We start from the raw sequence: 72,089 nt of genomic DNA, 5'->3' as shown, positions 1-72,089 counted from the left end.
ACACATCCGTCAGAAAACTGAGGGAAAAATTTGACCTTAATTTTATGGATGATCTTAATTTTATGATCATTTATAGAGATTACTGTCATGAGCTTTATTAAGTATTACCTTCACTTTAGGTTTGTTTTGTTTTGTTTTGTTGTTTTGTTTTTTGGAGGGACTACCTTCACTTTGTTTATCGCAGCTCCATAGATACACCTATAAATTATATGTTTTCTCCTTGTCTATTGAGAGGCGCAGGACTTCATAAAAATTTGTGTAAAGTCTGAATCTGGTGTAGACTGCTTTTCATAGTCCTATAAAGAAAGTAACTATACACAAAAAAAAGACTGGGAGAAGAATTGTGATAAAGTTATAGGCAGGATTGTAATGAGGAGGCACATTATTGTATTATATATTCTCCTTCCTCATTTCGGACCCTGGACATGCTCCTGTTGCTCACTGGCCCAAGGAATTTTATTCTTCACTGAAAAAATGTGCTCTGATGAAAAGATGGGCAACATAATTCATCCTGATAAACACAACAGAAATGAGATGTGACACTATTATCTGTCCTTGTATGGGCAGTCAGTAAAATTCTATGGGGGGAAATATTGAATAAAATAAATAATCACCAGATTGTAATGGAATAACTTTTATCCTGGGCAACTGTAAGGACATAGGAATCCACCAATTCTGTATTACTGAGCCAACAAGTAAATACTAGGGGGCAATTAAATCAGTCATTCAGTATAAATACAAATGTTACTAAGCCATTGATTATGACTGTTTTTCATTTCTTACATCAGAACCTAGAAGCAATGTTTTGGTCAAAGTTATATGAATCCTCTCAGCATAAGAGTCAAAATCCTAATAAATATATTTTTCTTCAGTTTTTTCAGAGTTGCCAAAATTCATTCATGTTGATCAGGAGTGCTTGTTTTCTTATGCATGGTTAATAGAGTGACCAGTAAGATATGATATGAAATAAAAATATTTACTGCCTTCATTTTCAAAACAAAAATGCATACAAACTGTGCAGTACTCAGTATCTGTATGAAATTATATATATATACATATATGTATATAAACACGTGTGTGTGTGTATAAAACTTCAGGAATTTTGGATGAATCCCTGACACTGACATGACCTATTGTGATTACACTTACATCATAAGTACAAAATTCTAAACTTAAGAGTGAGAGAGAAAGAATAAATGACAGAACCTGTGATGGTTAATTTTATGTGCCAACTTGGCTTGGCCACAGTACTCAGATATTTGGTCAAATATAATTTTAGATGTTAATGTGAAGGTATTTTTCGAATGAGATTAATGTTCAAATTGGTGGGCTTTGAGTAAAGCAGACTACCCTTGGTAATGTGGGTGAGATGCATCCAATGAGCTGAAGGCCTTCAGAAAAAGACTGATTTCTCCAAAGAGAGAATTCTGCTAGCAGTTGGCCTTAGGACTTGAACTACAGTGTAGACTCTTTCCCAAGTCTCTAGCCTGATGGCTTACCCTGCTGAGTTTGTACTCACCAGCCTCTGCAATTACATGAGTCAACTCCTTCAAATAAATCGCACACACACACACACCACACACCACACACACACACACACACACACACACACCCTATCAGTTCTGTTTCTCTGGAGAACCCTGACCAACACAGAGGCCAAGTGTTTTCAGAATGGATTCAGATTTTATCAGAGAACATTATTAACCAAAAAGGTAGGTAGGTAGCTCTTTTTAAGTTTCAGTAGAAATTGTGTCTTACAAGAACTACATAACCTATCAATAGGGGCATAAAGAGATACTTCCCACAGTAGTCACTACTTCTTTAGTTTTTGAGGTACAGTGTAGACAGATACCAATGGTTTGATTGCTGACCTGAGAAAATTCATTATTAAAATCCATTATACTATGTACAGATAGATGCTTTGTCTAGATTCCTCAATGAAAAATGCCTTGATCTTTCTTCAAATTAAACATAACCTGTGGTTGGGTTAAATAAGAAGGAATGGTATGATGAGAGAAGCAGCAAGAAGCAATTGAATACAAATATAAGATTTTGTGTAGTGGGCTTGGATTATCCACACTAGCAATTCTCGAATTCAATCACCTTTAAAAATCAATGGAAAGGAAAAGGAACAACTTTCTTTAAGTTTGCAATTTGGCAATGATGAAATAGTTCCAAGATTTAGATGAAAGGTTGATGATAGCTTACAATTTTTATCTTTTGTTGTTATTGAGAATAGAAAGGAAAATAATTTATGGTACTCTAAGTAAAAAAAAAAAATAAAAAGAATCAGGAGAGATTTCCTTTCTGTTGAAGAGGTAGAAGTATGGATAAGCAGAAACTTTTTCCACAAATAACTGCAAAAAGTAGTAAGTGCATCTTACTTTCAAATCAAAAGATTGTTAATGTTCAAAGAATGGGTAGTAAGTAAATTGCTAACATTTTAATTTTGATAAAATTATAAGTTAAGAATATGTAAACTTAAAAAATATATTATGAGGGACAATTAAGTTTACATAATACCCTTTCTTGAAAAGTGCATTTAATGTTTAACAAACATCAGTTATGCCTTTAGTTGCATCAGTTTTGCAACTAGAAAAAACTATAACTATATTCCTTCTCTGAAATTTTATACTTATCTAAATGCATATCTGACATATGCTAAATTTAATTTATATTTAAAATTTAGAAATGAGGTATTAATTATGCTTTAAATTCCTTTTGTTATAGGGAGTAGTAGTGACTTTATCAGTTTTAAAACAGCAAGTACAGCTCCATCACCACAAGTGCTTAAATGCTTGTAAATTAATGCAAACTTTCTTTGGTTTAAGCATGAGTTTTTTCTTTAATGTGGAAAATGTAGACAAAATGGTTTTCATATATCTTACCATCAAAGGTCAGAATGTTTCCTATTTCTAATAATACCACCTATCAATAGTCTTCAGACAGAAACTTTGTAATACTGGAGATATACGCAATGAGTTTTAAAGGTTACATGAACATATATTATCTATAGGGCATTACTTTCCAGACTTCCACTTCTATATATGCTTTTCTAAAAGTGGTCTGGGAACACAACTGGAATGGAAATAACACACTGTTTTGTTTTGTTGTTGTTTTTTTCTTTCTCAGACTTGTCCTTTCTCTCTTTTCCCATTTGACAAAATAAAAGTATATATTTCACCTTGGCCAACTGCCTATTAGGGTGCCAAACAAAGTGATAATATTGGTGTCTGGGTAGATCCTTAATCAAGGTATGAAATTAAGGGACAGATTGGGATTTCAAAATGTAGAACAGATAAACAAAATTATACTGTATAGCACAGGGAAATATATACAAGATCTTGTGGTAACTCACAGAGAAAAAAATGTGACAATGAATATATATATGTTCATGTATAACTGAAAAATTTTGCTGTACACTGGAATTCGACACAACATTGTAAAATGACTATAACTCCATTTTAAAAAGTTAAAAAAAAACTTAAAAAAAAAAGTATGAAATTACCCACTGTAAGAATTTTTGCCTTCCCCTATCTTGTGTGAATTTTGGATTAGGAAGTAGTTTAGCAGAAAAAACACAGTCGTTTGACTCATGCTGTGATACTCAGAATTCATGTATCTTGTAGGAAGGGGAAGGAATTATGCAGCTTCTCTTTAATGGCCTTACTATATTTATCTCTACTGTTGCCAAAAAATGCATTTTTCTGAGAGTGATCTTATAGGAGTCAAAAACAAAAGATCTCTATAAAATCATGAAGAGAGTGGTATCTTGTGTTGTTCCATGTGACAATCACAGCACGGATCTTGCCTTATCTACCTGTATCACAAATCAGAATTAAGAAGAGAAATGCTTAATCTGAGAAATTGTCTTCATATCTTTATTTGAGTTAAAAAACAAAGTCAGACTGTTTTCTTACAGAAAGTTAATCTGATTTGACTGATGGAAGTGACAATTAGTTTGGCTTTCTCAATTTAATTGTGGGGGAAATTTCTAGAGACTGAATGAGAAAATATGTCTCCACAGTGTTCTGAATAAAACATGTTTATAACATGATAAGCCAAAGAATTTTATCAAAAATATTTCATTGAAAATGTATTTTGAAATTAACAATACTTAACTATTTGCTGGCCTTTAGAGTACAAGATGCCTCTATATAAGAGTAAAAGATATACTACAAGGTGACTGTATAAAAAGTGAAGTGCAAAGTTATAGGCCTCTAATAAGTCTCAGCCAATAATTTCTCTAGAAATCAATAATTTTTGCAGATCAAGTGATTTTCATCAATTTACATTCAAAGAGAAAAAAATTTTTGAGTTTTCCAGTGACAGATGATTTAGATACTATTTACTATGTCAATATCGACATGTAACCCACAGAGAAAATATCTGAATAATACGGCCATAGCAAAAGTTATGTATTATATACTGTTATATTTATAATAAGGTAGTTTCATATACTTATTTAGGTGAACAGCAAAATGAAAACATTATTGAATTGCTGTTGAACTCTTTGTAATAATAAATAAGAACACACTGTATGGTCACACCATTCAAGATGGCTGCTCTCTTGCTCTCTGTCCATCCTCTGCTGGACCAGTGCCTGCTTCCCCTGTACCTACTCACCTGACTGAACTTCCCTCTTAATCATAGAGCACAGTCAGTCACTGCCTACGTGCTTGCCCCCTGAACCCAGCTAGTGATTATTCTAATCCTTGGGCCAGAATGGCTCCAACCTGCTACTTTATCAAAGAGTAACATTTACCTTCCCTGACAATTATTAACCCGAGGGGTTGTAAGGGGTGTGCCTCTCTGCTGGTTTTTCTGGTAACAGATGAGGCAACCTGATGTTAATTCCCCCTATAATTGGTAACCTCTCTCTCCTCTCCACTATACACCCACTCCCTAGCAGAGACTGGTGCCTTCTGCCTCATAGGATGGGGTGTCATTCCAGGACCTTGCTTAGCATGTGTAAGATTCCCTATCCAATAAACCATTGATGTCTCTGTCACTGACTCAGGGCTCTTTCTTAGAACTAGAAGTTGAGCAGTTACAGGGCTTGAAGGCCTGTCGGGTGCAGCCCAACACATCCATTGAGTTTCATTATTAACAGAATTTACTTCATATATTTGATAACTATTAAAATGTGTCCTTTAATCAATTGTGCCCTACTAATAAATGCAAAGAATCAATAAAAGAAAAAACAAAGGTTCAGAGACAAAGTTTCAAGGACATAAGAAAATAAATATTTATAATTTATACATTAACAGTTAAGTATGTTTGAACATAATAGAAATGCTGAAGTAAAACTACGTAACTCATTAGTATTTAAAATTGTGTGTGTGTTCAGTAATGAAATATGAGTTCAAAGAAAAAAAAAACTTGTAAAATTTCTGATGATAGATTTTTCAGGTATTCTTTAAATGTATAATAGTGGATATCAAATCTCGATGTTTTACCCTGGGCACCTTCTAAAAAGTAGTTTAACTGTTTTTTTTTTAATTCCCAATGTTTACAATATACTGCATGTCACATAATTTCCATTATTTTAATGTATCCAAGGGGGGAAAAAAAAAACTATAGTCCATTGCCTTAGGCTTCTTGGTTCAATAGATTAGCCATTAGTTACATATGACCATTTAAATTAAAATCTAAGTTAAAGTAAATAAAAATTAAGACCCTCAAGTCACATCAGTAATTTCATACCAGTCATACCATGTAATTTCAAGCAATTACATGGTGCAGAAAACTGTTATCACCACACAAAGTTCCACTGAACATACCTGTTTTGGGAAATTGTATTTGTTTCAACATTAAAATCCTTTGAATTTATACAAGGCTAGATTTTCCACAGTTGTAGCATGTATGCTTTTTTTTCTTTCCTCTCACCCAAGAAGAGGCCAAAATATACATAGATTTGGGATTCAAAGATATGTTGGTAGATTTATAGAAAATTTCCCATTGGACCTTATAACTGAAATTTTATACAGCATTTTAATTTAAAAATTTGTAATCAGTTTCTGTGATTTTTTAAAATGTATTTATCAATGCTCAAATGTTGAGTAACTTGCAGCTTATTAGTTCTAAGAGGTGATTTTTATTATAGATATCCACAGTATGACTTGCCCAAGAGATCATCTCTAATATTTATAATTTCTATTAATTGATAGTGTTCAATAGACATATAACATTGAAAAATAGAAGCAGCATCTGTTTTTAAAGCATCTATTGTTAGTCAAATTTCTAACAAAGCAATTACAAGGACAGAAGAATATTTGTGATTTAGAACAAAAGTTAATCACTAGCAGTGGTTATAAAAAGATATTGCCCCCTAATATAGAATTATAAATTAGGATTATACAGAGTTGAGTGATGTATAGGTGACATTTGTTATATGAAGGGGAAATACGATTTTTTTCTTTAAAAATATCTGCTACTGTATTAGAACTGATATAAAATTGTCAGAGTATATTTACAGATAGCAGTATAAGTCACATAAAAATATAATCAAATTTTTACAGTATAGCTATAAAGGCATTGGCTTTGTGTGTTCTCTATTCCAGCCACCCTGAGTATAAATAAGTTTCTTAAAAGTATATGATGAAGCAATCTAAGTTAAATTTAATGAAATAAAACTATTTAAATAATTCTATATTTTATTTTCCCATGATGTTTTTGTCTTCTGTTTATGTCATTGTGATAACCAATAAATAAAATTAATCAGTCCTTGTTACTGACTTTTAAATAGATTTTTGTTTTAGGGGTTTTAGGTTAAAGAAATATTACAAAGACACTACAGACAGTTCCTATATACCCCAGACACCGTTACTCTTATTAACATCTTACATTAATATGGTACCTTTGTTATATTTAATGAACCAATATCAATACACTATTATTAACTAAAGTCAATAATTTATTCAGAATTTATTCAGAATTTCCTTAGTTTTTACCTAAAGTCCTTTTTCTATTCCAGCACATTCCATCCAGGTCACTAAGTTACATTTTACTATCATGTCTCCGTAGGATCTTCTCAACTGTGATCCTTTTTAAGGTTTGTCTTGTTTTTAATGGTCTTAATGGTTTTGAGAAGTATAGGTCAGACATTTTGTACAATACCTCAATACTGGTTTATGTCTAATGTCATTCTCATGACAAGACTGGGCTCTGTGTTTTAAGGAGGAAGACCACAGAGGTAAAACGCCATTTTCATCGTATCATTTCAAAGGTACATGCTATGAACCTGACTGACCCCCGCGGATGTTGACCTTGATCAGCTGGCTGAGGCAGCGCTGATCCCAGTTACATTTTCAAACATAAGAGAAAACAGCTGCAAACTACATAAATATGTCTTAAGTACTCACCAAATAAAAACTAAAGGTGAAGATAATGTGAAGGCACAGTGATGATTTAAATGATATGATATTCAAGATTAATTAATAAAATACAAATAATGAAATATTCAAGTAGTAACATATTAATATAAATGTTCTTAGAAATCTAGATTACAGGCAGAACTAATTTGATAATTTCCAAATAGGAAAAGGTAGATTATTTTTTATTCAAAATTACTTATATTATAAATAAACATATGTAATATACCTGAGAACATTATCATCATTTTCTAAGTCTCTTTTCATGAAAACGCTTTGTTGTACATATGCAAAGAAAATTTACTTCTAGTTTCAGATCTACCTGTGATTTAACTCAGATGCTGCATAAGAGGTAGGGTAAACACAAATTTCAATCAATGATAAAATATTAACTCATAAATATGCCTTACCAGTACTGATGATATTTTCATTCATACAATAACAATATATTTCTACTTATTCTATAATTTTCACTGATGCAACGCTATATATTTATATAATGCACTATACATACTACATGATATATATATATGTATATATAATTTTTATATATGATTTCAGCTCAACCTGGTGCTTAAATTTAGGCATGTGATCCTAGACAAATTAAATCTTTATAAAACTTTAAATGGGTACTTACCCTGTGGCAGATTACGCATACATTAAATAATTTTCATTAGAAAAAAAACTGCAAAATTGTCCCACTTAAATTTACTAGATCAACAATCATAGTCCTTTAGAGTTATAATGGAATGAAACCAACCACTGAGGCTGCTTCAGGCAATTGAGAACCTGTCATAAATCTGTTAGCAGGCAAACCTGGGGTGCCTCCCAGGTAACTAGGCCGAACATTTCCAAATAATACTGTACTGCTGATCTCATACTATTCTTTACCTCCATTTTGCTGTAATTAGAGCCAAAGTGAAATAGACTCTCCTGAGAATGTGGCTCTGGCAGTCATGGAGATTTGATTCAGAAATGTTGCTTGAACATAGGCAATGAAGAATTTGAAATTAATGCTCCAATTGTCATATATCCAAATAAATGAGTTAGTAGGTTAAAATTAAAAATGGCCAAATTTAAGTGTTCTGATTAATTTTTCTCATCTTTGAGGTATATTTCTTTTTATGTCACACAGCAAACTTTGAAATATCTTATATCTTGGAAAATAACTAATTCAGTTATCTTTCATTAGCCCTACTCAAAGAAGTCATAAATTTTGCAGTAACTCTTTTCACCAGGACAGAACATGACTTCTGGTGGTATCTGTGAGATTATACATAATGAATAAACATCTACTCAGTAAAACATAATGATGTACACAAAAAGTTATGCTATATTTTAAAAAGTTATTGCTATATAAATTGCAAATCTTCAGTTGGAAACTCATCAAATATTTAACACGTGGGCTTAAAAGAACAGGACATTTATTCAATTTATCTTTGAATCTCTGGAGATAATGGCATGATCAGATTTATAGCAGAAACGCAAAAAACAATTGCTAAATAATTGAATGACCTACATTATTTACTTTGCTTAATAAAAAGTTAAATGCAAGTAAGCTATATATATATATACATACATAAAATCAGCCTATCAGCAACAATTTCTATAATTACTATATATTAAACACTAATGGTAAAACACTTGTAATGTATAAGGCCAATGTTTCACATTTCAATTTCCTTATGTGAACAAACTAGGTATCAATTCTGAATAGGTACAAAGAATGGAATTACAGGACAGAACCAAGCCTAGGGAGAAAAACGTAATGTTCAAGTATTAGTAAGAGGATACACTGGGGCCATTTCTTGAAGTACCTAAAATGAAAAGATGTTGAGAGAAACAGCAGCAAGTCTATGCATTCTGGTTTCAGACCACATCATAAAATCACCAGTCAAGGCAAGGAGAAGAATTGCTGCAATGAATTGCTTCCTTAAGTAGAATGTGCAGCTTGCTTACTGATTTCAGTGAGTTCCTATTTTAAAATATTGTGGTAAAATGGAGACTTTTATGAACTTTTCTAGGATCCCATAATATACAAATTGAATCTGAAAATGACCTAGAAATATTTTTCAATGTTTATAGTTTTACTTTGCAAAAAAATCATAACATCCCATATATATATTTTTTTAATTTCCACAACTTTAAGGCATAACTGACATGTAATACAGAGCATGCTTAAAATTTATAATTTGATACACTTGAAATATGAATACATTCTTGAAACAATTTAAGAGAGTTGAATCTATGCTTTGCCTCCTGAAAAGTCCACATGGCTTTTTGAAATCTGCTTCCTCTTGAACCTCTCCTCATCCCGTTCCTCATGCAACCATGGACATGCTTCCTTCCATTATAGATTGATTTTTTTTTTCTGGAGTTTTGAGTAAATGAAATTATAGCATATGTACTTTTTGTCAGAATTTTTTCAATGCAGCATAATTATTTTATTTCATCCATGTTGTTATATGTACCTATAATTCACTCACTTTTTATTGCTGAGTCATAGTCTATTGTTTGGTTAAACCACAATTTGTTTATTCACCCCCCTATTGGTGGAAATCTGAGTAGTTTCCATCCGGAGTTATTACACATATAGCTACTATAAAGATTCACATCCAAGTCTTTGTATGAACATTTACTTTCTTTTATCCTGGGTAAATACCTAGGAATGAAATGACTGGAACATATGATAGATATGTGTTTGTTTACTATTTTAAGGAAATGTCAAAATGTTTTTCAAAGTGGTTGTACCATTTTATAGTCAAACCAGCAAGATACGAGACTGCCAGTTTTTCCACATGCTTGTCAGTGTTTGATATGATCAGCTGATTTATATTTTATTTTGTTTTTAATTTTAGTCAATTTAGTCATTTAGGTATGTAATGACATGTCATTTTAGGTTTAATTTACATTTTCCTAATGACTACTGATGTTCAACATCTTTTCAAATGTGTTTGTATTCATATATCTTCTTTGATAAAATTTCTGTTCAAATATTTTGTCTAATTTTTATTGGGCTGTTTTCATGTTACTGAGTTTTAAGAATCTTTATTTTTTTAATATAAGTACTTTATAAATACAAGTGATTTGCAAATATTTTCCCCCAATCTATGGAAAGCTTAATTTTCTTCATATTATTATTTGAAGAACTAAAATTTTAATTTGATAAAATCTACTTTATCAATTCATTATTTTATAGATTGAGTTGTTGCTGTTGCATGAAAGAATTATTTGCTAATTTAAGGTTATAAATAATATCTCCTGTTTTTTACTAGAAATTTATAGTTTTAGCTTTTACATTTAATTCTGTGATCCATTTTGAGTTCATTTTTGTATACACAGTTGACCCTTGAGCAACACTGGTTTGAAGTCAGCAGGTCCACTTATACAGGGATTTTTAAAAATAGATAGATACTACCCAGTACTATGTAATCGTGATTGGTTGAATGTAGCTATTTGGAATCACGGATACAGACGAACCTCTTAGGTCGAAGAACCTGGGATATGGAGAGCATACGTAAGTTTTGCTCCACTAACCCTCACTTTGTTCAAGGGTATGATCAGTGTGCAGTGGTCTTTGAAGTTCATCATTTTGCAATGGATATTCAAATGTTTTAGTCCTATTGATGAAAAGATATCCTTTCTCCACTGAATTGCATTTGCAACTTCATCAAAAATAAGATTTTATATATATATATATGTATGTGTGTGTATATATATATATGTATGTATATATATATGGATCAATTTTTGGACTCTATTTGTTTACATTAATCTATTTGTTTATCTTTATGCCCACACTGCAATGATTTGATTATAGAAGCTTTACTGTAAGTAAAGTCAAGTCAGTGAATCTTCAAACTTTGTTTTTCTTTTCAAATTGTGCTGACTATTCTACATCCTTTGAATTTTTGCATGAATTTTGGATTCATCGTGCAATGTGCAATTTTTACAAAAAAGCTTTCTGAGATTTTGATTGGAATGACATTGTACATTATAGATAAGTTTGCATATAGTTAGCATCTTAACAATATTGAGCCTTCTGACTCACCTATATCACTCCAATTACTTAGGTTTTCTTTAATTTCTCTCACCAGTGTTTTGTAATTTTTATTGTACGGGTCTTTTCCATCTTTTATCAGAATTATCCTTGAATAAATGGAATTTTGTAAAAAAATGTGTTCATTGATTGAATACAAAAATGTCATATACTTTTGCATATTGACCTCATGTTCTGCAAACTCACTAAATTCATTTATTAGTTCTAGTAGCTTATTTTTTAGATTGAATTGGATTTTATACGTGGACAGTGATGTTATCTATGAATAAAAAGAATTCCATTGCTTTCTTTCCAATCTGGATTTATTTCTCTTTCCTGATTTCCTGGTCAGAAATTTCAGGATGATGTTGAGTAGAAGTTGTGTGAACAGGTATCTTTGTTTTCCAGTCTTATAATGTAATTATTCATGGATTCTCTTTATCAGTTTGAGGGCATTCCCTTTTATTTTTATTTCCTAAAACTTTTCAACAGGAATTGATTGTGCATTTTTTCCAAATACTCTTTCTGAATCTATTGAGATCATCACTAAATGGGAACAAAACAAAGGCCAATCTACTATATTATAGTTTCTGTAGGAAAATAACCATGGACACCAGAAGAGATAGAAAAAAGGCATTAGAAGAAATATTGGCTGACAAGTTTCCAATTTTGATAAAATCTTTAAATGACAAATCCATAAGACTCAGCAAATTTCAAGCACAAGAAACATAAGGAAAAATATGCTAGCACATGATAATCAAATTTCTTAAAACCACTGATAAAAAGAAAATGTTAAAAACAGCCAGAGAAAAAGAACACATTATATAGAGAAAAAAAGATGTGAAAGAAAACAGATGTCTCATTAAAAACAATGCAAGCAAGATGACAATGATACATATTTAAAGCACTGAAGAGGGAAAAAATTGTCAAACTTGTATTCTATACCCAGTGACAATCTTTGAAAAAAGAAGGAGCAATAGAGACTCTCTATCATACAAAAACTAGAAAGTGTCATCCACAGCAGAACCACACTACAAGGAATATTAAAAGAAGTCTTTCAGGCAGAAGAAAATGATCCCAGATTAAAATCTAGAAGTATAAAAGGAGCAATGGAAATGGTAACTAAACGAGTAATTTTTTTTAATTTGTATATTTTAAAAAGAGAATAGCTAAACAAGTAATAACAATGAGTTGTGGGCTTTATATAAACATAATATATGACAATAATAGAATAAAGACTGGGAGAATAGACGGAAGCAGTCATCCCTCAGACCCCTGTAGATACCAAAATCTGTACATGCTCAAGTCCCTTATATAGAATGATGTAATATTTGTATATAACATATGCACATCTCCTGTATACTTTAAATCATCTCTGTATTACTTAGGATATCTAATACGAAGTAAATGCTGTGTAAATAGTTGCCAGTGTGGCAAACTCAAGTTTTGCTTTTTGAAACTTTCTGAATTTGTGCGTGTGTGTGGTTTTCAATCCACAGTTGATTGAATCCACAGGTGCAGAACCTGCGAATACAGAGGGCCAGCTGTACACTACTGAATGGTTTTATGTGAAGTGGTATTGTATCACTTGAAGATAGATTGTGATAAAAAAAAATACATTCAGGACTTCATGATCTGAAGGCTTACAGAATTGCTTTATCGTGATGAAACCCTGAGTATGTCACCTTAGAACAAGTGACCATTAAACACTTAGCTAAAGTGCCAGTTTGGAATGACACCCTAAGGAGATGGAGTGCTGTGCTCCAAGATACTTACTGTTTGTATATTAAGACATCGGATGATATATGGTGTTTTACAGCAGCTAGCAGGGAAAGACAAAATTTACATACCGGAGAGGATAATCTATCTTGATTATTATCATGCATCGCTAGTGGGCACATTGAGATTGTCTAGGACTTGAGGAGTTTACTGAGGTCCCTCCTGTTGCTTCCATGTCTGGTGAAAACATTGGGATGACAATTTTAGCAACCCCATTCTGATCTAGACATTAAAACTAAGGGCTCCATTCCCTCAGGAATTGAAACTGGATGACTTCACCACGTGTGCAAGCGACCTAGGGAAGCTGAAATTTGCTTGAGGCTGATGTAAGCAGAATATCAGTGGTAGAGAACGTTGATGAGACGATCAGTTACCATCTCAAGACAACTACAGGGTTTAGACAATATTTGTTCCACTAATCCTCTAGTCTTAAATCTTTTTAGAATGTAGTAAGACACCATGCTAAGCGCACCTAATGTGGACATGAGATAATTTGAGTGGAATAATTTCTGTGTCAGGTGTTTATACTGCCCTGGTCCACAAATTCTTAGTCCATTACTAATTCTAGCTGGACCTGTAGTGAACAGTACCTGCATAACTTAGCAGCATTTGATTTCAAGGCTCTGACACCACTTTTAAAATTTCTGCCTCTTTCTCCCCAACTTACAGGAACATGAGACAACCCAGAAGTGTGAGAGATTAAAATACTAAGCAAAATATTTATCTATTGGAGTTCAGAAACTAGTAGATAAATGTGCCATACCTCATTCTTTTGTAGGTACAGAAATGATGCAGATTTAGAATTATTTTTTGGAAGATCACAGTAAGATCTAAATCCAGTTTCTCAAAGCAGTCCAGATCAGCAGCTCATCCTTTATTGGTGTGCTTTTCTTTTTTTTTTTTTTTTCTTTGTCTCACTCTTCCAACTCCCTCTTTTCTTAGGATTACCTTTGGAATAAATCAGTTACATGCACTTATGCCCTGGTTTCATGGGAACCCAAACCAAGACCCCATGCCTCTGAGGTGCATCAAGTTTTTTTCTGTTTAATATTTTAGTTCATCTTTTCCTTCTCATTCTTACTCTGTAGTTTGTTACTTATTGAAAATATACATTAGAATCATGGGATCAGAATATAATTATTTTTAAGTTTCTTATCATGAACTTACACTCTGCTTTTCAAAACATGTACCAATTTACATAGCAACCAGCAATGTATGGAGTTACTTCTTCATAATTTTAAAAATTATTTATTTATTTATTTTTATTGAAGTACAGTCAGTTACAATGTGTCAATTTCTGGTGTACAGCACAATGTCTTCTTAACTGAAAAAATTTCGCATTCTGATGTTGATAGAGTTAGTATGATTTTGTTAGATTAAGAAAGGGTATATATGCTAAATGAAGTAGCATTTGTTCTGTTTGTATTTAGAACATATTACTTTTTTATTTCTAATACACTTAACAAATATAGTTTCTATTCTGATCTAATTATGCAGAAATCTAGAAAAATTTGAGTAATATATAGTTCTGTAATTCTGATTATCGTGTGCAGGCAATTCTACTGCTTTATTCTGGGGTTACATAATTTATTTCCTTACTTGTATTCTGCTAGATCACTAGTAAGATAAGGCTCTCCTTTCAACGAAATATTTTTGCTAGATCATTTCAAATATGTAATCTTAAAAAACTAGACACATAAGCTATTATTTAACAAAATTAAATATTATTACAATAACATTTTGTATGTCTCATGCAATGTTACACATGACTAATAAAGCAACCTCAGTAATCTGTTGAAATATTTTTTAGTTGATTGACAGAAATGTGAACTGTCAGATGCTTATTCTCATATACTAGTAATATACACACTGTCATCATAAAAGAAGATTAATGTTTGATCTGTACTTTGAGATCATCTTGTTATTTCTGGTGCAGTTACGCTTTTTAAAATAAATAAGTTCATGTTCACTTTGTGTCCTTATTGCATGTGTTTCTGGTTCTATTTCACCTTTATTTTAGATGTGTGTAGGTTTTCTTTTTTTAATACCATAAGTTATTTGAGGGAGTTATATATTGGGAACCTCCCAAACCAGTGTATAATGATATCAGTGTATTAAATTTAAAATAGCCATTTTGGTCAACTTTTCTTGATCAAAATAGTTTATTTTTTAAATGTTTTATCCACTCCAGTTCAAACAAGATCAAATGCTTTTGAAAGTAAGAAAAAGTTTTTATATTAAGATCCTCAGAAGTCAAAATTCTTTTTTTTAATTGAAGTATGGTTGACTTACAATATTAATTTCAGTAATTCAATATTCTTATAGACTGTAGTTCATACAAAGTTATTATAAAATATGGATTATATTCCATATGCTCTACGTTACATCCTTGTAACTTATTGCTTTATATTTAGTAGTCTGTACCTCTTAATCCCTTTCAACTGTTTTGCCATGCCCCCCCCTTTCTGGTAACCACTAGTTTATTCTCTGTATCTGTGAGTCTGTTTCTGTTTTGTTATATTGGTTCATTGGTTTTATTTTTCAGATTCCACATATAAATGAAAACATATACTATTTGTCCTTCTTTGTCTGACTTACGTCACTAAGTGTAATGCCCTGCAGGTTCATCCATGTGGTCACAAATGGCAAAATTTTATTCATTTTATGGCTAAGTAATATTCCTCTCTCTCTCTCTCTCTCTCTCTCTCTCTCTATATATATATATATATACACACACACACACACACACATATATATGTATGTATATAAAATCTTTATCCAGTCATCTGTTAATGGACACTTAGGTTGCAGGTTGCTTCCATACCTTGGTGAATATAAATGCTGCTATGAATATTGTGGTGCATATATGTTTTTGAATCAATGTTTTTATTTTCTTCAGATAAATACCCAGGAGAGGAATGTTTAGTAACTCTCTTTACTTTTTTGAGGAACCTCCATACTGTTTTCCACAGTGGCATTACCAATTTATATTCTTACCAACAGTGCTCAAACGTTTCCTTTTCTCCACATCCTCACCAACACTGTCAACAGTCATTACTTCTTGTCTTTTTGATGATAGCCATTCTAACTAGTGTGAGGTGACATCTCATTGTGGTTTTTGATTTGCATTTCCCTGATGATTAGTCATGCTGAGCATCTTTTCGTTTACCTGTTGGCGATTTGTATGTCTTCTTTGGAAAAATGCCTATTCAGGTCCTCAGCCTACTTTATAATTGGGTTCTTTTAATTTTTTTGATATTGGTTTGTATAAGTCATTTATGTATTTTAAAAGTCAAAATTCTTATTCAACATATTTTAAAAAGTAAGTAAATCTATTAAATATATTGATGATGCTAGTGTATATTATGGTAATATAACTTCTTTTAATTATTTTTCAAGAAGAGTCATTAAAACTTTAATTATTAAAATAATATATAGTACTAGTACACATCTGTGACAGAAGGAGCAGAAAACCATTGGCTCTTATCTTAATTCAATAAAATAATAATATTCTCTTTTGCTAGAAAAGAAAATTTGGCTTTGTTATCTGATTGAGTACATTGGTAACAAATTATTAATTATTCATAATGATCATTTGTTATTAGTGAAATGGATATATATTTAATACATTTTGTTAATAATTAATTATCATTTGGTATAATGAGGATTTAGATGAAGGTGTTAATTACTGTTCAAAACCAGTTCAGTATTTCTTTTCTTAAATTCATACCAATATGCCTATGAACACTTGGTTGGCTGCTTACTAGCATAATATCAGTATCATTATAATTTGCTACAAGTTGAGCCACTAACTTGAAATAAAATTAAATTAACTGAATATAAAATTTAAACTAGAACACACAGTATCTTTATATTTATATGTAAGTACATTTAAACATGAACTATTATATTTATTATGATTTTTATGTTACCTCCATGCTACAAATGAACACTTCAAGTATGATAATTTGGTGATATTTCTGTCTCTAATTTGAAGCAATATGACAATACATAGATACTGAAAAACAAAAAGAATCAGTTCGAAGCAACTTAAAAATTAATCTAACCTTTTTAAGAGTATTTTAACAGATCTTTTAACTAGAAACATCCTGAATAATTTCAGTGAACCAAACTGTCACAGACACTTGAGTAAATACAAATAGGAAACGCAAAATATCAGTGTAGCTGAGATATTTTCCTCTAAATCTTCAGTATTTTACTCAAATGACTGGAAGGGTATCTGAAAATTTGATGACAGGGATTTAATAAATAGTTTATCAATAATGTGCAGCAGAGATAACCACAGAAGCATCTGTTCAGGAAACAAATAACTGAATTGAACATGTGTCCTGGAAATGGTTGATTTGGTTTAAGCCTTAAAGCAAAGGAAGAAAATCAAAGCCATTTCTGCCACCAAATTACATTACCTGGTCTACAAATACTGAAATATCTTTTAATATTTTGAAATGAATATTTTGAAGAAAATGCAGCTATGCCATTTCCAGTCAGTATGCAATTGGATTGAAAATACTGTCTTCCCTCCAGGCAATGAGACTCTGTTTTTCCTCTGTTATATGCACACTAATTCCATTAAAAACAAGAATTACTAATTTATGAGTAGATTTCTGAAGCTTGAAATTATATCTAGTGACTTTGAAAGTTTAGAAAGTATCTTTACCAACCGTTGTTCTGTCTAAAAAATGAAATCTTAGAGTTACAATATAAGGAAAGCATATGAATACCTGGAAATGCATCCAGATTTGCTTTTCTGGTCAAGAAGCTGCATAGAAAATTGTGACTCACTAATTTCTACACTGGCAAGTGCTGCTATATTTAGTTTGGTGTTATTCCATCAATCCTGTTGAACATGAAGAAACTCTTTGTCATCATTAGAGCTACAGCTTTGGTTCATCCTCTTCTTAGAAGTATTTTAAATTAGTGTAATCAGAATAAAACATGAAGTTCTTCTTTACAACTCAGAGAATTTGCTGAATTTGCAGAGAATTAGTTGAAGCATTTGATAGAATTTTTTTATTGGTAAATGTCACTGTTTCCTCATACAAAATGAAATCCCCAAAGAACAACTTGACTGAAAGGAGTTCATCTATGGTTTTACTTCTTGGGGATATATTTGGGGCCACACAAATGAGGACACTTTTTATTTAAGGCTCTGTGATTGCAAACTCACATGCTGCTAAGCATATAATATTTCAACATGCCCATCTGGAAATGGTGATTGTAGGCAGAAAAAGGATGTGCTTCTGAGAATTTGTCAACTTTGCTGCAAGTGGAAATCAATGGACATCTAGAATCAATACATAGTTTTGATAGTAACTTTTGTTAATACCACTTAAAGAGGAATGTGGACTAACTGCAGCTCTGTTACTGAGGCAGAAGCACAAGCAGAACTTATCAAAGTCGACTTTCCTGATTTATGAAAAAAAGAAATTATAGAATATAATCTGAATAAAAAGATTTGAGAATAATTCTGTGCCTCTTGATTCAAGAGTTTCTCCTGTGGACAGACTCACTACCATAGGAAACAAACTTATGGTTAGGGCGGGGAGGGCTTGGGGAGGGGTAAATTGGGACTTTAGAATTTGCAGATACTAACTACTACATATAAAATAGATAAACAACAAGTTTCTTCTGTGTAGCACAGGGAACTATATTCAATACCTTGTAATAGCCTATAATGAAAAAGAATATGAAAGGGAATATATGTATGTATATGTATAATTGAATCACTGTGCTATACACCAGAAATTAATATGGCATTGTAAATCAACTACACTTCAATTTTTTTAAAAAAAGAATTTCTTCTGTGGCAGAGACAGCTAGCTTTCCACTGAATACCAATTCTCTTTTCTTAGTTTGCTTATAATATCAGAGGCAAAAATGTACACACTCATGCCAGCCAACAAAAAAACTTCTCTCCAGCCTCCGTCTCAGATAAGAGGTAGGTAACAAGATATGAACAGTTATTAAACTCTTACTTCTTCATTTTTCTTCCTGCTAGAAACCTGATGCCCAGTGCTCTTGTAGTCATATTATCATCATGAGTTTCATGTTAAGGATAGTGAAGATGGAAAGCAGGAGAAGCATATAATATTGATGATATAAATGAGAAAAAAACAAGCCTCTATTTTACTTAAAATTATGTTTGTTAAGTCTTTATAACTGGTGCTAAATAATAGGTTAGTATTTCTAGTCATGGGAACATTGATTCCATTTGATAAAACATACTTTGTGAATCAGTATTTTGACATAGTTGTGACCAAACTGAGCAGTAAAACTGAATAGATGTCAAAAAATTACAGAGGGAGGGTATATCTCAGTGGTAGAGTGTGTGCCTAGCATCCATGCAGTCCTGGGTTCAATCCCCAGTACCTCCATTAAAAATTAAATAAATACATATACCTAATTACCTTCCTCCCAAAAATTTTAATGTAAGCTTTTTCACAGCAAAGGAAATCATAAGCAAAACAAAACGACAACCTACAGAATGGGAGAAAGTATTCCCAAATGATATGACTCACAGATGTTTAATTTCCAGAATATATAAACAGCTCATACAACTTAATAACAGGCAAACAAAAATAACCCAACTCAAAAATGGGCAGAAGACCTAAAGAAGCAATTCTCCAATGAAGACACACAAATGGCCAATAGGCACATGAAAAAATGCTCTATATTGCTAATTATTAGAAAAATGCAAATCAAAACTACAATGAGGTATCACCTCACACCAGTCAGAATGGCCATCATTCAACCATGAATGATAAATGCTGGAGAGGCTGTGGAGAAAAGGGAACCCTCCTACACTGCGGGTGGGAAAGTAGTTTGGTGCAGCCATTATGGAAAACAGTATGGAGATTCCTCAGAAAACTAAAAATAGACCTACCATATGATTCAGCAACCCCACTCCTGGGCATATATCCTTAAGGAACCCTAACTCAAAAAGATACATGCACCCCAATGTTCATAGCAGCACTATATACAATAGCCAAGACATGGAAGCAACCTAAATGTCCATCAACAGATGACTGGATAAAGAAGCTGTGATCTATTCATACAATAGAAAACTACTCTACTCAGCCATAAGAAAGAATAAAATAATGCCATTTGCAGCAACATGGATGGACTTAGAGATCATAATTCTAAGTGAAGTAAGCCAGAAAGAGAAATAAAAATACCGTATGACATCACTTATATGTGGAATCTAAGAAAAGAAAAAAGAGGACAGTAATGAACTCATTTACAAAACAGAAACAGACTCGCAGACATAGTAAACAACCTTATGGTTACCAAGAAGGGATAAATTTGGCAGTTTGAGATCTGCAAATGTTAGCCACTATATATAAAAAGAGATAAAAAATAAATTTCTCCTGTATAGCACAGGGAACTATGTTCAATATTTTGTAATAACCTTTAAGAAAAAAGAATATGAAAATGAATATATGCATGTATATACATAACTGGGACATTGTGCTGTACACCAGAAACTGACACATTGTAACTGACTATGCTTCAATTAAAAAAAAAATAGAAAAGGAAAATAAATAAATGTATTTTTTAAATTATATAGCAGTTGCCATTATATATTATCCATACTGTCATCTTTCTAATTTAAATGCTACAAAAATAGTTTCATTATTGAAAAATCCCTTTGTATTAGAATTGAAGTGTATTTTGTAGGTTTTTCACACCCTTTTTTCATTTTTTACTCTGAAATTGATTCTTTATTTTTGTACTGAAACGTAAGATTGAGAGAGACATGTTTGTTTGTTGGCTCAGATCAGGTTCTCACGTTATTTTCACAATGAGGAGGTTGACTAGGCAGTAATCTTAGGATCACCTCCTGTGGAAGGAAAGGCACCAGACTGGTCAGAGGGAGAAGCGGAGCTATGATGCAGTCCTAATTTTAGCCTCAGGGGACCCCACTTGGAGCTCTGACTTGGAGATGGAAGTTCAGAGTGGTCTCTAGTTGAGGCCAGGGGGGCCAGGTCTCTATGACACTGGCATTGACAGGTCTTTGGAGGTGGCCACCCATGGAAGCTGATGTAGTTTGTGGGGGGTAGTTGTCAGCTGAGGAGGGTGTGGACAGTGGGAGGCAGTCTGCTGGCAGCACTCCATGCTGAGGTTGTAAGTCCTCTATTTCTGAATGGTCATCTGAGCAGCACATCACAGAATCACAGAAATAAAATGATTTTGTTAAAGAAATTAAATCCACACGTGACAAAAGTGCTATGCATGTGCATTGCTCTGAAGAGAAATAAATAAAACTAAGATCAGATTCTCAACTTTTTAAAACTTATGTCTTAGAAAAAATATTTTAAAAGTGCTTAAATTTAAAAAAAAAAAAAGAGACAAAAATGCCACTCAGTTGAAAGCATAGTGTGCAAAAATACATTTTAAATAGGATTGAATTTTGGGCAAAACTGTCTTAGATGAACTCATCTTTAGGTGAAATGACTTGAGGCTTGCTAGTAAGATGAAAGGGAGTATCTCTGCTGATTCCACATTTGCAGGTGGGTGCAACCAATCAGTATTTTTATCCCTAAAAAGGTGAGTACCTATTAAACAATTAATTATTGCTTTTGATGAATCTTTAAGAAATGTGCTATCCTAAATCAAAATAAACATAAAAATGACTGAAACATTATAAAGCCATGCTATACTGTGTCCTGGAGCAAGTCATTTGTATTTTTATTTCCTACATTTTTCACTTTGCAAACATTGTTTCTTTGTCAAAGTGAGTTAATTTTGTGAAAACACTTTAGAACCCAAAGATGAAGAAGACTGAACGAGTGCACAGTACCAGTGTTTTTCATCCTTGCTATTAGATGCCTGTTCTTCTCTATTATTTAATCTGAGAAGGAAAGGTAGCATTCCATATCCCTGCTACTATATTAGAAATAACTGTAATAACGCCTTTCAGTGGGAGTGCTAGATGGGCAACAACTTTATTTAATGACTAGTAATCCATAATGCATCTCCTTACAATTGCTAATGAAATTACTACAATTTGAGCCTTGAGAATGTACGGATTCAAAGTGGTGACTGTTTGCTTAAACATTCAGAAGTAGTGAAAGAGAAAAACAATTAAAAAGAAAAAAAATAGAAAAATATTTTCACCTTTTAGTTTAAAACTCCTATGACAGATGTCACCACGCCTTCTGATTTTAGAGGTGTTAAAAGGGCACATGTGATTGTCACAACCACCTACATATACTCACTAACCAGTCATGCTCTGCAATTTTTCTTTATTTAAAGTTCACTTCAATTGTTTGACAGCAAATTTCCGTGGCAAATTGAGAACTATTCATGTTCTCTACCCATTCCTTTCTAATTCTGATTCCCTTGGGGAAGTAGAAAACAAAAATCAAGACACTAATCACCAAAATGGGTGAAAAAAGACCTGAATTATTTTTCACTAGTCAATCATCTCAGCAAAACTTCCCTAGCAGTGCCTTACTACTTTTATATATGAAATAGTCTGCAAGTATATTTTAAATTTGGTGAACAGGAAAAAATTATTAAAGAGATCTATGTCCCAATTCTGACTTCATTGCTTAGAACTAAATGAACACCTATGATTTAGTTATCTCCTGTGAGCTTCATTTCACCCATTTTCAGATGAGGATGGCAGTATCTGCTGTAGAGAACTGTTAGGAAGAGCGGATGGAACAGAATACAGAGGACTCCTAGCTGTGTGGGTCAAATGCTAACCACTTGAAAGTGTTCCTACTTTCTCTCATTTTTTACCCCTATTCATTCCTGCTTTAGTTGTTTATCTTTTGTATTTATTATACTATTTTCATGTTTGGCCCCTTGTCTCTGTCTCTCTTAACCATCAGTGCTTTCTTATCTGGTCAGAGTTTCTATCTCTTGAATTTTACTATGAAATATTTTGTTACAACGTTTTACTTAGTGTTATACCTTCTTCTTTCCATATCAAAAGACTCACTGTGATTTTTTTTTTTGTCTGTTTATTGCTTCAGATTCCTTCACTAGGTATTCATGTATTCATCTAACCAGTTCATTCATATATTCAATAGATTAAATAAGTAAATAAGCATATAAACCCTATTGTGTTCACAGCACTCTGTTAGCCACAGGTTTTACAGTGGGGATTGGAACACTCAACAGTGGAAGAGACAAAAACAAGCTTAATTTATATAAATATTTATATACCTTTTGAGATTGAGCAGAGTCCCTTAACTGTGATTAAGACAGAGGTTTCCAGACATTCTTGGCTCATGGCACCACTACACAAAAAGAAACAACTAATAATTTTGTTCATTAATAGGTTAGCTCCAAAAAATTAACATGACTAGTCTGTTTGGTGTCTGGCAGATGTTGCTGTGGTCTAAACTAAGAAATTAAACTCCCCAGCGGTGACCCTGTGAGTTGGCTGTGGCACCACAGGGTACCCCAGGACACAGCAGTTTGAGAACCATGAGACTGAGCAGTAGGGAGGGATCTGCTTTGAGTGGAAGGTCACTCTGGGAATTTGATAGTGAAGACAAGATGTGAGCGGTAAGAAGAGCTCAACCTTACAATATTGCGAAAGTTGCTTTATCTACTCCCAATTGTATATGAATTTTATTCTCTTCAGCTAAATTGTACCTTTCATCATTTGCCAGTAACTCTCCAATTAAACACTGAAATAATATAGCAATTAAACTCCCTCCTCTGCAAAATGTTCTTCTATTAATTTACAGAGAGAAAAAATTTCTACTAATCCTACCTTGGCTAAGTGAGGCATTCAAGTTTCTGTTTTACATCCTAACTTACTAAATACCTCTGCAGGTGGTGTTTTTTACATTTTATAAGTAATTATTCTGTTCTTCACATCTGTACCTTATGGAAGTTTGGCACTTTAAACCTTTAATTGTCTCAAAGCACAGTGAGAAGAACATAGTTTAAAAATATTTTTATTATATAAAATTTCATTATGGAAAATTTCAAACATATACCAAAATTAAGAGAATAATATAATGAATTATTATGTACTTGCCACCCAGTTTTTAAATTATCATTTTAAGACATCTCTTGCTTTGAAGTAAATTGCAGACATCATCTGATGGCACCCACAGTACTGCTATTGTATCTTTAAATTTTAACAGTGGTATTTTAAGATCACCAAAAATCTAGCTAGTATCCCTATTTATAAACCCTTATTTTAAAAACACTACTTTTCTGTGTGTTTGTTTAGATCAAGATCTAAATAAGTTCTATATGTTGTGATTGGCTGTTATGTCTCTCAAGCCTCTTTTTAATCTATAGGTTCCTCTTTTTTTTTATTCTTTTTTTGTTGAAGTATAGTGTAGGTTCCTCTTAATCGTCCTTTCCGTCCTTGTAACTTTGTCACAGAAGAAGCAGCATCACATTTTTTTCCCTAGAGTTTTCCACAGTATAGATTTTGCTGGTTGTGTTCCAGATCCTTTATCTCTGACTTCTGATAAAAGGGTAGTTAGGTCTGGAAGCTTGAGCAGATTTAGTTTTGATCTTTTTATAAATTACTTCATTGGTGGGCTCTGCACCTCCATCAGGTGATATACAATGTCGTGTCTCTCTTTAGAGAGCAGTCATTTCCCTGTGATCACCACAAAGAATGCTGACCCGTTAGGGATGGGAAAGCCATGGCACTCCAGCTCTGTCATTGCCTCCCCATTTGTCAGCCAAAAACTTCCAAAAAGAGAAATTTCCCTTTATAAACTTCCCATTAGCTGAAGTAAGTAAACAAATTAGTTCAGAGGTTTAGTTAGATTTTTCATTTATTTTTCAATTTTAAAATAAAGATTTGGTTTGCTATTTCCTCCAAATGTGACCAATAAGAGTTTCTTTACTATGATATTATGGATTCATAGACTTAAACATACCTGTTATACTCCAATTTGAATTATGTTTATTGATGCTCAAATTCTATTTTTTACCAGTTATGGTCATTAGCTGTTGATATATTTTTTTCCTATATAACAAGATGTTCCAGGTTTTTAATTTTTTGTAGCAGATCCAGAATCTGCTGTTTCTTCTTATGGTGAGAAATTATATTTAGAGATAACAGATTAAGTATTAGGTTCTGTGCAACATTGTTATCAAAAACAAAAATAAAGACAAGAAAATATTTACCAACTGTTTGGTGAAGGAAAGCAGGGAAGGTAAACATTAATGGAGAATTATCTCAGGTGCTGAAATGAAGAGCCCTAACAATATGAAGTTTATTACACATGAAAGAAACCTCTGAACTCATGTCTGAGAAAACAGTCTCCACATGGAAAAGCTCTGGTATCAGTTAGCATGTAAAAGACTCAGCAGCTCTATTTGACTGTTAGCTCAAAGTCATCAGAGTGGTAAGGCTGCCAGCCAAGCCAATGGGATCACTGGCTGCAAAGTGAAATTACTGCCAAATTCAAATCATTGGAGATGATGGTTCAATTAATGTCTTTGCTGCATGTATTGCACCTAATGAATTTAACTGAGATTCAGCTCCTAGTTGAAATGTTGGTGACTGGAGAGGAGTAACCAGAATGGAGAAATCTTTTGAAAGTACATCTTGTAAAGAAAATGGGAGAAAATAGATCCATCAGCCAAGTAAAGACAGGATCCTAAGGAGAACCAGCAACACCGTAAGAATTTGGAAGTCTGGACTGTATAGGAGTGGATTTTATAGTTTGTGTAGATCTACAGGATAGAGGGAATATTCTAGAATGATTAAAGGCAGACAGTTTTGTTTTATAAGACTCACCTACACATTAGAGCTTATCAAACATGAATGAACTAACTTGGGACATAATGGGTTTCCTGTCACTAAAAAAATGAAATGTGTGAAAGTCTGAATGCTAGCGATTGGAGTTAATGTATAAGACATTCCAACAACTAACTGCAAGATTGTGTTTCTATAATTTGAAAAAAGAATTTTGGGACAAACTTGAAAAGTCCCTAAAGCATTTCTTTAAGTAACTCTTTTTAATTCTTCAGATAAAAGTTATATGTAACATATGCACAGAAAAGTGTGCAGATCATAAATGTATAGCTTGATGACTTTTTACAAAGTGAACATACGCACATTAACACCATGCAGAAAAGGAATAAAACAGTTCCAGCAACCCAGACACCTCACTTGGGATATTAATATATATTGCCTGTTAACATACTTCCAGAAGCTAGTCACTATTTTAATTTCTATCACCATAGGCTAGTTTTACAATTTTGGTACTTGATGTAAATGGTATTATATAGAAAGTATTTGGTGTGTCTGGCTTCTCTGGATCAGTATTACCTGGGGGATTCATTTATGTTACTGCATCTAGCAAAGATGGTTCCTTTTAATTGCTCAATTGTATTCCATTATTCCATTTTACATTCCATATATGCACATTCTGTTTGTTTCCAGTTTGGGGCAATTATGAACAAAGATATTATAATCAATCTTGTACATATCTTTTGTGCGTGAATATGCACATATCTGTTGGTACACCTCTAGGGGTGAAACTACTGACTCTGTAAGTTCCACATTATTAGGGATCGCTAAACAATTGTTCTCAGTGGGAATACTCATCTCTCTCAAACTGCTCAATCATACTTTTAGAAGTTGGCAGATATATATATATGAATAGAAAGGTTGTTCATTTATGCAATAACTGCCCTTAGATCTCAGCAATTGGAGCCCCTGCCTTAGGTTTCACCTTGACTGACCCAGTCACATTTCTATCCACAAGGGTAGAGAATTTGTCTACTAGGAAATGGAATCTTCCATCTTCCAGATGGAACCTGGGAACATGGACTTGTCTAAACTGCCTGAAACAACTTTCAGGCTTAAAACTCAATTTTAGGTCTTTGTCCCTTATCTTGATTCAATTAGTTTTTTGATACCAAGATTCAAAAAAGTCTACTGCTCAGCTCACTACATATCATTTTATTTTTTATTTCATTGCATTTCAATAGAACTTATTCTTAAAAGTTATAAATTCTAAAAAGGCACCCAATGCAACCAAGCCAAACCTTTTCATCAATTTTTATCTCATTTATCTTTTATATTATTAATATCTATATTCAAAATGACTACAAATAATATTCATTTGTCCTTTTCATGAATGATACAAACCCTAAGTTATATAGACAAATAAAAACTAACAGCAGGAAAAGGAGGAAAAGCCAAGTGCTACATTTGACTGCAGGTGGATGAGGTGACCACCAAAGCCCAGAATGGTCATTACAAAGCAACCTTCTAGACTATGGACTCTTCTTTTCCCCATGTTTTATAGTCTTTTGTCTTTTGCCTTATTTTGTGCTTGCTGTTTCAAAGGGTAATCTTGGACCTCTCTGCTCTCTGGCTGTAAGATAGTGAGAATCTGCTTCTTACACGCTGAATTATGTAGCTGACATGTACTGGAAGTTGGGGGGAATATAGTTTAGAAATTAAATGTGATAAGGGAGACATTTAAGAATGGAAAGTTTTCTGAATTTTTATTCATAATCATCAGATGGTTCACTCAATGATTATTATTTTTTGCCTTAAAGCAGTCTTACCTATATATATAACAAAGATATATACACATATCTTTCCCTCAAAAGAATATACTTTACATCATTTTAACAATGTTTTGAAAACAGAAGACCATCAAAACACTCATGTTTTTCAAGCTATGAATGTTAACATAGATATCATTAAATCGAAGGACTACTAAAAAGTTTAAAATTTGCTCTAACATTAACACTAATTTAAATGCTTTTTTGTTAACAGAGATATCTGAAAAATGAAACCAAGTCCACTAATTGACTTATAATTTTCATACATTGTGGGTAATATATAGACTTGCAAACTTTAGATAACTTTCTTTCTTTATACAGCTAATATTGAAAATGGATTCTCTTCAGTAAAGGAATAAACAATTAAGAAGTTATTGGCACCTGACTAATTTGAATAATCAAGAAACTTTTTTTAAAGGTTTATTGAGACATAACCATAAAGTGTAAACATCTTAAATGCACAAATTGATTAATTTTTAAATCTGCATATAACTGTATGTGAAGCAGAGTTATATTCCACTATGAGGAACAGTAATGGTCAGATTGTATTGATGGGTCCATAGCTGAATATTACATATTTATTTTTATATCTAGAAGTTGATAATTTTCCCTAGATGCTATCACCAATTGAGGTGAAGTTTTAAATTTCTATTATTGATTTATCTTCACTGGCTTTACTTTTAAGCTCCATATAATCAGTTTTGTCTATATAAGTTATTTTAAAGGACCAATTAAAATACAACTGAACTATAATGGCACCATAAAGTTTTTTTATTCTAATTAGTCTTAAGTGACTCCCTTTTTTAATATAAGCTGTTCAGATGAGTACTGATAGCCAAATTCAGAGTGAAGATTTAAAATGCACAAGCTGTACCCCCTCTAACACACACAAACACACACACACACGCACACACAGAAATTTCAAAATCATTTCCTGATGTCAAATCTTCGTCAAAGACACCATTCTTCACTCAGTTGCTCAAGCAAAACACCAAGGATTCAACCAAGATCGCTTTCTCTCAGCTCCATATAACAAACGCATCACTAGGTTCTATCCATCATAGCTCTTTCTCCTGAAACTATTTGTTTCTCTCTTTTCCTGTTTTTATTACACAGTCTCAGGAAATACTATCTTTCACTTAGGCTCCCAGAATAGTGAATTTCCTCTACCTGTTCACCTGGCTTTCCTTGAATTCTTCACACAACTTCTAGAGATTTTTTTTTTCAAATTTAAATCTGATCATGTCATACCAGGGCTTAAAATTCTTTAGCAGCTTCTCATGGCTAATGGAATTATGACCAAAATTAACATGACCTATAAGTTTTTATGATTTGATCTTTGCCTACCTCAACATCCTCATCAATCTTTGCTCCTTTTCTGTCTGCACACTGACCTTTTAGTCCCTCTTCCTTACCATGCACATTTTAATCTTTGTCCACATCTTTTCTCTGCCTGGGATGGACGTTTCTTCCAGACAACCAGTTAGACATCAGCCAAAACGTAATATTTTCAGGGAAATCTTCTTGGACCTCTGTACCTAAGTCTATCCCTGAGTTATTGACTCTTATATAACCAAGTATATACCATTTATTATAGTTACTTTTTTACATGTTTATGAATATTTAATCAATTTTCTCCATCATATTATAAGCACGGTGCAGATTGGTATGTTTATTTTTATTCACCAGTTTAACCTCACTTAAGCTAGCAATTAAAACATTGTCTGGCATGTGGTACAGACCTCAGTAAGTATTTGTTCACTAACAGAATAAGTGAATGGATTGTTGAATAAATCATCTAACAAATTATCTCAACAAACAAAAATAAAATGTAATGGTGAAAATCACAAAGCTCATGAGAGCAAATTTCTAGTAAATATCTATTAATTGCCTACCATGAAACAGACACTACAGTGGGATAGGTGCCATGACAGTGTATTCAGTGTTGAAAATGAATAGTTACTGTCTTTTTATATTTAACTTCTTTTTAGAAATAACAATTGGGCAATAACAAATGAATGCAAAACTGCCATGTTGCTTTTTTTATGTATTAATCTGTTGTGGTAAAGTGAAAACAGTCAATCTAATAACTCTTTATGTAGTTATTGAGAAATGATTTTCAGTGTCATTTCTGCTACTTACTTGCTCTCTGTCAATGTTAATTCAAACCAGTCAACTTACTTGCTTTACAGTTAAGTTTCCTATTTAAAATGTGTATGATGCACTATGTCACATTGGATTGCAGTGAGGATTAAATGAGATACAAACAAAAATGCATAGCATAGAAAAAAATTTAGCTTCATAAGTGTTAGTTTAATTAAATGAATACTTAAGTGTAATTTACCAGTGTAATACAACACAGAGTAACACATGCTGGAAACTCAAATCTACATACATAAATTAATATTTTCTAGTCTCATGATATTTTATACAAGCTACTATCATCAATTTGTGTATGGTTCACCCTAATCAAAGGGAAATAGGGATATTTTTATATGGTGGGTTGAACATACTCAACATATTTGTGTTCCAATCAATACCCTTATGTATACATCCTCTCTAGTTCCAAATAATGCTTTTACAGTAAATCTTATTAAAAAAAGAGACCTTATTTTTAATATGTCTCTGGACAGTAAAAATATGTTCTTTGGTTGACCTGTTAAAGCAAATAATAGATACGACCAAGCCAATGCTTTTGACAAGTTGGTTTTGCTAAACATTCCATTAATTTAAATAATTATATCATAAAGTGAATTACTCCTTTTAGCAACTAATGGAATTTAAATATCAAGATTTGTCCTGTAAATTTCAATGTGCAGCTGGCCTTCTTTATCTGCGGGTACTGCATCCACAGATTCAACCAATCTTGGATTAAAGATATTCTTTAAAAAAACAAAAAGCCAGAAAGTTCCAAAAAGCAAAATTTGAATTTGCAGGATGCTGGCAACTTTATACATAGCATTGACATTGTATTTACAAATATTTACATACATTTGCAGGGTATCAGGTATGATAAGTAATCTAGAGATAATTTAAAGTATACTGGAGGATGTGCATAGATCATATGCAAATACTACACCATTTTATATAAAGGACTTGAGCATTCTCACATTTTGTAATCCACAGAGGGTCCTGGAACCAACCCCAACTGATACTCAGGGAGAACTTAGTGTGGAAAGAAAATCAAACTAGCAACAAGAGACAGGCTTTTATTCATATGTGTGCTTAGTATATATGAATGTATATATATGTGTGAAGATCTATCTATTTTCCTAGCTATCTATCATCTATCTGGTTTATATTAAATATGTTATAACTCCTTATTATGGGTATATAAAAATGCAATTGAGTTTTTCATTGTAATCCTATATTGCTATATTCGCATATATATTCTTGTAATTTGTCAGGAAATTATCTTGGATTCCATAAGTAGGCACCATATCATCAGTGCCCAAGAATATATTTTTCTTTGAATATACTTATTTTTTAATTTCTTAAATCATGTTTTCTTCCCTGTATTTTCTAGGTCCTTTAGTAATTGCTGGAGAGAAGTAGTAAAAATAGACATCTCTATTATCCTCTTTCATAAATTGTTTTATGTATTTTTCTCTCTACGTTCTATTTTGGTTGAGTTTTTTTAGCAATACCACTCAGATGATGAATGACCCCACATTTATTTCATATAGTCATTGAATTTTTATTCCAATGATTATATTTTATATGTTTAAAATTCTACTTAATCCTTGTTCATAGGTTTCTAATCAATTTTGATAATCTCTTGTTCCTTATTCATGTCTATAATTCCCTCTATTTCTCTTTACATATTAGAAATATTATTTTGTATGCAGTATATTATAGATCCAATATCTTAAGCTCTTGTGGTTATAGTCTCATGGTGGTTTTCTAAATTGTTAATTTTGAAATTATGAATTGTCACTACATACCTATATCTAAATCTGTATGTATATATTCCTTTCTATGATTTTTTGTATTTTATAGAAATCTGCTTCCCTACTGATTTCAGCTAAATCCTATTTTATATTTCACATAAAAAAATGTGATTTTTTTAATAACTTATTTATGTTTGTTTATTCTAGGAACTTACTGTAGCATTAATATTCTAACCTGGTGAGGATTCAAGTAATGTCATCTAGCTTCCCTTACTTGAGATATGTCCTCTTTATGTGAACCTTGCTTTTCCAAAATCAAGGTATCCATGCATATGGAAATAGAAATAAATTGCTATTATAAGCAATTCTTTACAAAGCAAACAAAGATAAAGACTAACTGAGTTCTATTCTTTAGCTTCTTCGGTTTGACTGCCATTTAGAGTAGAACTACGAGCTTCAGAGTACTAAATGCGGTCAGCATCGGTAAAATTTAACTACCTGAAGAGAGTGCTTTGTACGAAATCAAGGGCAATGGATAAAAAGGGACCTTTAAATGTCCTGAAAATGTCTCTTTAAAAAGATTCTAAGATGATCAGCAACAACCAATGACAAGCAAAGAGGGGAAGGTAACATTTTGTTAAGCTTTATATGGAGATCTGAATTGAAATTCTAAAGATATTTTTTCTAGTGAAATCAATTTGGATTTGTCAAATTGCTTTACTATTTCTGCCTCTAACATTTTTGTGAAAGTGTTTATGAAAAATCTTATTGTATATACTCATATTTGTACTTTTCTCAATAAATTATAAGTAGATGTTTTTGAATGTGTATAAATGTGTATAATTCTGTGTATATACAGACATATATACATATGCATATACTTGTACATTATATATACATATATATTTATATATATCAATATATACATACATATTCTTTTTGAAGAATTGTAGTTGGTTCAGGTCAAACTAAGATTTGAACACAGGTTTGTGTATGTGTGTCTATGTGTGTTTGTGTGTGTGTGTGTGTATCTTGATTTCTGGCCCATACCAACTCTTCTACTATGGAAAAGTTGTTTTTCATTGTGAATCTCAGATTTTAGAATCTTAAAAATAATTATAAGAATATTTACTACACATGTTTGTTGGTAGACCAAAAGAACACAAAGGCATTAACATATGTACAAAGGCATGTGAACAATAATAAATTACCATAACACTATAAAAACATTACTTTTCAGCAGAGTGATGGACTGGAAGGCTATATGACAAGAATCTGACATGCTTTGCATTAAGGACTCTTCCATGGTCACAGAATGAAGTAATGGCAACATTGAGAAGCTTTGAATTTCCAGTCTCCTTTTGTATCACCAACTCAGAATAACATTACTCAGAACATGTTTCTTGATAATTGCCATTTAGAAAGATAAGCTGTGTTTATTGGATGAATTATTCCTCTTTGAAGCAGTAATGTGCACTTGAATGTGTGGTTAGTTAATATCAGTATGTGTTACAGCTCTAAGGTCTAGAAAAATACCCCACTGAAATCAAATAAAATCTACCTGATTTATGTGCCAGACAGTTAAATAAGACTCACAATGATTTTAGCAGCTTTACTGGTGCTCAGATTTACAGACAATCGAATTTCTACAGCAGAATCTTCCTGACAATAAAATTTAGTGATAAAGTAGGAAACGTGGTTAGCACTAAGAAGGATATTGTTAAGAAGAAGAGAAATTGAAATTTGTTACGGCAGCAACAGAAAGATTCAGTGTGAGTTAAGTTAGTCATCTAGGGAGACAGAAAAAGAGACCTAAGTAAATGTTTAGAATGATATTAATCTTGCAAAAACAGAGGGTAGGGTGTAACCTGGGGATATTATAGTAATTACTAGTCTGAAATTAAAAGTTCAGGGTCTGGCAGCTATAATGAAGGAAAGTAAAATCCCAGGATATATGTATTTTTTAAAAAGGTAATTAAAAATCAAGTAGATAATAGACCTTGTTCACATAGCATGGCAGCACTAATCACCGTTTCAATATTAAACTGATTTGAAGTATTGTTCTTTTTCCCCCCTCCTCACACAGATAAAACCTTAAAACATGGTGTTAAATAATCAGAAATGTATAGAATGAAAATGCAACAACATACTGACCAGGCGTCATTAAGAGCTATTTCTCAGACTACTCTGATAGCCCGAGCATGGGTTTGAGTCCAAGCTTTTTTCTGATGTGCGTGATAAAAGCCTCCAGTATATGTGTTATTATTCTAACAGTACAGCTACCATATTTCAAAATTCAGAAACATTCATTAGAATGTATTCTACTTGAATATCAAAGTTGGTTTTTCTTAGGTATTTATTCATGAAATTGCCTTAACTAAGGAGTAGTCTCTGGATTCTATGGACTTAACTGATACTTTTCTGAAAGTATAATTGTATTTTAAGTTAAATATAAATAATTTCAGAGATCCAAATTATAACCCCCTTAAAAGCATTACACACTTGTGACAGATATTTAATTTGGAGCTGAAACTGTTTCTCAAAAACACGTGTTCACTTCAACAAATATTTACTGAGTGTGTACTCTATCACAGACCTGAGTAGCTGTGACAGTGCATGGATGAAAGGTTGAAGGCCAAGCTCTCCAAAGGATTACTTTGCAGGAGAGACAAGCATTCATTGAGTGTTTTCTTTGAGAAGAGAACACTGATGGTAAAGCAAGGTGGGCACAGGCTTTGATGCTGGACCTAATTTTTGAATTCTGTCTGAGCCCTGTGTAGGTAGTGAGTTTGGTTGATTACATGGAAGCTCTGAGTTTCACTTTCCTCTTTTGTAAACTAGGGCTAATACTTGTGTTAGAATATTAATATCTGTAAAACTTGACATTACATAAAGACCCAATGAATGCTCTTTGCTGCTGTTTTTGTTGTTGTCTTTTTTTTTCTTTGATATGGCCAATATAATTTACATGACTTTTTTTTTTTTGGGGGGTTCATTATATGAATCTATTCTAAAATTAAAGCCACACCACTTATTCTCCATTTAGTCTTCCCATTTGTGGAGTGTGACATAATCTTCCAATCAGTTATATTATCCTGTATCAAAAAGTTGTTATTAAGTTAAAGGATATTAATTAAATATTTGTTCCCATCTCTCTCATCCACATAAGAAACACTTAGAGAAGAGTGTGTGATTGCACTGGAAATGGTTTCAACATATTTGTTAGGAAAAATAAATATGATAAAGAAAATAATAGGAAGAGATGACTGAAATCCATTTTAGAGCAAACACTTTATGAAGTAAACTTTGAACTGAACTTTGAATAGTGAAAGAGAAGTAGCTTCAGATGAAGCAGTACATATACACAGAGGAGTATGATCATAAATGTTTTCTGTGTTCACATTTGTAATTATAATATATTGATTGATTCTATGCCTTCTTTTTGTATGACTGCTTTGAGTACAAAATTTTATTTCTTGCCATGCTGTATTTGAATCTGTGTGTTTACTATCTAGTAATGGTATCTGGAGAGGAATGACATTAAATGCCACTGTGATTATGGGTTGTGAGAGGATTCAACAAGATAACAGAATTACAATCCAATTTGTCTGTTTGACCAGAATCTCTTTGGGCACAGTTCTCTGTTCATATTGAAATATATCAGTATGTTTTATTAAATGCTGTATAAAACATATGCACTTCATAACAAATTATTAATTTTTGTGTTCTATATCTTCTGACTTCAGTTATCTCAATAGTTAGTAAGTTGCCCTCTTTTTTTCTGTTCTTTTCTTCTCACCTTTAAAGTGATGTGATAAGGGAATGAGATTTTTCATAGAAATTGTGGTTACCCATAGTAACAAGTATTTGGAGCAATTGTGAACTGTTTTGAAAGCTGAAATTGGTTGTAATTCTCTACTAATTGAGATTTAATTGAAGCTAAGGATGCTAAAACAGCAAAATTTCCTTCTTTCAAAGAGTCAAGACTGTTTAAAGGCAATGACAAACACTGAAAACATAAGGGAAAATATAAACTTTCTAACCTCAGAAATAGTCATATAAATATTCCATTTTAAGAAAACAAAGCAATAGTTTAGAGTACAGGTACAGAAAACAAAATAAATGTTTCATTTGCTGAATTTAGTATTTTATTTTTATCTTTAAGGTTGATCTTACATACATTACTTTAAGGTGAGTAATATATGTGAAGTTGGATGTTTAAGTTGAGTAATATATGTAAAGTTAGTTGCATTATATTGTATTTGATTAGTCATTTACATTCAAATGAATGTTTTCCAAAGGAACTGCCAATAATTAACAAAATGAACTCAAATTTAGTTCTGAATAACATTACAAACTTTAGAATACAAACTTGAAAAACACTAGTGTTGTAAAGGAAGCACTTACTGATTTAGAAATTTTTTGTCCCTAATTGTGCAAATCAGTTTCATGTTAATTTATAAATAAAAGCAATAAATCTGTGTTTGCTTCACTCAACAAAGGGGGCTTAACGTTAAGGTATATTATTTGAATTCTTCATAATAAATGTTGGAGATAAGTAACTGGATTTGATCTTTCTGGACTTTAATTCTCTTACCAGTATTACATATTTGTATCATGGAATGGTGGAGCTAGATCCAAGTAAAGAAAAAATTTAATTTAATATAAAATTGCTCAACTTTCTTGCTGTATCTTTTCAAACCAGAAAAGTTCACATTTAAAAAATAATTATTCTGATATTTTAATTTTTCCAGCTGACCATCTTAGTCATAGAAATACCAACATTTTATGCAGCAAAATTATTGCTAAATTAAAATTCACCAAGGAGAAATCTGTCTAGTCATATTAAAGTAGCTGTGCACAGCTATTTGAAAAAAAAATTCTGTTGGGATGCAGATGATTAAACTGGCAAAAATAATATCTGCACTATTTCAAGAGTACATTTTTAAGCTTTAAAAAATATCAGTTAAAGGACAAGTATCCTTAGAACACGTAAATTAAAAGCAATCAATTGTTTTAAATACCACAGAAATATTAAAAATATCCCTGCTTTGTCTAAAAATAGAACTCAACATTTATTCAACCAATTTATTTGACAAGATTGATTAAACATAATCTGACACCATTTATGCACAAATATATAATGTATATTTCTAACTGTGTGTAAAGAGCTACAGTCAGAAATATAAATTGAGTGCATTTTAAAAGTCTATGTGTTTAACCATTTATGAAACAAAAATAGCTTTAAATATACCTTAATGATACTGGTTTTCACTGTAATGAAGTTGTAATAATAAACGGATGTACTATATTTTAGAAGGAAAGAACTGTAACCTCTTTCTCTTTCCTTTTTAGTTCTCCTCGTAAAGCTACTTTGAGGCCAGACAGGATCAGAATATTCTAAGATAACAATATAGCAACCGAGCATGAGATTTGCATCTCCACTTCAGATTTCTCATTCTTGAACCTCTTTTTGCCTTATCAGTACAGCTACCAAAGGGCTTAGCAAATGCAGCTGGAGTGGAATCTTTCACTGCATTTCAGACTGAAAATTTAATTGTTCATGTCCATTTCCAGCAGCAAGCCACGTCTGCAGACTTGTGATAAATCCAAGCAAAGAACAGGATCAACTTGAGGATGTATGCAAATAAAATATTAACCCACATCTGCAAGAGTTAATGTAGAAAATTCTATTATAGATATTATGTACATAACTTAATTTCATTTATGCTTTGCATTGAATAGCCTCATCAAACTGAAAAATATTGAACCTGCATTTCAAGTAATACAGGTCAGTTTAAAATGCCTAATATTGTCATGCCACTGGCAAATTTATTTCTTTCACTTAGATCAAAGGCATATATTTGCTACATTTCCAAGCCTGCTTTTCAGATAGACTGCTGTTCTTTCTTCCCTCCACAAATGTAAACTTAATGCCTGTAATCCTTCAGAATATAGAAAATAACAAAGCTAAATTGCATGAATGATCTTATTTCCCCCAATCTTTTTCTCTTTATGCAATTGCATTGTTATTTGTTTATCCATGCTGTGCTTTAACTTATTTTAATAATTTACTTTAATAAGAAAATAAGTTGTTATGCTTGGAATGAATGGATAACAATAACAGAAATGAAAGAAAAAAATTCAGACTTGCCAGATGAAAACATATCATTTTTTCTAATGTAATGAGAAAAATTTGATTTCTGAGTAAAAAAGGACTATAAACTATAATGAAAAGTCTGTTAGAATGAATATATGGAAAATATAAATTATATAAACTATGAATAAATGTAACATAAACTATAATAAAAACCTATTAGGATGAATATATGGAAAATAGATATATTATGACCAACTTCTGTGAATAATTCAATTATGAATGTATGCTAAATAAAAAAAACTTGATTCTGTTTGATTATAAAGTGAAGAAATAAATGAAAGAAAATAAAACGAGAAAGCAAGGGGAAAGCAACAAGGCAAATTGGATTCCTTTAGAAAGGCTGTAATCAGGACAAAATAAAATACCAAGTTCAATTTTAAATGTCTGAATAACTTCGAGCAATGTCTTTAAGCAAAAACATTTCTATAGCTCGTTTATATTATCAAATACTCAGGAAACACATAGGATATTTTTCCCTTTGGAAAGGTAGTGCTGCCTTTTTGATAATAGAAGGTAAATAAAATATTTTTCTTAATTTACTTCTTACAAAAGATTCGCAATTCATGTCATAGAAATAAAATATATCAGAACTAAGAGTACCATTGTTAGTTTGGTTATAACATTTGTTTGTTGACAGTTACTAAGACATTTTTTCTGAACATCATTTTCATCCAGATCAGTTGCAATTTTTCTTAGTTTACTGAGGTTTTTCTGTGACTCTATGTTCAATGATGCTGTTAGCACCCAGTATGTCCTATGTCGTGTGACAATTACTCTTTACAACTGTGAAGATCAGAAAGTGTATAGAAACATTTCCCTTTATTAATCCCTTATGGATATTATTTCTGAAGCTGTCTATTGATGTGGCTGTTTTATTAGTTAAAAAATTGTAAGGTTACATCCCTGTAAAGAGTAGCTCTTTGGAATCATTAACTAGAAATAAAGAAATCTCTCCCTAGCCACAATTTTATTTTTGATGAATAATATTGATGAGAAGAGTAATAAAACAAAGTTTTGTTGAAGATTCAGGGTTCTATCTTTTTTTTGAGACACAAATAAATTAGCTTGATTTAATAGTGTAACGTAATTACTGTTTGAGAAGAATCTAGACTGATCACAGACTAGATTGATCAGATGGTGGCAGATGGTACAATGGTTTGGAGTTCAAAGAATTGAGTTCACAAACTGTCTTCAAAACTTATTTTATGACATTGGGTACGTTAATCAGTTTCCATGAGTGTCAATTTCCTGAACTATAAGACTGAGGGAATAATTTGAAAGTTTTAATGAGCTTTGGAGTAATGTAGATGATACTCAATTACCATAACTAGCATTAAATTCATATATTAAACTAGATGGCTGGTATGGAACCTACATGACAACACAAAATTAATCAGATTTTTTTCTTCATTGAAATTCACCCATTCCTTTAAGTAGTTCTACTCTTTCATATTTCCTGAAGTTGAAATAAATACTTTCACTGTGGTAGATGATGGAAAACACTTGTAGATCATGATACTATGTCCAAAGTAGAGTTAGTAAGTTTAAAGATGATTAATAAAGATTCTTGATGTAATTCTCAGCAAGCATTTCTGTGTTGGAAACTTGGAATTGCCAAAAAGAAATATAAAAATTGATGTATAAAAATACATTTCTTAAGTTTTTCACAAATTTTTTGTATTACAGAATTTAAGACTAAAGCAGATGACAGGGGTACATAATCCACATTCTGGGAGTTATATAATTCAGCCCAGACATCCATCTCATTCATCGCATCTTGAAGATGAGAGCAAAAATATTCAGGTAAATATGAGGAGATGAGTAACACAGGCCGAGAGAAGAGCATCTTCAAAGGATTGGAAACTAGAGAGAACGGGGGTATACAACTCAGTATCTTTTGGATACAGAATGCTAGACATAGGACCAGTGGTAGGAGGGAGGATTACAGAAGTGAGAAGCTATCAGATAATTTGTATATCATTCATGTAAAAGAAGAGGCCTGTTAGATTTTTACTCCAGAAATATCACTCTGACCTGTAGTGTAGAAAATTTAATGAAATTGAAAGTGGGGAGACCATCACAGAGGCAGTCAGTAATCCACCTATGAGATGATGGAAAACCCAAAACATGAGACAACTGGGGTGAAACTGACTAGACTCAATCACACTGAGAAAAGAAGAGGCAAGCCCCTGGTCTCTGGACTATTGTCATCCACCAGTTACTACAGCCCAGGACTCAGAAGGGAAATACTAGATGAAATTATCAGTGGTTTTAATGTTCAAATACTAATTTAGTTTTGTTACCTTAATACAGTTTTTAAAAATTTTGTAATTTACAGAGAAAAGATTACTCTTTCAGTTGCAATAATTATTCAGTTTTGTTAAACAATTTTAAAATATTTTGAAATATCTAAATAAAAGTTACTCCCTTCTATAAACTTTATTTTTATATTGCCATTGTCTATTTATTTTAGCACTGAGTTAGCTTAGATTTCTTTAATCATATCTTTCCTACTATGGAATTTTTAAAGTTGGTATGTCCTCATGCAAAAGATAAGGTTTTCTAGGAACAGGATAATTATGGCTATTTTGACCACTGGAGTACATCAACTATTTGGATAACTATACATTTTATAAGGTAACTTTACAAGATTCTCCATTATATTTTTAGCCATGAAATTTCATTTGTGGCGTTTCAGATTAGAGGTAGATTCTGAGAGGTTATATATGTATGCTTATGTGTGTGTAGTGTTTTCTTAGCATTTGTTTATTTTAGTCTACAAATTAGAAAAACTTACTACTTGACCAAACTTTCAGAAAAGGTTTGCATTATTAATAACTCTGCTATGTCATTCTTATTTTTAAGCCACAGTTGGGAAACACCTGCTTTCAGAACTAGATTCCTGCAGCTCTGAATTCCATTAAAGAATGTGTTTAAAAGTTTCATAACTTTCTTTCCAGGGGATTATTAAATTATGTTTATTACCATTTCCATAATATTTATCAATTAAAAATCTATGCCTCTATAAAAAGCCATTTGAGAAATCACATAACTTTTTTATAGTATATAACAAAGAAAAGTATATTTTGTCATATTAAACTTTTGATATACAGATAAGAACTACAGACTAATTATAGAGGAACAATTTAAAACTGACCCATACAAGCAAATGTAAGACTATTAAACACTGTCCTTGAAAACAATACATGAGATCTTTTGCCTGTTTACTTATTTATTGTCTTTATTTTTCTCTTGTAAAAAAAAATAAAATTTCACTAATGCCTAAACTTACCAGATGTAGAACCTAGCTCTGTCATAATCTATATTTCTCACAATAAGGTAGGAAAATCCAATATTATTGGGTATAACTGGCCAAAATATTAAGTTTCCAAAGGGACCTCCTTCATTATCTAATTTTGCAGCTTTCTGGTTTTTTGCACTCAGCTCAGTCGTCTCTGATTCTTAGTGAGCACTACATCTGTGAACTTGATAAGTCTTCTTAACAATGCCAAATCTGTGGCAAATGACCCCCACATTTCAAATAATATTCACATAAGCCGAGAATAAAAGTAATTTATCCTTTTGTCTGGAACAGGTGCTTCTGGAATGACTTTCAGTAAGTCATGCTGCAGTTTGATTCCCACAGCTGTGAACGCGTATCCCTAGCAGGTGACAGATTGCTTATCCACCACATTAACATTTGTCACTTTAAATGATGCAAATATTTTTCCAGTACCTCCATATCATTACATTTGTGTCATTTTGAATGTTCATTTTACAAATATGTCATCCCAGCTTTACCTCTAAAACTACCTAAGCCACTGTTTCTAACACAGAAACTACCAGAGCAAACTAGAGAACATTTTGTGTAATTCTAAAAGTCGGTTTCCATTCCAGTAATGTAAAAATGGCAGATGAAATTTAAATATATATATATTTAAATTTAGTAGCTTTGTACATTCACAAGGTCATATGTATTTGAGCTTTGCTTTTTGTTAGGATCTAGAAACATCAGTGATGTTTCTCATTTCACTTTGAGCCTTACTTCTCTGATGTCCCTTGCTTTCCCTAGGAGAAAAAAAACAATGGTGGTCTTAATATTTAGTAGAAATGACACTTGAGGACAGATTTATTGTACATTTACAATGGATCAAGCATAAATAATTCACTATTTATACACCATACTAACTTAACTAACTTAGTCTTCCTATTTTTAACTCACCCTAAAAATCTGACCCTAACATTCTATCTTTATGCTCTGCAGGAGACCCAGTCAGTGATATTCTTGTATATACTCAGTCCTCCCTATATATGAAGAGGCTAGAAATTCTGGGGAATTAACCTCCCCAAATCACCTTCCCCGACTACAGTCCAGCTACAGCCGTCTCACCCCTCAGATGGATAACTCCCATATTTTCCCACAGTGGTCCACACATCCCTGATGAACCACTGCCCATTTGCCCACCGCAGGGAGCTGCTCACCAATACACTGAGATACTCTCTCCTCTTTCCTCCTGACATCTCCTCAACCAGGCAGGTCATTCTTGAAACAATTGACAAATAATAATTACCAGTCAAATTCTTATTTCAGGGTCAGCTTCTGGAAATAACCAAATTGAAACCTTGAAACTTGTTTGCAGTTGAAAGGGGTAGTTCATTTCATATGAAATACCCATTCTGTGAGCTCTTCTTCATTAATCATCAAACTGAATGAACAGAAAATTTTGCTGAGTACACACACACACACACACACACACAAATCTGTTTAGAATCTCAGATTTCCGGCAAAACAGCCTATCCATATGTAGCCAGGTTTTTCTAACCTAAAAATACATACATTTAGGGTCTCCCTCAACCTTATTCATTCTTTTATTTCACATTTTTTAACACATCTTTTTTTGTTGTTATTATCTGACTTCCAAGCCCACTACAAAGTAGAACCTTCAAACTAGAATTCAAGAGAGAGTCTATTAATGATGAAAAACAGAAAAATTCAAAAAAAAAAAAAAAGAAAACAAAGTTTCAGAAAGCAAATTATTTTACATTTCCAACATTGGGAGCAAACCTGGGTGTACTGAAGTCAGCCCATAATTATACGGATAAATATTCATATTGTAACTCTGTAAGATGAAGAAAATCTTTAGTGATGTTCAGAACTATTTTTGTAAGAAGTTAAAAATGTTTCATATATTTTTAAATGGTTAATAACAATGTGTTGCTCCAACAACCTATTCTGAAAAGTTAGGTATTATAACTCATTTTAAAAATTCAGAAAAGCTAATAGTTTATTCCAGAGAAGTATAATCTAAAATTTTGATAGTTTGTATCTTACAAAATGAATGTTTCCTTTAGTCATGCATAAAAATGATGAGTAAAGCAAGCCACTTAATAGAGTAGACATTTACACTCCTTCAGAAAATAGGCTGTTCCAAATTCTTAAAACACTGTAATGAGAAAACATATTTGTCCTAATTTATGTAAGACATTGCTATCTTCACTAAAAGCCCAAAAGCTTACAGTAAAATAAACAGGTCTTTTAAAACTCACTAAAAAAATGAATAAAATATACACATTAAAGTCAAAGTGTTTATCTATAAACAGATTTATACAGACCATAAAAACAGAGATAATTTCCATATGAAGCATATTTGTATTTTTTTTCTCTTTTGTTAATATATATACATGCAAGATCAATCTGGCAGTGGCATTCAAAATTAACTTATGGAAGAATGCTATTCATGTGAATATTACATACACTTAGATCCAGATCTACAACTGTGCCCAGGAGGTATTAAATTAGGTTAATGTAGAGAGTTGTCCTTTTATTCTGCTGAATATCAGCATCATCAACAATAAACATATATTATTTTTCTTATGTTTTATGTCTTTTAACATAACTTAGTGCCTAAATTTTTTTTGCAAATCCTGTAGGTTTTTACGGATACATCTGGGAAATCATTTACCATAGTTTCTGAATTCTTACAATGACTTTGGACCAATACTGTTTTAATTAGCCTTATAATTTTTTACTATTTTCCTAAAATAGAAAGACCATAAAAGGGGACAATCCCTTAGGTGTTGGTTAAAAACACATTTTTGTAACAAGAAAATACAGATTATGTGTTTACACAGACAGATGATGAAGTTTGCATATTTCAGCTTCAGTTGAAATTAGGTGCATACTTGAAACACTTTTAAGTGAGTCTATACTTTTTTTATATATAAACTTTTTTATTGAGTTTTTTTAACATTTTTTATTGATTTATAATCATTTTACAATGTTGTGTCAAATTCCAGTGTTCAGCACAATTTTTCAGTCATTCATGGACATATACACACTCATTGTCACATTTTTTTCTCTGTGAGTTATCATAACATTTTGTGTATATTTCCCTGTGCTATACAGTGTAATCTTGTTTATCTATTCTACAATTTTGAAATCCCAGTCTATCCCACCCACCCTCCACCCCCCTGGTAACCACAAGTCTGTATTCTCTGTCTGTGAGTCTATTTCTGTCCTGTATTTACACTTTGTTGTTGTTTGTTTCTTTTTTTTTGTTTTTGTTTTTTAGATTCCACATATGAGCGATCTCATATGGTATTTTTCTTTCTCTTTCTGGCTTACTTCACTTAGAATGACATTCTCCAGGAGCATCTATGTTGCTGCAAATGGCATTATGTTGTCGGTTTTTATGGCTGAGTAGTATTCCATTGTATAAATATACCACCTCTTCTTTATCCAGTCACCTGTTGATGGACATTTAGGCTGTTTCCATGTTTTGGCTATTGTAAATAGTGCTGCTATGAACATTGGGGTGCAGGTGTCATCCTGAAGTAGATTTCCTTCTGGATACAAGCCCAGGAGTGGGATTCCTGGGTCATGTGGGAAGTCTATTCCTAGTCTTTTGAGGAATCTCCACACTGTTTTCCATAGTGGCTGCACCAAACTGCATTCCCACCAGCAGTGTAGGAGGGTTCCCCTTTCTCCACAGCCTCTCCAGCATTTGTCATTTGTGGATTTTTGAATGACGGCCATTCTGACTGGTGTGAGGTGATACCTCATTGTAGTTTGGATTTGCATTTCTCTGATAATTAGTGATATTGAGCATTTTTTCATGTGCTTTTTGATCATTTGTATGTCTTCCTTGGAGAATTGCTTGTTTAGGTCTTCTGCCCATTTTTGGATTGGGTTGTTTATTTTTTTCTTATTAAGTCGTATGAGCTGCTTATATATTCTGGAGATCAAGCCTTTGTCGTTATAGTCATTTTACAATGTTGTGTCAAATTGCAGTGTAGAGCACAATTTTTCAGTTATACAGAAACATACATACATTCATTGTCACATTCTCTTTCGCTGTGAGCCACCACAAGATCCTGTATATATTTCCCTGTGCTACACAGTACGACCTTGTTTATCTATTCCACATTTTGAAATCCCAGTCCCTTCCCACCCCCCGTCCCCCTGGCAACCACAAGTTTGTATTCTATGTCTATGAGTCTGTTTCTGTTTTGTATTTTTTTTGTTTTTTTTGTGTTTTGGGGTTTTTTTTAGATTCCGCATATGAGTGATCTCATATGGTATTTTTCTTTCTCTTTCTGGCTTACTTCACTTAGAATGACATTCTCCAGTAACATCCATGTTTCTGCAAATGGCATTATGTTGTTGTTTTTTTATGGCTGAATAGTATTCCATTGTATAAATATACCACTTCTTCTTTATCCAGTCCCCTTTAAAATAGCACCCAAAGTAATAAAATACCTAGGAGTAAATCTAACCAAGTCTATACATTTTATCTCTAGATATATTCAGTGAAAATATGATAGCTTTCCTTGTCATGTTTATGTTTACACTAATGTCCTGTATTCAAGCTGTTTGATTGCTTCATTACCCTTTGAGATCCAGAGTAATTTAGCTCACTGTACCAGTGGACAAGGTACTGGAATTTTACTTCTTCTTCTGTAAAACGAAGGAATTTGTTCCAGGGCCACCTTCATTTCTTCTAGTGCTGTGATTCTGAGTCCCTGTGCCCAGATCTCAGTAAGTCTCTTTGGATCTGAACACTCTTACACTTTGTGCCTTCACCTGCCACTTGTACTCTTTTCTTCCTCATCCCTACCCTTTAAAATTAGTGGTCCCTTTCATTACAGAGTTCCTCTTAATCCATTAAAAAAAGACCAAAAATTATATCTTGGTATGTACATATCTTAAATCCATACCTATAAACTTCAAGGAGCAGAAACTGTCTAATCCTAACTTGATATTCTCCAGTGTTCAGAGAGGATCAGCATTCTCTACTGTTTTTAGCACAACGCTTTGCAGAGACAGGCAAACAATGCATACAATGAATATGTATGCATTAATGGGTTCAGTTGCTTAGTTGGTAATTATGTTACAGATAATAAGTTGCTTCCTTTTAAACTCTTCAAAATCAAAACAAATATATTAACTGTGCAAATCTGAAAATTATTTGTTTTAAAGCATTCCAAATAGTTTTAGGCAGTTTTTATTTCTTTCATTGAAAATTGCTAGAAATAAACTGAGAATTAGGCCTGTAATGTAGCTGTAAACTGTTTTCTCTGATTTTTCATATAGAAATTATGCATAGATACATAGCAGTACTGCTTTTGAGCCAATTCAAAGGCTTTAAAAACTGAGTTTTGTAGACCTTATTTTTTTACAGCAGTTTTAAATTTTTTTTTCAAAATCAATAGAAGCAAAATAAGATAATACCCATAATAAGAAATACGTTTCATGAAGTTTCTGGTCCTTCAGATACAAAAAGTGAAAAATAAAATTATCTTTGTATCATGCAGGAATATTTTCTCTTTCAGCAGCTTGTAAGTAATTTAGGCAATATATGCTCTACTAGTAGTATGGTGGAGCTAGTTCCCTGGGATAATGTACAATTTTAAAATTTATTTATGCATCAATCATTTTTAACAATGATTTGGATTTCAGAGAACAGAAAGCAGAGAAGCGACTGTTTATCACCAATAATGCAATATTTTAATTAAAGAAGAAATAATAAGAAAAAATAAAATCTATGTTATTTTCCAGTCTAGTAATTCTCAGATTTGTGTACATGCAAGAATCCCAGGAGTCAATGTGACAAATTCCTCGGAACTATTCTGTGTCTACACGTTGGAAATCTCTGTATGTAAGGATCTGGGAATACGCATTTTGAGAAAGACTTAAGGCAGTTATAAGCCAGTGAAGATTCAGATCAACTTCAAACTTACTCTTGAAACTCACTCAGGGTGAGGCAGTCACAGTTCTGGGCACAAAATCAACATACAATAAACACTTGATGGCTTGTGGTCTAAATATTATACACCTACAAATCATGTAGAAATTCTAAAACTATAATTTTGTTCACATCAGTTAAACAAATATAATCTAATTTTATATAGTTATTAAAAAGTGATGATACTTGTTCTTATGTAAATATTATTTGATGCATTTCAGTTTAATAACATAAGTGGTATATACACTGATTTCCAGTGAAAATTGTTATTTTAATTAAAAGAATGAGAATGCTTTTTACTTACTTTTTGTCTATCCATTATCACATCCATTATTCTCAGAGTTGACTCATATATAATTTGTATACAATTGAATGACTCTATTCAGTTATCATTATCATTAGCTATTTAATTAACATTTTTCCTACATAGTCACATAATATAGGATCCAACAATTATGAATCATTGTGAGCAACATTTCATCAAAGTGACATTGCTGGCCAAAATAATAAATATTTGGACAAAATTTAAAGAACTTTGTTAGTGCTAATACATTGCTGATTAATTCTGAGTCTTACTTCCTATCGGTCCACATTTTTCTGATCATGAGTAATTACATATAATTATATATGGAGAGAAAAAGCTATTTTAATGTTTATTTTATGCTTTCTTGAAATATATGCACAATCTCAAATTCATTACATTGCTTTTTTTAAATTTCTGCTTTCCATTATGCAAAATACTTATGTCATAATAAATGACAAAAAGTCCATATGTATGTCATTCTCTCTCTTTTTTTGTCTTCAAAGTAAATAATTTGTGACCTTGGATACATCTCCTCATTCCTTGGACTGAAAAATTCTTACATCTAAACAAGGACATAATTGCTTTGAGCTAGTTATCTTCAAACTCATCCCAAATACCATTTTGTAAATCAGTGCCAGGTTGTCAAAACTATGAAACATCTATCAACTTAGTTCTTTGTTTATTCATTCACTCAGCCAGCAGCAACTAGATGCCAGGTTCTACATTTAAAGAGTGGATGGCACAAGAGCTAAACTGAATAGCAAAGAATGTATAAAGATCTTAATTGTTTTATATGCATACACCAATAATCAGGTAAAAATAATAATAATAATAATGCCATCACTCTGCTCCAGAACTAAACAAACTTCTGAATTCAAAGTTTTTCATAATTTCTTCAGAAATGTAAAACCCATTCATACATTCATTCAACATATGCACGTAAAGTTTTTATTTTATACCAGGTCCTACAGATGGCTCTAGAGATACACAAATAAGACAGTGACCTTATACGAGAGCTCAAGCCTAATGAAGACGACATATTTGTAAACATTTAATCAAAATACATTTTAACACTCAATAGTGATAAATACAGCTCTGGCACTCTAATAAAGTAATATTTTAATATGATGGTAGTTAAACTATTTATGGAATATTTCTGCCATTTGTTATGGATACAAAGTGACACAAAACCAGAATCCCAAGAGTTTAATCCTCTAGTTGGTAACACATGTGCACGCACACACACACACAGACACACACACACACTCACATACAAGTGATATTTCAAAATAAATAACAGTGAAGGGGGTGAAAGGATAAGAAACTAAATTTTTTGACTTAGTCAATTTGCACAAGGCATGAATTAGTTCATGTAAATCATACTTAATCATAATATAATAAATATGGCAATATTTGTAAATATTTTAAGATGAGAAAAATGAGATTTAGAAAAGTCAAGTAACTTCTGAAGTAACTAGCACAGTCAGTTCAAACACAGATGTGCCTGGTCGATGGTCAAAGAAGTACTCTCCATCATTTTGCACTAATTAATTAATGTGGGTTAGAATAAATAGAGAAAGAAAGATAACATGTGAGGCAATAAAAGTTCCTGTAGGATTTCATGGCATTTCTCACATAGGATTTGAAGTTGTAGTAGACATGAAAGTGATAAGATGTCAGTTAAAGTTTGCAAGATGAATGTTATTTGAAATATCAACCAATGTGACAGATATATAATATAATGCAGTTATGGTATTCTTTGAGGATTGAGCAAAATTAATGAAACTATTTATCTGTAGAGAGAAAACTTAATCCAAGGAAGAATGACCAATTGGAAAATAATGAAGAGATCAGTTGTCTAAAACATTGAATTTTAAACTTTTTTTACCTAAGATGCACGGATCAAGTGTTAAAATGTAAATTCCTCAGACTTTCTAAAGTCTTATTTATTAGCATCTCTGAGAGTGAGATCCTGGAATCACTATTTTAATACATACCATAAATGCTTTTGATGCAGGTGGTTTGAAGCCATACTTTGTGAAACATTAACTTGAAAGAGAATGATAATAACATACACATAGTAAGAGATGATAGATAAATGGATGAGATAGATGAGATATGGAAGGAAGGAAGGGAGAGAAAAAGAAAGGAAGAAAGAAAGATGATAGATGAAGTCATTGATTCTCGACACAAATTTTAGGGAATAGGGAGCCTTAATTTGTTTTTTTATAATGGGATTTGCAAGGTAATGTGTTGTAAATGCTAATGAAGATAATCCCATAAACCTCTATATGAAGTTAATAAGTACTAACTAAAAAAGACATAAAGCTTTCTATTGCTTTCCAAAGACACATGAAATCTATAATAAAAATAATAGCTATCTTTTAATTAGCCCTTAATATGTGTCAAACACTGTTCAGAGTGCTTCATAAGTAAATTATTCAGTATCACTGTGATTCAGTGAATTAATGTTATTACTATTGCTGTTTTACAGAATAAGCAATGAGAACAAAAAGCTGGGTGGCTTGACCCAAAACCATCAGAAAGTAACATAGCTGGATACAGAGCCCACAATCTTATTTAACATGATGTACTGATATGGTGATTTCAACTTATTTTTATTATAAATATTCAGTTAATCTGTAGTGAAATTTTTCAGTTATTTATTTTTCATTCAGTGAATACTTTCCAAATATTTATAGCATTTCCCTTAATGCTAGAAAAGTTTTATAGATTATTTTTGAGTGTAAAATGTCACTACAGAAATCATTTCAGATCTATGTGACATATACCTTAGCCATTTACTTTACTTCCATCCATCTTTGTCTTCAATGTATAGAAATATGTCCACAAATAATGGAAAAATAAATGTAAATTCAGTTAAATGAGTGGAAAAACCCATATCCAGTGTCAACTTGTCAAGTGAATTAAAAGAACTGAATAAGTAATGACAGAGCACATATAATTCTGCTGATGGTGTGGATTTGCAGATACATATGTGACATTTGTCCCACAAAGAAAGACAGACAAGTGAACTGTTTTAAGAATGTTAAGTATATCTCTGTGGAATTTATGAAAAACTTTTCTAAAATAGGTTACTTGGATTAGTATATTTACACCTTTGCACAGCACACATCTGAAAAGGATCAATTCAACATAGAAATGACAAGTCCTTAACTACTCATACTAAATCTTCTCTTCTGAAAGACAATAGCAAAAACAAAACTCCAAATGCATACTGTATCTCAACAAATAAAAATATAAATAAAACACAAATATGCAGAATAAATAAAAAGCATAAGGTAGAAATAATTTCTCAAATGATTTTTAAAACTTTAAGATGTATATGCATTGTAGTGTTTAAGACGAACAATCAAAAGTTGAAGGTTTGCTTTTTGTATTAAATTAGTAAAAATTTTTTAAATTATTGGTCAAGTATAATTACACATTTGAGACATAATATATTTAATAATATGTTTGCTGTTGAAATTGTACTGTTTGGAAAGATCTCAAATATACTACTTACTAGATGAGTGACTCTAAGCATAACCTCTTTTTATTTCAGCTTGTATTATATAGGACTATAGAAAACAGATTGTTAGAAAGTACCTTATATAGTTGTTCTTATCAGCAAATGTGATAATTCTGGGTCATGGAAAGTTCTCCATAATTATCTAGTTTCATCATCATCTCTGGAAAAATAATAAAACAAAATTTCAAAACTTAAAAAAAAAGAGAAATGTAATTCTTCATCTTAATATTTAAATTAATATAAGAAGAACACCATTTATAACATGAATATTTTAAAATTCTAAAGCTTCAAAGAATATAACTTCTAGAAAAAAAACATAAGCAAAGCTCTTTATGATCTTGGAATGGCCAACAATTCTCAAATAGAAAATTTCTCAAATAGAAAACAAAAGCACAGAATATAAAAGGAAATTCTGATGAATTGAACTTCATCAAAATTTTAAACTTTGCTCTTCATAGGTCACAAATTTAATGTAGAAAAGCAAGTCACAAACTGGGAGAAATGTTCATTACATGCACATCTGACAAAGGACTTGCGTTGAGAACTCTTATAAATCAATAATAAAAAGACAAATCAAATCAGTATGAGAAATAGACAAAAGAATTAACAGACAATTCACAAAAGAACATCAAGAATGGTAAACAAGCACATCAAATATGCTTAACATCATAATTAACATTAATATCATTTTATTTTAAAAATGCAAATTAAAAGCATAAAACACCCCTACAAATCCATTATTTTGGCAACAATTAAAAAAAAAACAGACAATCACAAAATGTTATTGAACATGTGGAGGAAATTAAATTCTCATATACTGCTGGTGAAAAAGTAAAATGATACAATCAATGTGGAAAATTGGAATTTTTTATTTTGAAAAATGAAACTTAAATCTATCATATGATCTAACAGAAACAGCTGCATTAGCAAGACCCAGTGAAAAAAGTATAAAATATAAATAAATACATAAATAAATTTATACTGTGAGAGTAGCTCAAATAATGCTGTATTTTCTCTCTTGTACTCTGTTTTGTCCTAGAAACACACAATTTTATCAACTTAAGAAACAGTCACTCTTTGCTAAGAATCTAGAAATGAGCCATTTCTATAATTTAATCATGAGGTCCCATGCTTTGCTCAGGGTGTGATTTTGTAGGTCTATTGCCAGGAGCATTAAAGTTTTTATTCCATTTTACTTACATCTTTATAGCAAAACCTAAAGGAGCTCTTTAGCTCAGGACTGTGTAGGCAACAAAATATTTGAGAAGTACTAAATCTGAAACTCAGAATAAAATAAATATACAATTTTTACAGACTTTTAGCTTAGTTATAAATGTCTGAGACACATAGTTTATTTCTTAATAAGAAGGAATTTGTAAAGTTCTTTAACAAGTGAATATACCCGTGCTTTGATTATATTATTGGCTTTATTCATTCACACTACTTCTTTATAATCCCATGATTGTTTTTGGGACATTAGGGGGGGAAAAAACAAGCAAGCGAGCAGACCACATACAGCCCTCTTTCTTCTATCAGAGCTGATACTCTAACTGCTGAGCACACAGTCTCTCTGCATCCAGTCAATGTCAGGTTTCATCAGAAATAATCACTGATGGCAAGGAAGGGAAATAGCTTGGTGGTAGAGCACATGCTTAGCATGCATGGGTCCTGGGTTCAATCCCCAGTACTGCCATAAAAAATTAAAATAAAAAATAAATTATTTAAAATAAATAATCACTGGCTATATTTCTAGAGGTTTAATTCCTACTCCTACTTGATACTGCATAGTTTTCCAATGTTTCTAAACATGAAATGAGCTCTGCAAAAATATCAACTGTAGCTCTCTGTCTCTGGGTTCATTCTCACTTAGAAATGCTTAACTGCCCTAGGAAGAGACCTAGGACATACATGCTGCTTCCACAGAGTTTTGGCCCAACCTAACTTTCATCAGGAAAAAAGAATCATCCCAACTTCACATTACATCCGCAAAATTCTCTTCCACCGAGCAGAGTTTTCTAACTTTATGCTGCTATATGGTATAAGCAGCTGGAAGATTAATCAGTAAAAATAATCATAATAATAATAATAATTGTAGGAAAAATTACAGTTTCTAATGTCTTGAATTCTAGCTTGTATGCTTTAGAATTTTAAATGTCTATAAATCAAGCAAATGGAGATATTGAGAAGGTAGACATCTTATGAGCTCAGTGGAGAGTTCTGGTATGGAATAACAACTAGAAAGTCATAAAAAATGTAAAAAAAGTAAGTAAGTAAACAGAAACCTCAGTAAAAGAGAGTTGAGAGACCAGAAGGGGAAGCTCTCACACCCTATGATGACAGCAAAGCCCAACAGGAAAAAGACTCCTCTTCTAAGTTGACAAGGACTCAATCAATGAAAAGCCATGGGCTCTTTATTTACTCTAGCCCTCCTAACATCATTTTCCTCTCTATAAAAGCATTCTCCTTCCCTTGCCATGCAAAAACTTGCACATGTCTCACCATGATTGCAGACCTTGAGTTGCAGTTCTCTGCTGGTCTGGACCCATCTTTACTGGAGAAACATCTGGCAGTCTGTTTGTTTCAGGTCAACATTCTGGTGGCCCATAGGGGGACCAGGAAAGACCTCCCCAGAGTCTCCAGGGCTGGTGAGCAAATGTGTGGTAGCCACCATTCAGCCCATTGTCCCTCACTCCTTCTCATGCCAACCCTGGGTTTTAAGGTCCATCTTTCTCCTAGACTCCAACTTACACCCTCTTTGTGTTTGAAGCTCTCCAGGCTTTATTCATGATCTATTTTAAGGTTTTTCTTCCCTGGTTAAGATCTTGTCCTGTATTCAAGTATTCATTTGGCATTTTGGTCTGATTTTGAGATAAGACTGTTTCAACTGAAACTGGCTGAGAATCCATCTGCCTATTCCTTCTGGAGCAGGGGTTATTTAACTAAAACGGTGCTGTTTTTCAGCCTTCAGACCATTTCTTTGGAATAGGGGCTCTTCTATGGGAACTGGTTGAGAAGGCTTTGGCTCCTCCAGGACCAGCCATTCTCTTAGAACAGGCTGGTATTAAGCCTGCAGGTTGTTTGAACTATTTGAATTGCAAGCTGTTTGAATTGAGCTGTTTGAAATTGTTCTTTTAGTCTGGAGAAAAATCTCTGAGGAATGAGATCCCAGTTATCTAAGTATTTTGAGGGTGACACCCACAACCACACACACACACACACACACACACACACATACACAGGGACTCCAGTGAATTTTACATGTAAAAATCATGGTCCTTCCTCGTGAGCACTTCTATCTAAATAGACAGACCAGACCAAAGACAATTTGGCATATCAAAGGTGATTATTGAGAACTTTTGATATCCCCAAACTTAACTTCCTTAAAACCAAATTGGACTGTAATAGCTAAAAATTTCCAGAAGTGAGTGGAATGTTTATATCGATTGGTATTTTGAGGCTTCCCAAAGTAAATCAGGAGTCTAAAATTGCCTCTCTGCAAAATAAGATTTGAAGATTCACTGAGGCAAACAAAGGTTTAAAAAGAGATAAAATAGCTCCCACAGCCTCGGGCTCTTCTTTGACTTCTTTGCCTCAGGCTCCTCCTCCAGTGCTATCTTTATGTTGTCTCTCTCCCCCAGCATCTCCTGGCCAGACTCTGCCTCTGGAGCTATCTTCCTCTTTTCTTCTATGCTACCTATGCTTCCACTATGCCCTCAACTCTCCACACTAATTCTCTCACCAAACTTCCCATTTTCTCTGAATCCACCCTACCTCTTTCTCCTTTGAACTGGCCAGAGCCTGTCCCTTTAAAATTAAGCCTTCTGAGATTCCAAGGCTAAATACTTAATTTCTTATACTCCCTGGATTAAAGCAGAACTATAAGCCATAGTCAAGGTCTTTCCCTTGTAACAAAAGATCCTCACAGATTTGCTGAGAAATTTAACATAATCATTCAGATTTATCGACCTGGTTTCTCTGACTTTTATCAACTAGTTCATATGGTTGTCAGTGAAGGCCAGGCCCAGCATTGGATGAAAAACACTAATTGGGAAAATCTAGAAAGGTCTCCAAAAATAAAACCCAGAGACCAGCTGACTAACGTATTATATGAAAAGGTTGGGGAAATGCTAGGCAACTTTATTGAGCAATTCCTGGGGTTCTTTGGAAAATAGGTATCAGCTTATTGACTGGAGGAAAAAATATAATGAATCTATTCATGACTATCACAATAGACTTCAGATTTTTTTAAGGAAAATTCTGATCTTTCTTCAGATGTTGATTTCATCTTAGTACCTCTTAACGCTGTTTATTAATGAGTTGAACTGGGACTTTTCCCTTCTAATAAAAGGATCAGGATATAATGGGAAACTGTGTCCACTCTAGATTTAATTAGTCTGGCAAACCAGTTCTCTCACACTGTAGATGAATCATCTCAAAGGAAGAAAGCCACAAATTTTAATCTTCAACTCCTGGAAATGAAGGCTCCTAAGCAAAACCAAAACCCTCCCAGTTTCTGCTATTATTGCAAAGAGTCAGGACATTGGGAAAAAAGATTACTACAATTTTAAGTGCTTGAGGTACCTTCAGTCCTCTAACCAGCTTTTCCAGTGTCCTCCTTATTCCCAGCCTCACAGCTCCAAGTAAAGATGGGAGCCCTTCTCAGTCCTCTCTCTTTATCAGCTTGGAGACTCCAGATTTGGGGTGAGTTTCCTCCAGTCCTAATCGACACTGGAGCCACATTCTCAGTGCTTAACCCTACCAAAACAGCCCCTGCCTTGGAGTACCAGTACACTTCAAATAGTGGGGATCTAGTATGAACCTCAAGAAGTTTCTGTCTCTAAACCCATTCCTTTCTGTTTAGGCTTGTTAAAAGGTACACATCCTTTTCTCCTTTGTTCTTCTGCCCGTATCCATTTATTAGACTGAGACCTCTTAAAGAAGCAAAAAGTGTCATGCTGGAATGTCTTCCTCTCAAAAACAGGAAATAATTCTAGAATTTGACAGTAGTCAATAAAGTAGCCAACCAGGCGAATTAAATAACCCTTTGATAACTTTTATTTGTTGTGTCTCTGAAGGTACGAGAGATGATTCTGGAAACACTGATCATTTGTCCCTACTGAATCAGTTATGTCTATGATTTTGATAACATATGGACTTTAGATTAAAAAAAAGTACCTGAGGGTCCTCCCTCTTACCCCTCCTTGTTACTTGTATGTGACCTCAATATGTTTCCAATCTGTGTTCTTTCTTCCAACATGAGGCTTTGCACCAGGAAAGCTCCCTCCTGGCCTTGAGGGACGAAAAGCCACTGAAACCAGTAAACCTGGCTCTTGATCAGTGATGCTTTCACAGATTAAATGGGAGAAATGTAAAAATTAATAAGCAGAACCCTCAATTAAGCAGAATTTGGAACCCAGAAGGGGGAGCTCTCATGTCCTACAAAGAGCACGGAGCGCAACAGGAAGAAGAAAGCCTCCTCTTCTTTCCTGGCAAGGTCTCTGCCAATGAAAAGCCATGGGCTTACTCTTTGTTTACTACAGTCCTCCTAACTTCTTTTTCTCCTTTCTAAAAGCATTCTTCTTCCTTTGCCCTGAGTGGACTTGCACACGGCTCACCATGGTTGCAGACACTGAATTGCAATTCTCTGCTGATCTGGAATAAATTCATCTTTGCTGAAGAAATAACTGGTAGTCTGTTTTAGGTCAGCAAAAATCACACATAAATCACAGAAATAGATGAAATCACTTAGGGAGAAATTCTGATAGAGCGAAGAAGGAAAATGGTTTTAGTAAGAAAACAACATTTATGAGATTAGTTAAGAAGAGGAGCTTACAAAGAACAGCCACATCTAAAGAGGAAAACTAGAAATGTTTGGGTCACATGAACGGAGAGGAAGTTTTGCACAAGGAAGGTATTGTCTATCGGGGATGCTGTTGACTGGATAAACAAAAGGAGAATGGCAGAGGGGCCATTGAGATTTTCAACATGGAATAAATTATGTCCTTTCAAGCAAGGGGAATGTTGGATCAGAAAACAGGCTAGACTGGGTTGAGAGAGAGAGAAGGAGCAAAAAACAGTGTAAAAAAAAAAGTAGTGAAAAAACCTTGAATAAGTTCTGTCATATAAAGAACAGAGAAAAAGGTCAAAACTAGAATATAGAAGTGGTTTGATGTTCTTTTTATTTCTATTTTAAATTGGGAAATACTAGAGCATAATAGATTTGATTTATAGGATTGATGATACAGGAGAGAGGGCAACCTAATGAAAAATATTCTAAAAATGGTAAAAAAAAAAAAAAAAGATGTTCACAAGACCACAAGTGGTGGGCTTAATGCACCTTTAATTCAAAGTAAAAGAAAAGATCCTTAAAATGACAGGAGTAAGTAAGTATTACATTGTATTATTTTTTTATAGTTGCTTGAAGAGGCGATTGTTTCCCCTGACAGAAATATGTGTAAATATGGTGAATTTATCTTTCAGAGAAAATGTACAGGACATCTGTGGACTTCAGTAAATTGGAAAACTTTGGGGTGCAACATTATACTCAACAATGTAGTTTGGGGCAATGTATTATCTTACATTACATGAATTTACTATCTTACTTTGTAAGAAATCTGAAAGCCAGTGGTTACAATTGGTTGATATAGAGCTACATACACTGATGATCTCAAAAATCTCCCCGTCTTTGTATCTTTCCATTGCCATTGCTCATACATTTTCTCTAAACACATGGTCACAAGGTAGATGCAAACACTGCAGGCATTACTTTCTCAAATTCCTTTGTCAAAGATGAGATGAGCAATTTATCCTTAATATATTTCTCTGGCATTGGAAGGAAAACTTTCTCCTAAATTATTTCATTAGATATTATAGTAGATTCTATTGATTAGAATTTAATGACATAGAAAATAAAACAGAATTTAGTGACATCCTTACATTAGAGCAGGCATAGGCCAAATGGCAGGAATTGGGCAGAAAGAAGAGACACGGACCAAATGCAGGAAACCATACATCACGTAAGCACTAGGGATCCCTGGGCAGAGAAAGAAAAGCAAGAATCTCTGGGCTGATAAGTGGTCACATCTTTGGGGGTGACAAGTGGCCCTGAGGCCAACAAAGGAAAGTGGGAAAAGACAGGAATCTCCAATGTCCGAATATAAGCCTTTGCTCACTGTGCCCTCCTTACAATAAAATTAGCCTTGCAGTTTAGAAGTACCCATCATGCACTGATGCCATGACACTTCCCATCCAGACTAAATAAGGACAAAAATCCCTCCTCCTTTTGAGAAGGTGGAGTTGGGATGAAAATCAGGGAATATGACCCCAGACCCTTCCCTCCCTAATGAATATTCCGCCCATTTATTTTTATGCCCTATGTAACAAACTTGCCAAAGAAACTCAGGGCAGCGCTCTCACCTGAGCCTGTCTGCTCTCGCTTTGAAGGCATACTATCCATCCCTTAATAAATCCTCACTTTACTTTCTTAGCCTCCACATCTTGTCTATGAATTTTTTCTGGGATAGGACAAGAACTTGGAACACCAGTTACATCTGCCGGCAAGGCTTATGCTTAAACTAATCATGGGGAAAGGGCATAAGGTTATGTACTATGATTGAACTGGAAAAGTTGTTATTTATTTGGGACCCAACTTCCCAGAGCATTGTGAGATCTCATTTTTAAAACAAAGGTACTATGAATAAATCAGAAGAGAAGGATGGCTCTTAGACAGCTAATAAAGAGTTCTACAGTAAGTGAAATGGAGAATATAGGAAAAATGCAAAACCACATTTGGTCAGGAATGCTTAGCGTGACTGTTAAGCAATTTTGCATGCATATTTGCAAGCAAAAATTGAAAATAAATCTAGGTTAGAGTCACTTTTCAAATTATCTAAATTTGTAATTGTAAGAGTTTTACAACATATTTATGCTTATGGACTTACAGCATCACAGTTTTAAACTTTCAAATATTCTAGAAGACCTAGAAATTTATTTCAGCCCGATTCTCGGGACAGGCCTAACAAAAGTCACTCCTCAGTCAAGAAATAATGGGCATGATCTCAAAGACCTCGCTTTTTCCATACCTCTCTGTTTAACATTCAATATCATATTTTGTGATATGGAAATGAATTTGTCTCTTAATTATTGAGAACTTATGGAAGTTTTGTAAATTGAAAAATGCAGAAATTCTTATGATACATCTCAATGAAGAGACTAAAAAACATTCCAGACTTCCTGTGTTTTGTTCTTGGTCCTATACATTTATAATATAAAAGAATCAGTTGTACGTGAATGAAATAGTTTTGACTTTGATGTTTTATACTTTCCTAGCCACAGTTGATACAGTTCATTTTCATTTGTACAAATAAATTAATATTGTGTGGGAAATGATTAAACATTCCTTTGGCTTACTAAAAGAGTGATAAGGGTCAGCTGTACCACTAGTGAGACTTTTTAGAATATCAGAATGAACACATAGATTTATTTTTGAGATGCCAAAATTTATGAAAATCATGATTTCATAATAAACCAAAATTATAATAAAGGTATATGCTTTGGTATAGAATTGATAGAAAGACATCAATATTTTGAGGCTATAACCTTCAGAATTCAGTTATTCCTATTTATTTATGATATAATTAACAGACACCAATTCCCTACCTGACCAGAAACTAGAAGCACTGAGAGGAAGCTCAGTGGGAGCTAAATTTAGGTTGTGAAAAAGTTTACAAATCTTGCTTACCTTGAGGTGCAAAGGACATAAATTTAAGGACTGACAACATAAGGTGGTCACAATGGCCACTTTTATAATGGAGATCACTGAATATTTCCTGGCACTCTAAGAGACAATGTACTTTAATGTAGATTATATTGATTTACCCTAAGATAACTGTTTCCTCTTACCTTGCAATAACTTGGAGCAAATCAATGCAATCTGCATTTCAATACTTTGTTTTACCCACTTCTTAATAGAGATGGCTTGAAAATTTTGATTAGAGGACAGTGTGCCCACACCTGCTAATAACTGAGCTACATCCAGGTAGGAAACTGGAAAGCAAATAAATCACTTTATTTTTAAATCTACCAAAGCAATTAATGCTTCTATATTCTAGAAACTTTACTGACAATGATGTGACCTTGCTAACTTTGTCGTAATGACTAAAAGGCCCTGCTTAAAAGCATTCATCTCTCACTATTAAGGCTTTATATTACATGATGACGTTAAAATAAAGCAATGAAAAGTACTGCCGCTAAACGTAGAACAAATTCACCACGCCTCTCTCTGTGTTTTTAAATTGATCACAATTTTCCTATGACTACAGACATTATTTGAAAGTTACTGGTAAAAGTGTTTCTTAATCCGCTCTTTTGTGTATGTTTTGGACCACTCCCCTCCCACAACTGCCTTATATTCTTTTTCACAAAGATACACAGTTTGAAGGCAATGACCAGGGATGTTGATGCTTCTGCTGCCATTTTGCTACACTGGTCAAGGCTTAATGCACCACAAATTTGAAAAATAAGAAAGAGAGCAAAGAGGGCAACACTAATCCACCAGGAAAACATCTGTAAGAATCAATATAAAGAGCTTATATTTGTAAGTCAACACAAGGGGAGTTGTTAATAGCACATTTTTGTTATGTTCCTATTACATTTGAATACAAAAAAAGTCATATGAGAAAGACTATGAAGCTGAGATTTTATTAATTATTTGATGTAATTCAGTTAGGAATTATATAAATGGATGATTTATACAGAGAGAGAAGAGATTGTCTGTCCTCCAGTACCAGTGAGAGTTAAAATAACTTGTTTCTATGATAAAAATAATTAAAGATACTTAATAAACCTTTATGATAATTTTGGATTAATGCAATATGAAAGCATAAAAATTAACTACATCTGCTGCAAACTGTCATTCGCTTTTCTGATTTTTCATCTTGTGACTATTCAGCACAACCACTAGCTCTTTTTCTCAAATCCATATACATATTTATCTTCTTCAGTTTCATCTTACATTTATTGTACACATTATATTATTTTAAATTTTACTTATGCAATCATTTCTTTCCAGGGAGATTCTAAGCTCACACACACTCACATACACATACACACACACACTCTCTCTCTATCATATATCACTGAGTTTGTTTCACAGCAGGATTTATAATTAGCTACAGTTTGATAAAAATCTAATAAAGTACAATTTTAATATTTTTATTCTCCTGATCAGTAAGTCCAAATCATAGGGATATTTGTAAGAAGATTTTAAAGTCTGTATTTATGAACTTCAAAAATTGACATTTAACAGAGCATTTGCAATCGACATTCATAAAAACGTTCATTAGGCCATTTAAAAGTACATTTATAAGACCACTCACAGTTAAAAATCATTTTTAAGACCAAAGACATGTTTTTTATCAGGAGATATTTAAAATTTAATACATGCAGTTAGTCACATACATGTGACTAATCACAAGGTGTGGTAAATAATCAAAAAGGATTTTCCTGCATATTCATGTTTGATTTTAGCTTTGCATAAAGAATGCAGTAATATCTTCACTTTTAGAACAATTTCTTATGGATTCAGTCAAAATGAAATGTGCAAGTATATACTCTGAGGCAGTTTGGATTTACTTGTTGTAGGTAGGGTAGTTAAAAATATATCTACTGATTTTAACTGAAAACTCATGCACTATTTATCTCCTAATTTGATTACTATGACTTAAAATATTCTTAAACTTTGATATTTGAAAAACTTGATCTATGAGTGATTGAACTGTAAGGATTCAACACACAAGAAACTGTCTCACAAGAGAGGAATTTATAATCAAATGTTAAGCTGTCAGTTTACAGAGGAAATTTATATTCATCTTTGTGAGAAAAAAAGGCATCTCAGAACGTTTGGAAGAGAAATTATATATTGTTTGATAATGATTTCATCTCCCAAATATTCAGTCATCATAACACTTAATAGAAAACCTTTGGACATATCCATCTTAAGGAAAACACATAGATCCTTGAGCTTGCTTCTATTGTTTAAAATAATACTAACTATAAGTTAATAGAAAAAAGGAATTAGTAGGAAATAGATGGAACTCCCATTATTTTACAATAAGATGATCACCACTGTGAAAAACTTAAAGTCAACAAGCTACTCAAGTGGTTGAGAGAATATGATAATATTTGGTCAAAAATAACATGAATTTTTCCCTACCAGCAATTAGCAGTCAGAAAATGCAGTAAGACCTGCCAGAGTATGGTAAATAGGGCACAAAATATAAATTGCATATAACTCAATATTGTCTTATTACCAGTTAATAAGGTAATAAGACTAATAAGGACCAATCTGAGCAGAAAGAAGTCAGCTGCCTGGTCTAAATGGCTTGACATCATCAATGGAAAGTTGTCAGCTCTGGCTTCAAGTTTGATAAGGATGACTCTTGGTGCTGTGATGGTCAGCCTTCCAACAAAGAACAACAGCAGTTGGAGAAATATTCACCTGAAAGTTATCTATATTTTGACCCAAATCCAGGAAAATTGGGAGGAAGAATAATGATGATTCAGGGACACACTGTCTAATTCCCTAGAGCTTAACATTTCTCTAGGGGCAGTCCCATCTCTTTCTTATTCCCTACTTTCTTGTAAAAAATGATACATATGATTATTTTTATCTTACTCCTGTTTGTAAATGGAGTTTAACAGAAGTAAAATGAAAGCCAATCACTTAATGTCTTAGATTGGAATTTGGTGCATTACCACAGAGTTTTACTGTATTACAGAAGATAATATTCATATATAACTCAAAATAGCAATGAAAGCACTAACATCTTAGGAAATAATTGAACAAAGAATGTGCAATATCTTATTCGCAAGTGATATGACCAATAAGAGGTTAACATTCAAAATATATAAAGAGCTCCTACAACTCAATATCAAAAAACCAACAACCAATTAAAAAATGGGCAGAAGACCTGCATAGACATTTTTACAAAGAAGATACACAGATGGCCAACAAGCACATGAAAAGATGGTCAACATCACTAATCATCAGGGAAATGCAAATCAAAATCACAACAAAACAGAAACAGACTTACAGATACAGAGAACAAGGTAATGGTTACCAGTAGGGACAGAAAAGAAGGGAAGAACAAGATAAGGGTAGGGGATTAAGAGATACGAACTACTATGTATAAAATAGATAAGCAACAAGAATATATTGCACAGCACAGGGAAACATAGCCATTATTTGGTAATAACTTTAAATGGAATATAACCTGTAAAAATACTGAATCATTATGTTCTACACCTGAAGCTAATATAATATTGTAAATCAACTATACTTTAATTAAAAAATAACTGTCTAAGGGCAGTTTCTTATTGAGGGTAATTTTGACCATCCAACTTTTAAGCAAGACTTTAAAAGCATGCTGAACACTCCGTACAAAACTGCCAGCTTATTTATCAGCACATATTTCCTGTGTACACATAAGATAACATATCCTGAAGATATACTACTTTTTCAAATGTATTTATTTTTCCTCCATAACCCAGAAAGAGTGTAGAATAACTGCCCTGATGTACTTCACGAAATAAGGATTGTTTAGCATCAAGTGAAATCATGTATAAAAAAATCTTTCCAATTAGATCCATTAATTGTAGACTCCTGATATCCTTTCATACTTAATATTGGTTTAAATTGCTAATCAAGAAAATTGGCAGTACATTTCCCAATTTGAGTTCAAACTTTGCTCATGAATTTCATAAAGCATTTTCCCTTTTCTTTCTTGTTGACTATACATGAATATTGTATATTCATGAAAATTTAATAAATTTAACTTTTAAAATGTTCTTTATGTGTCTTTCATGAAAGGTATGTTTTTATTAATTTTACGGATGGAAGAGCTGTTATATCCATCTTATAAAGCTATATGTGAAATTCAACTATCCTATGAATAAATTTAAATCATGAAGAATACAGTTTAAAAAGCCACAAAGAAGCACATACTAGTGACAATCATTGATCAATTCCTGAACTTTATTCTGTGTAATTGCATTACTAACAAAACCTAATGAATTTGAAGTTTTTATATTTTTATTTACAAAAAGAATGTTTAACATCATCAGGGAAATTTTTATAATTATTAACTATGTAAATATATAGCATATTACTCTATTAAAAATGATCTGAATACATAAAGAGATTTAACATATTAATAGATTAAATGGCTGATATGCGCCCCTCACATTAAACTAGTTATTAAATGCAACCGCAATAAAATTTTTATTTTTAAAAATTACAGGATACAAATCAATAGTTCAGAATAGAAAAATACTAGATGACCTATGTTTATATGGTAATTAATATAAGACAAAGAGGTCATCACAATCAATAAAGTATGTTTCATTTTTAATCTTGAGAAACCTGTATCACTATTTAGAGAAAAAAATAAAGCTACATCCTTATCATACACTAAATAAAAATATAATTGAAGGACAAAATGTTGAGCATATCCAAGTTAACTAGTCACGGCAAAGTACTTCTTAAACAGGACCCATGTAACACAAATGGTAAGGAAGTTGTGAATTTATTCACCTTAAATTAAAATTGCCTTTGCAGGAAAGATAAGCAAAATCAGGTTAACATAGAGACAATTGCCTGGAAGAAGAGATTCGTGAAAAGCACAATTGGGACATAATATTTAATATATGTAAATAATTCCTGCCAATCACGGAACAAAAATAGAAAAATGAACAAAGGATATACACACGCAATACCACACCTGGATGTATATCCCAGAGTAGAATGAATAAGGTTCATGAAAGGAAACACAAAAATATTTATCCCAATTCCCTTGGTAGTGGTGGAGAATTCATGGCAACCCAATATCCATCAGTAGGGATACAGATATATAAAATGCAAATATCAGGCAGTAGGAAACAATCTCAATATAGATACAACTATGAGTGTATTTGTGTCTTTGAAGAAAAATACTTTGAGTACAAAATAAGTAACACAATAAGTAACAGGAACAAGTAAGAAACAAAAAGATGATTTTGGCCACTCTACATTGATAGGATGGTTGTGACATCAAAACTATCAATGCTATGTGCATGAGACTTTCAAGGGAAAAGAAAACAACTCTCAAGCTGGTCAGAAAGATGGCTTAAGAAAGCACTGAAAGGAGACTAGTTTGAGTTTTCACAGTAGTTAAGATGTGAGCTGGGGTGAGTGTTGGCTTGCTTGGGATGGGGCTTCATGATTTGAACTTCCCATCTGCACCAAAGGAGAGAGAACTCACGCTTTCTTATCAGCTTATTCAGCTGTGGAGTAAAGGGAAAGGGGGTGGTTGAAGCTTTAAAGCTGTCATTAAATATCAAAAAATAGACTCAGATTCTATTATAAAGTCTGTAACAGAATAGCACTTACATACCTGTAAGCAGTCACAGACACAGACACATAGACCCACAGATATACACATACCAATATGCATCTCTCAAGAAGTTACACATTCAACATCTTCAAGTACACTAGAGTTGAAGCCTTATATAGTAGCCAAAGGGGAAACAAACTAGCAATCTCAAAGATGCATGTTGAGCATAGGCTAGAATAATATATATCATAATAAAAATAGCAACCACTGACTAAGCATATGCTATATTTTAAGAGCATTAAATGCATCATCTCACTGAATCGACCTTTTGAATAATTCAAAGGAAACTGAGTCATACGAGAAACTACAAGACAGTAGACTAGAACTTCACAATTCTCTCTGCCCGTTCCAGGATCTGTTTCTAGTGACTCAATTATGACAGACATATCTTTTCCTTGGAGAATGTTTTACAAACCCTGACACATTTTTATCCATATCTCTTTATTTGAATGTTCAGAACCTGTCACTGAAAATGGTATGTTATGTAGTAAGCCTGACGATGTGCCTAAGAAGTGCTAGAAGCAGTGATGATAATACAGAAGGAAATCCTGCTTAATAAAGACATATCCACATGTAGCCATTATTTTTCCCTTGGCTATAACATCTTTGGTGAAATAGAGCAGGAATGTAGCTGAAAATTTCAATACACAATGAAAATTTTTATATGTTATTTCATGCTTCTACAACTAGATCTTGACTATAAAAAAATTAAGAAAAATAAAAAATAAAATTTGCACAGTGAACAATTCTGTCAATGTGGTTATTCCCTTTTTTATCTTATCTAGAAAATGTCACTTGATTTTTTTCTGATTTTTTGCACTTCTCTCTACTTGAATTTTAATATGCTCCGATACCTATATAATTCCTTTTCTAACTTCCTAGAGTTCTCTGACCAAATGTCATTTTCTAAGGGAGGCCTTAACCAATCACCATGTGTAAAATTGTTAGAGCAGGCAGATAGCTAGATGTGAGCAGAGAAAGGGGGACGCAGGCCAAATGGCAGGAATTGGGCAAATAAGGAGGGGCACGGGCCAAATGCAGGAAACCATACATCATGTAAACAACAGGGGTCCTTGGGCAGACAGAGAAAAGCAGGAACCTTGGAACTGAGAAGAAATCACACATTATGTGGTGACAAGTATCCCAGAGGCCAACAAAGAAAGTGGGAAAAGACAGGAATATCTAGTGTCTGAAAGTAACCTTTTGCTCATTATGCTCTCATTACAATAAAATTAGCCTTTCAAATTAGAAGTACCCATCATCACTTTTGCCATGACACTTTCAATCCAGACTAAATACGGATGAACATCCATTTTCCCCTTGGGAAGGTGGAGTGGGGATGGAAATCAGGGAAAATGACCCCAAGCCCTTCCCAATGAATATTCCTCTCATTCATTTTTCCACTGTATGTAACCAACTTGCCAAAGAAACTCAGGGCAGCTGCTCACCTAAGCCTGCCCACTCTCCCCTTGAGAGTGTACTGTCTATCCCTTAATGAATCCTCACTTTACTTTCTTAACCTCCGTGTTTCATATCTGGATTCTTTCTGTGATGAGAGAAGAACCAAATCACCAACAACAAAGTAATGACGCCCCATCTTAATCTGGCCCTCCCTGAGCCCTTCTCCTTGCTTTGCCTCTCTCCTTAGTGCTCATCACCATTTAGTTCATTACACATTTACATGAATGTTTGTTTATAATCACTGTTTCTGAAATATGAGCGCTGATATTTTGTCAAACTTTTAATATATTTTCAGGGGTAAAAAGAATAGGATTAAACTCAGTGACTGAACTTGTCTTTTTGTTATTGTCCTAATGTTCTAATGTTGTTATTCTAATTTTCCTTTCTTATTGAAATAAGTATTTTATTTAGTAATTGTCTTGTGGAGAAGATACATTTTAATCCTTATCTCTGTTTATATTTTGAAACATTAAAATTAATAATCTGTATAAATTTATGTATTTTTGTAAGTTATGTTAGGAATCACATAACTTTGTGTTTATAAAACACACTAATGTTTTATAAATTGAATTTCTGTGTCAGGAAATTCCATGGATTCCATCTTTAAGTGTCTTTAGTTCTTTTTATATACTTATTACAATATTATAATATTTTTCTATTTGAATACATTTTATCTTTCATTTGGGATTATCTTCAGAAGGGAGGTTATTTTCCCCTTCCTTCCTGAAAAAAACATAACCAGAAACTATTGTCTGCCTAGATACATTCACCCCAGCATGTCTGGAATTTTTCCATAGCAGTATTTCTCATTAGTCCAACTTCCGCTCTATTCCTATGGCCATGCATCTCAAAAAAGGCCAGCTGCTTTCCTAGCCAAAGGAGCTGGTTCCTCTTGGGTAGAAACCCAACTTTATAGTATTATATAATATAAACTAATTCCTTGGCAGTGACCGGTTTAAGCATTAGGCTATTTTGCCAATAATACTAAGGAATTTTTAGGGGCAGGGAGTGCCGTCTGGGAATGTTTTTCCTTTATTTGCTCTTAACAAGCACATAAGGGATAAATAGCCTCTTTTATGCCTCTGGACACTGTTGTATCTGGATGTGAGAACCAAAATTGCTGTTGCCATTAAATGAGGAGAATGAGATCTAGCCTGAGGACAAAGCAAACACAGAGAGCAGAGCAGAGCCAAAGGAAACGCAGAGAAGTGGACTTGGAGCATTGGTCACACGACGCTTGGAGACACCAGATATTTGAAACTTCTTGTGTGATACATTTCCTGTTATTTAACTGAATAGGGTTAATATTTAGTACTTGCATCCAAAAACATTATAACTGATACAAAGCAGAAGATATATCAATGAGATATATAGGTATATAGGCAGATAATATAATATAAATGCAAAATACTCCTTGATATAAATATGCAGAATATGCAATATTCTTTGTGTCTGTCTCATAAGGCAAAAGAAATTAAAGCAAAAATAAACAAATGGGATACAATTAAACTTTAAAGCTTTTGCACAGCAAAGGAAACTGTTGACATAAAGAAAAGATAATCTATGGATGGGAGAAAATATTTGCAAATGATATGACTGACAAGGGGTTAATATATAAAACTATACAAACAGCTCATACAACTCAATATCAAAACAAACAAACAACCCAAACAAAAAAATGTGCAGAAGACCTGTATAGACATTTTTCCAAAGAAGAGATACAGATGGCTGACAGGCACATGAAAATATTTTCAACATTACTAATTATTAGAGAAATACAAATCAAAACAACAGTGAGATATCACCCCATACCTGTCAGAATGGCTATCATCAAAAATTCTACAGATAACAACTGGAGAGGATGTGGAGAAAAGGGAATCCTTGTACACCGTTGGTGAGCATGTAAATTGGTGCAGCCACTATGGAAAAGAGTATAGAAGCTGCTCAGAAAACTAAAAATAGAATTACTATATGATCCAACAATCCCACTACTGGGCATATATCTGGAAAAAATGAAAACACTAATTTGATAAGATAACATGCACCCCAACGTTCATAGCAGCATTGTTCATAGCACTCAAGATATGGAAGCATCCCAAGTGTCCATCAACAGATGAATGGATACAGAAGGTGTGATTTTTAATGAAATATTACTCGGCTATAAAAAAGAATGAAATTCTGCCATTTGCAGCAATGTTGTTAGATCTAGAAACTATTATGCTTAGGGAAATAATTCATAAAAAGACAAATATTGCATGATGTCACTTATATGTGGAATCTAAAAAATAATCCAAATGAAGGTATTTAGTAAAACAGAAACAAACTTAGATAGAAAACAAAACTAGTGCTTACCAGTGTGGAGTGGGAAGAGGGGAGGAGTACATTAGGGGTTTGGGATTGAAAGAAACAATCTGCTATGTAAAAAATAGATAAGTAATAAGGATATATGGTACAACAGACAACTATAGCAATTATCTTGTAATAACTATAGGATTAACTATAAAAACACTGACTCGCTATGTCATACACCTGAAACCAATATAATATTGTAAGTCAGCTATACTTCAATTAAAATGAATAAAATTAAATTTTAAAATTTATATAACATAGGTAACATGTTAATAATATCACATAATAATAATAAATGCTAATGGTAAAATGGATTTTTGTTTCTTTGCTAATGTCAAATGTTGGTAAAGATGTGAAGAAAAATGATACCCTTAGACGTTGTTCCTTAGACTAAGGATTAGTACAGCCATTTTGGAAGGCAATTGATCTGTAGGAATAAAAATTTTAAATGCACTCAGATCCTGCAATTCCATTACTCATTGTCTGCCTTAAAGAAAAGACACATGTGTATATGCTATATATATACACAGTATATATATACAAGGCTATTCATTCCAACCTTGTTTTAATAGGAAAAAGTGGACATAGCCAAGATTTTTTGTGACTAAGGGAATGGATAGATAAAAGTGAATGCTATTTTGAAACGCTATGTTATTCATTTTTGTTTACCTGCTCTCTTTATTCTAGTTCACCCAAAGATGCTATCTCTTTGAAAAGAGTTTAAAATATAATGCAAGCAGAAAACATAAAGGTAATAATAGTTTCTGGAATGCAAGAACAAGATTATCTACTAGGAACAGAGTTTTTGAGAGAAAAAAAATTCAAATTAACTTTTGTTTTCCTCTTAGTATGTACAGGTCTTAAGAAGCCAGCTTAGAGTTCTCTTGTAGTGTGGACAATAAACTCATTCACAGGTGCCACTTAGATCACTCTAAGACACTGTCAGTGTGGTGTCTTGGGGCAAGTAAAGGAATAACTGCTTCGTTTCTGGATAATGAAAATCTGGGGTAAAAAATGAGAGAGGCAGAAATCTAAAATGGTGAGATGAGTATGCAAAGAACTTTCTCTCAGGACTTCAACCTAAAGAGGAAAAGAAGTGAGAGATGAGGAGCTGCTGAGAATTCTCCATGAGTGGACCCTCCACCCCTCACTCACATAAAGAAGTGTCAAGAGTGTGTGCATCACATATCTAAGAGGCTACATTCACTTGTCTGTGCAGTGTAGTTCATGAGAAACCGCACTCTCCCAATGCATGGGATATATATTCCCTTGAGTAAAGGACATTGAACTCATTACTACATTGTTTTAGTTTGATCATTTGATGCCCTCAAATCTGTTTTTCAAGAGCTGCCCAGGAGTGAGGAAGATACCTCAGCAACTGATTTTATAAAACCAAAATGAATACTGTCTAAAAGGAATTCTTAAATTTTTGTCTAGGACTAACTTATCTGGATTGGACCATTTCAGAATCAGAGAGATAGTCATATCACATTTAGTTTACACACCAAAGAAATACTGTGAAGGAAGAATTTGGGGACAATTTCAAAGGAGGTAGGTCTATATGTCAAAGAAATATACCTGAAATATGTTACTAAGTGAAAAAGTAGCAGAATGATTCAAAAAGTATGATTACTTTATGTAAAGAACCACCTTCCTTCAACACACACACACACACACACACACACACACACACACAGATTGTAAATACATAGCAAAAATACTGGAAAAACTGTCCATCTAGATAATAGTGGATACCCTTTGGATATCCTTTGAGAGGAGAGAGAAACATTTGAGAGGAGAGAGAAATAAAGTCAAAGGAGACAGCCTTGGTTGATATGTTTTAACTTATTGTAAGTAAAACATAGCTAATTATGTAATATTTAAATATATATATTCTAAAAATAAATGAAATTTTAATTATACAAAAAAACAAGTCATTCCAGAGATGTGGAAGTATATTGTGACTATACTGCCATATGGGATGAATTAGCTACACATCTACTCCAAGTTTTGTAAAGCCCAAAGCACTCAAACATTTCCTGTTATGTACATTTAATTTTGGCAAATAAACCCACCTGACTTCTGTGTGTTCAGTCTGAGTTAGGCCAATTATAAACATAGAGAGGAAGAAATTTAGCCGCTGATCTCAGTAGCTGAATACACTTAGTATAATGATAATTTTCTAGCTGTCCACAAAGTTATCTTAATAATGAAAATACTGGCTGATATTCATTGCCCCGTAAACTATATTAAGAACTTAATATATAGAATCTCACTTAGTCTTCACATACTTCAAAAACTCATTCCACAGATATAGATAGTCCTCATCATACAGAGGAGGAAACTGAGACACAGGAAGTTTGAAACCAGTTTAACCAAGAAAGCGTAGATAGAAATGCAGTGTAGATTAAACTCAGGTATTCTATTTCATAGTTTATGTCATTTATTTCTAAGGTAAAGAGCTCGCCTGAGACTGTGACGTGATACTGAAAAGTCTCTGAGGCTTAATCCAGTTTCTGATGCCTCGTTTTCGGACTGCATGTGCTTTATTACAGGACACGTTTCTAGAAGAGGTGATTCTCCCTAATGGCCCAACAGTTCTCTTTGCCACGTCTGCCAAGCTCTGAGGAGATTTTGGACCACTCCTGCACATTTAGTATTCTGGATATAGAACTGTGTTTAGTAGAGGTTGTTTCCTTCTTCTGAGCTTGTTTCCTTCTTTGAATGTTAAAATGCAACAGGCCTTCCAGGTTTCCTATGCGGTGGATTTATACCAAGTACCTACCCTTCCCTCATGCCCCTGTCACAATTTGTTTGCAATTTCTGTAAGTCTTTCTATTACAGGGGAAAAAAACCTTTTCAGAGGAGCTTTTAACCTAATTTTAATATATTAAACAGCATTTAAACACAAGAATGTAATTTCCCTGTCATCAAAGGGTATGCAGTCCTCTTCACTGACTTGCAAATTTTCTTTTAAACAATATAAACTG

This window comes from Camelus ferus, chromosome 2 (genome assembly GCF_009834535.1).
Source record: "Camelus ferus isolate YT-003-E chromosome 2, BCGSAC_Cfer_1.0, whole genome shotgun sequence".
NCBI classification, from domain to species: domain Eukaryota; kingdom Metazoa; phylum Chordata; class Mammalia; order Artiodactyla; family Camelidae; genus Camelus; species Camelus ferus.
Note: the sequence above shows the minus strand (reverse complement) of the source record.